Genomic DNA, 72,089 nt, shown 5'->3' on the forward strand with positions numbered 1-72,089 from the left:
TAAAAGAATGTCTAAAGCAACCCGGTTTTGAAGAGTCATAGCCCTCTCCGCAGCAAGTTCAGTATCCATCAGGAGTATAGCCCCTGTGAAGTTTGTCAGCATGTTATCCACAGTAGTAGACAACTTTAGAATCTTTATGGAGTTTAAGATAACCCCTACTGAAGGAATTATGGCTCCAAATATATCACCTACAACAGCAGCCGCTGTCTCTCTCTTTTGTCTAGTATGATGTAATTCAGACATTTTAGGAAGTTGCTTTAAGTCATCAATTTGGTAAATCTTTGGGAAAACTATTCCCAAGTAACATGTCCCATACCATCCCTTTGGAAGATGGTAATAAGCATTGAGTCCACTTATATAATAGATCCCAGGGATCGCTGGATCTTGTCCATTTAACATGAACGTCTACTTACTCTGAAACAAAAACACATGCCTGCACTCACTCGTTCCCACAAATAAAGTGTCATGATCAGATTTTGGCCTTTATATACAAAGCCTTCCTATGTGGAATGCATCTATAGCTAACTTGCCTTGCGTCTTTATTGCACTATAAGCATAATCATTTGCAAACGTTCGTTTTTCTAATCCATTTTCTAGCTTTTCCTTTAACGCTTTTCTTCTATCATCAGTGTGATCTAAGAAGCTCTTCTCTACTGGCGTTAGTAAGCAGGTTAGATTATTGCAGTGCGCATAAGCTCTCCCAAATGTCAGTGTCGGCTCTAAGAAACCCCTAACTATTTTTATGTTATGTTCCTTAGCTGTTTTACTTAAAAACTCGATTATAGGCACAAAAGAAAACACTACATCTAGATTAGAATAGAAGTATTGAATATATTCTTGATCATAGAAACTTGTTAATAGCAAACTACAGCTTATTCCGTAGGTAAGTGGCAAACTATGATAAGTAACCCCTTCTTGTACTGACGAAGGAATCTTTGTGCACACATAGTAATTCTTTGCATCCGTTGTTTCAACATATTCATTCAACAAGCGATAGAAGACATTAGTAGATAGTTCCCCTTTTGTATTAGTTCCCTCATGCAAATACTTCGTATCCATATCTGTCTGCTTCTGGGAGAACCTCTCTTTGGGTCGGTCCTCCTGGCGCCTCAGTTGAGGTAGGCTCACTGTCACCCCTCTGGATTTCATTTGCTGTTTGAGTGACCAAGCCGTCCTCAACGGGCTCTCCTTCAGTCTCAGTTCCCCTTTGATTACTCTCCGCCCCGGAGACTTCCTTCTCTGCAGCTGTTGTTTTTGACAATTCGAGTTCCTCATCAGTTGGACACGTCACCTTCTTTGTGTGACTGGCATGGATCCAGTTTGGAAGTCCTGCACATTTCACAGCAGTAGTAGTTGTCAGTATTACTTGATATGGCCCCTTCCAACGTGGCTCCAAACACGACTTCCTCACGTGTTTCTTGACAACAACCCAGTCACCGGCTTTCAGGGTGTGACCTGGATCAATTATCGGTGGCAATGTGGTAGCTTCCACCTGGTGAGAGAAAGAGCGGACCACGTCAGCCAGACCCTTGCAGTAGTCCAACACCATATCATCTGTGATATTCACAAGAGCATTTGCAGGCACTGAGGGCAATCTCATAGCTCGGCCCATAAGAATTTAATGAGGAGACAGTCCTGTTTTCTTGTCTGGTGTGTTTCTCATTGACATCAGCACTAAGGGCAATGCATCTGGCCATTTCAAATTTGTGGCTGCACACATATTTGCCATTCTCGACTTCAAGGTACCATTCATCTGCTCCACTAGTCCTGATGCTTCAGGGCGGTAGCTACAGTGTAATTTCTGTTCAATGTTCAAGGCAGCATACAAGAGCTTAATCACCTCGTTGTTGAAGTGACTTCCCCTATCTGATTCTAAATAGATCGGAAACCCGAAACGTGGTATCAACTCCCTAAGCAGCAGCTTCGCTACTGTGAGACTGTAATTTCTACGTGTAGGGTAAGCTTCAATCCAGTGACTGAAATTGCACACAATCACCAACACGTATCTCAGACCTCCACATACAGGCATCTCAATAAAATCCATCTGCATTCTGCTAAATGGACCTCCTGCTCTCCCAATGTGGCTCAAATTCACCACGGTCCCTTTCCCCGCATTCATCTGCTGACAGATAATGCACCTGTGACAGATAACCTCTGCAGCTTGTCTGGATTTGGGAATGAACCAATCGACTTTGAACAACCTGATCATTGCGTCTCTCCCAACATGTGCTTGACGATGGTAAAACCTCGCAAACTGTGACAAAAGGCTGTTTGGCAAAACCATTTTCCCCTCTTCTGAAACCCATAAATCATCCGATCTCTTTACGCATTGCATTTTGAGCCATGAGCGTTTCTCCTCTTTGCTGGCACATCCCTGCAACGACCTCAACCCATCCAGTGTGTCAACCACCCTTAATGCATACCCTGAGCATGTTTCATTTTCAGTTTCAGGTAACAATTCCCACTGGTCTTGAAACGATATAAAGTTCAATGCACAAAACCTTGGGACTTGATCTGCATATCCATTTCCCATTGACACAAAGTCTTGTGATTTAACATGAGCACTGCATTTCACCACGGCAATTTCAAGAGGTAACTGAGTCGCGTGCAACAATTTCTTAATTCTTTCACCATTTTTCACTGGAGAACCGGAAGAGGTCAGGAAACTCCTCTGTGACCACAGCTGGCCAAAATCATGGACAATTCCAAATCCGTATCTGCTGTCAGTATAGATAGTGACTTTCAGGTTCTCAGCAACCTGGCATGCCCTAGTAAGAGCAATTAATTCAGCCACTTGAGCAGAGTATACTCTTTCGAGATTGTACACACGGCATATTCAGCTCTCAGTACTCCTACTGAGTCTCTCAGGCATGAACCATCAACAAAGATAATGTAATCATTTTCTTCCAATTGGGCATCTTTTATGTTGGGTCTCGGTTTGGTGCACAGATCCGGTACCTCAAGACAATCATGTTCTACCTCCTCAGCATCATCAATGTCTGCATTTTCAATAGGAAGCAAAGTTGCCGGGTTCAACACAGTACATCTTTTTAAGGATACATTTGGTGACCCCAGTATAATTGTTTCATACTTAGTGAGTCTCGCATTTGTCATATGCTGAGTCTTTGTTTGGGTCAACAGAATTTCAACTGAATGTGGGACCATTACTGTTAAGGGATGTCCCATCACTATACCTTCACACTGAGTGAGGCTTTGATCAACTGCTGCAACTGCACACAAACAACCCGGTAAGGCTGCTGCGACTGGGTCCAATGTAGCTGAAAAATATGCTACTGGGTGGTTTGCACCTCCATGGACCTGTGTCAGGACAAACAAAGAACAAGCATCACGTTCATGACAAAACAGTACAAAAGGCTTTGTGTAATCAGGCATACCTAAAGCTGGTGCCCTGCACATGCTTTCCCTCAGTTCAATGAATGCCCTCATCTCTTTCTCGGACATGGTTTTGGCACCTGGGCCGTCTAGAATTTCTTTGATCATCAACCTCACCTTTGGTTTAGAGATAATTGAGAAGTTGGGAATCCACTGACGACCGTAGCCCACCATTCCCAAAAACATCCTAACGTCCCTCTTGGTTGTCGGGGGATTCATCTGCAAGATGGCTGTCACCCTTTCTTTGGATATCTTCCTCGACCCTTTTTCAATCAGGTGACCCAAGTACTTCACCTCTTTCTGACAGTACTGTAGCTTCTTAGGGGACACTTTATGTCCGTTCTTTCCCAAATGATTCAGTAAGGCAATAGTATCGTACCTGCAGTCATCTCTTGTTTTGGACGCAATTAACAAATCATCAATGTACTGTACTAGAGTCGAACTAAAAGGCAATTCCAATGTTTACAAGTCCTTCAATATCTGATTGAAGATGGAAGGTGATTCAGAAAACCCTTGAGAGATTCGACACCAACTGTAAACCTTGTCCAGAGATTTGAAACTGAAAGAAAATTGGTTGTCCTCATGAAGAGGCACCGAAATGAATGCTTGAGACAGGTCCACAACTGTGAACCATTCTGCATCACACGGAACCTGAAACACAATCACGGCTGGATTTGGCACTATGGGGCAACATTTTACCACAATCTTGTTAACTTTTCTCAGGTCTTGAGCAATTCGAACTTTCCCACAAGGCTTTTTCAGACCCATTATTGGTGAATTACACGGGCTGCTCATCACTTCTTTTAGAACCCCTTGCTTTACAAAGTCTGCAATTATCTGCGTCACCTGTATAAGAACATCTTGTGCCATGTGGTACTGCAGCACCTGGGGAAACACTGCATTTGGCTTCACTTCTACTTTGACTGGTTCTACTCCTCTTATTAGTCCCACTTCCTTTCCTGTCAACTCCCACACTTTCTCTATCACTGTTCCCTGTAATTCGGCTGGTAAATCAGTCACTGTGAACATCGGGAAGAAGGTTATCAAAGGGTACTCCTCATTTGCGGACTCAGTCTCCGTCTCTGAGATCTGACCATCGTCCCCTTCATCATCACTGTTTGTCTGCACCTCAATCCCTCCATTAGAACAGGTGATTGAACATCTCGTCTTACACAACAAGTCTCTTCCCAGTAGGGATAAGGGACTCGAGTCACAGACTACAAATATATGTAATCCCTGGAAGGTACCAATCTCAACTTGGACTGGATCTGTGATCGGATTAGTCAGGAGCTGATTTGCTACTACTACCACCCTTATAGTACGCCCCGAAAGTGGCAATTTCGGAACCTCTGCACTTCTGACTGTAGAGGGTGTAGCTCTTGTATCAACTAGGAACAAAACCTTATGACCCATCACCTTTCCTTCTACATAGGGACCCCTCTGATCTACTTCTAGGGACGCTGCAAGCCTGCACTCCTCACTATCTGAACAATCATCCGACCATTCATCGTTTATTCCATCCTCACCACGCAATGGAAACTGTTGTACTGTATCATTTTGACTCATTGTTTGACCTGAGACCTGTTGAGGAAGCATCACCTGTTTCTGTCCCATTGGAGCTAGTGGTAACTGCATTTGCTGTCTAGTTACCATGCGAATCTGCTGTGGTACCTGCTGCATCTGTGCTGGTTGAACACGTGGCATTTGCATTTGTTGCATAGGCTGGAGACCCTGCATCTGCACCATGTTATTCTGGAAGTTTGGATTTTGACCCCTCATTCTTGGACCCCTCACATTTTGAAATGTACCGACATCATTGCTTTGTTGAACAACACCATCCTGCACCATCATTGGCCACTCCCGCTTCCAGTGCCCCACGCCCCCGCACGTGTGACATGGTAACACCTTTTTCATCCCTTGCACATCATTTTTAACCACAACGGTATTCAAATTTGGACCACGGTTCACAAAACCTCCCCGACCTCTGCCTCTTGTTTGCGGTTGGAACATCCCGTTCCCTTGAGGCTGTTGCTGTACCACTGGCTGTACTCCATTTCCCTGCATCCCTGCCTGAGCTGCTTTAATTTGCATCACCATCACCTTTTCTTTCAGCTTTCTCTGCTTCAATTCAATCTCATCACCACAGTGTTTCGCATACTGCAACACTTCATCAATCGGCTTTGCTTGCCAACAGATCAAATGATTCTTAATCATCTGGCTAATCTCTGGTCTCAACCCTTCAACAAACCTGAACACAAGGTGATTCATGTCTTTCGGTTCTATGACCTCAGTGCCAATGTAGTGTTTGAATGCCTTCAACAACCTCTCATAGTAAGCATGTATCGACTCTTTGCCCTCCTGTGATGTTCGATCAATTTTCTGCCAATCAGTCACCTTCGGCGACACTTTCTGCTTCAAAAACTCAATCACTTTATGGTAATACCTCATTACTTCAGAAGACGGTGCTCCAGTAATCTTGTCCCTTGCTGGCTCCTCTGTCTGCCAATCCACACCCCTTTTGCACTCAAGCCATAAGTCAGCTGGTGCTATGATCTCAAAGAGGGTATTCAAGTCTTCCCAAAGACATTTCGCAAGCTTCACAAACCTGTCCGTCTGCTGGTACCACTCTATTGGCTTCTCCCTCAACCTGGGATAGTCATTTGTGAATTACAGGATGTCACCCCTAGACCACGGTACATGGACCCCTCCAGCTGTTTCTCTCATTGGTAAAAATTGTATTGTTCCTGTGTCTGGTGCAGCTTTTGCCTGCTTCAGTTCTGGGCAATCACCTTTCTCTTTATCTCTCTTCTTTGCCCATCTGCCTTCCCACTTCTCTAATGCTTCCCAAATGTGAGCACTCTGCAATAACTCTTTGAGATGCACCTTCATTCCGGTGGATCTCATGTGATCGAAATCTTTAGGTTCAAAGTCTAACCTATAGCTCCTCTTCAAATGCTTAGTATTGTCAAAGTCTATGCCTTATTTGTCCGCTAGGTTTGCCAACCTCTGATGCACCCTGCTCACCTCTTTGGTTATCTTGGGGCACAGATACCTCAATTCTGCTTCCGTGTATGACTCTAATCTGTTCACCCCCATTGTTCCTTCTACTAATTCTGTGGCTTCCACACCCAACCTCACAAAATGCAGGTATTCCTCTCTTTCTGATCTCTCTGCAGTCACTGAAATAGTCTGCGGAGTGTTGAGTTTATCTAACCACTCGTTCAACTGTTGCACTGTTAAGCCTTGCAACAAGGCAGTTCCAGACTGCATCATTGATGTCTGTGACGTATTTGCACTCATCACCTGTGGGGTCAGGGTACCCAACCATGCTTGCCTCATTGTCTCCAAAGGAACCCCAATCGGACTGAAATCCAACAAGGATCTAGACCTTTCGGCTGTCTCCCCTGTGTCATTCCCTGCAAGTTTCCGGTGAACCCAGATCTTATCGCCTCTTGGGTCATTACTTCCTGGTCACATACGCTAGGCTTTGCTTGCGCATACAGTGGTACTGGCGGACCAACAGTAATTGGCAATGATATAGCAGCTGGTGTCTGTCCAATTCCCAAACCCTGTGGAGCATTAACTCCCATAGCTTGATTCATCATGGGTGCTGTAGCTACTGACTGCGGTCCTGTGACAGAAGTGTAACTCAGAACCACCTGTTGCTGCGGCTGGGGCAGCAATTGTGGAGTTGGCTCAATCTGCACTAACTTTGATCTTGTGTATACCCGATCAGGCGGCACCATCAAACTCGTAGTATTCTCTAATACTGGGACATCAGGATAGAGCCTCTGAATTGGAGGTGGCTGCAACTGTATCTGCATGTCTGGTGCAGTGGATACACTGACACCATTCTGTATCGGAACTGTATCGCCTGTTTGTACTGTATTTGTGATTCCCTTATTTTGTGTTGGATCTTCAGGACCCGTACTAGTACTCGGTCCGTTATCATTCGTGGCATATGGTGGCAGGCGGTCATGTAACAGCTGATTAAGAAACTCCTCATCATCTGAATCATCTGCATCTGCCCAAGACTTCTGAGTCTCCTTTGGCTTACTAGAGCCCTTGTCTGTCTTACAAGTGGCCTTTTTTCCTTGTGTCTCATCTTCTTGTATTATTGCTGGAAACATCCTAACTCCGTCAACTATTCCCCTTCTCCACATCTTAGTCTCGCTATCCCATCTAGGCTCCGCTAGAGTCTTTTCTGCCTTTCTCATTCTCCTCACAAATTTCTGCTGCCTCTGTTGTATGGCCATTAAATCCCAAATCGCTAATACCTCAAACTGAGCTGGTCTTGGAGGCGTTTTTTGTTCACTTAACACCCTCTGCAAATTTTCCAAAATCCTTATATTAAACGTTCCGTACTCTGGAAACGCCAAACATCCCTCTTTTTCTGTCATTTTGCACCACTGCTTTATCCAAAGACATGGTGCGACTCCCTTCTCCTCCATTACGGTATAAGCCGGAGTATCCTCTGGTGGTGTAGTCTCCCCTACACTTGCTGTAATGATGTATCTCCCCTCAAAGCACTCTTTAGAGCCTTGAAAAACTTAATTTTTTGCGTCCTTAATTTTGTTTAGAATCTAATCAGGAAGTGACTTTAATTCCCAGAACACTTTTCGCCTACCTTCTCAACCAATTGCGTCTCATGGACGGCTGCCAATCCGTGCGCGACCCCTCTCGGCAACTGACCTATCCCAGCGCGGCTCCAATGACTTCTCACACACACACACACTGCGGCTGACAAAGTCTTGCGGCTTGTCTTCCTCACACAGAAACTAATGCAATATATTGCGAGCACTTCAACAATAAACTCAAATTTGCCGGTTTACTACAGGAAGGGTAACACAATCGCTTCAGAACTTTACAGATTTCACTTGAAGCCTCAGCCGCTACTCTCTCCTTCTCAGCCCCCGCAAGCAGAATTCGACCAGCAAATCCTACTCTCGACTAGTTTGTTCTAGTGCACTTTAGAACTTGCCAAATCTCCATCGAAGGTTTCACTCAGACATTTTGACTCAAACTTGACTCGTCAACCACGCCCGATTGACCTATTAAACCGCACAAATTACAACATAACCAAGTGTTTCCTACACTTGTCAATATACTCCGGAGTCTCAGACCACGACGGGTCCGTACATCACCAACAACCACGTGGACAATGTTTGAGCACAAAGCGCCACACTCACATGAAGTTCGCCAACTTCCCTACTCTCATACTGCGGAGTACGCCCACTCCTACTAAAACATTACCTGGCCTAAATTCACACAAACTTCACAAATCACCAGCGATATGTATAAGCTGAGCAAGCGTAAATTCTACACCACACATGCTAGAACGCCGAGAACATACCCAACTCACTTAGGCAAGCTCTGAGATTCCGGGAAAGTCATTTGGGACTTAGAGACACATCATGCCTCCAATTTGCATTATTTCGAAAACACTTTTAAACAATGGTCCCTCGTCCTAGGGCCCCCAAAGGGCAAACCGTCCTCTGCTACCAGAACTGCTAACACGTCCCTCTCTAGATAATTTATTCACTCTGGGACTCGTTTTAGGCCAATGAATCTTTAGATCCTGATTGAAGACACCTTAAGATGAGATAACTAATCAACATATCAGTCAATAACGTCATCAGTAGTCACCATAATAAATCAATTAGATTAATCAATAACATTAATAAGACTCGGAAACCACCATGACCTTTCAGTCATGAATAACCACACCAGTTTAGTACAATTTTATGATGTTTTATTCCCTATTGATTACAATTCTACTAGTAAGTTTATTAGTGTCAAAACCATGAAACACATTAGCATTGTCATAATATGGCAACTCGAATAAGATGTCATCAAAGCAAAGATCGTGAACATTAGAACATAACATGATGTCAACATAGGTTAACCTTAGCAGAGTATCATTAGCGCATTATTCAACAAAGCATTGATTCAATCATTTGTCTATTTGCGTCCGTTTAGTGAACCCCTTAACTAACCTCGCATTGGCATGTTGGGCTTCATGCAAAACAATTTAGCAACATGAATTTAGAAAACATCTAACTATGGTCTCTGTCAAAAGAAGCAGTTGGTACCTAGAAAGGAAAGGCAAACAGACAATTACAATTTAATCATCATATAGTTACCCTCCATAATGGGTCAGCATACAGAGTCCGTCTTCGTCCTCGGGACATCAGTTGATTTGCCATCAGCCAGGAAACACAGCAAAGTTCAGCAAGACTGGGTAAGTAGGGACACTTCCCTCATAAGGAAAAGAAGTATAGAACGGGCAAGATAAGGGTGAGGATGGTTTGAAGAGTCAAACAGCAAAGTCTTTAGGCAGAGTGACAAAGTGTCTGGGTAATAGCAACAATTCGCAATGGCATCTCCTAATGCCTCCTCGTCTCAAAGGTTTTTATCCCTTTTCTGTTGTACAGTCCCCTAATTTCTAATTGGGTAGGTTTGGCACCCCACTATCTCCATCCAATGGGTTTCCAGTGGTACCATCAAAATTGTCACCTCACAAAGTTCTCACGTAGTTTATTGGTTCTTGTGATTGACGTCTCCACCGGGTAGAATGTCCGGTATGATTTCATACTCTCGTGGTCCTCTCGCATCTCCCGTCAGTGGTTCCATTGTCTAAACCGGTTTAGGCGGCCTTGTACCTGTAACAAGTCTACACTGTTGCATTCAGCAAGAATGTTTCCTTGAGCAAGTCTAATTTCATGAGAACGGATCTACTACAGTTACACTCATCTTCTAGCTTCTGGAAAAATACGATTACATGTCCTTCAGCAAGTCAGCACACTGCACGCTAGAAAAACACATTTAATATGAAACCGGGCAGCTAGGCCCGACTCATGCTAACTAAGGCCTAGTGAATTAATTAGCATAACCTCAACATATAGCTTTAATACTAATACAAAATCATACATTAGTGCATCAATAACTAATCATTAGTCAATTTTATTAGTCCCCGTATATGTTGGCGGCCACTCCCCGTGGGCACATTTCAGACTCACTTTAGTAAAACACATTAATACATTTTCTATGCGGCGTTATTATACATTAGTTCATAAACATTTCATGTTAATTTTGATTATAAGAGCTACCGTCCAACACGGTAAGGTACCCGTACTCTTCAAAACTGCCCTGTAAACCCACATTGACAAAAGATGTTTGTACTAGCTTAATAACTTCTGTTCATTTTTTATGAGACTACATCAGTATGATATAGAACTCCCGCCTCCTCCTCATGCAACGCATTGTATTCCCCATATCGTTAACATATTGTTTCACTTCTGTGACGCTTGGAAAATGTACAAATAACTGCATAATCTCATTTCAATTTGCAATTGGTCCCTCATGGGCCTCTTATGATTAACATCAACGCATATCAAATACAAAAGGTGTTTTACCTGTTTATATAATTACTCCTGAAGCTGTAAAGACCTAGAATCCCTTGTGAAAAAACGCTCACATCCTCAGTGTTAAAGCGTAAAGTGCAAGTGATAATCTGCCTTTAAATCCTGAGGCAGATATTTCCTACTGTCTCCTACTCTGCTTATCCTGAGAATTGTGTCCCGTACAGTGTTCCATATGCTGCCATATGAAATACAAAGGTTGAAGTATCTTGCACATGCAGCTGACTCAGTCACAGTTCTGAAGCTAGCATCACCACTAATATGTCTCACAAAGTGAGAGCTGTCATAGAAAAATCATAAATCAGCATTTTAAATATATGTTAGTCAAGCACATGAAAGAGCACAATATAGTGCCTTACTCTTACAACCAGCTTAATAAAAATCTCCAGTGTGTCTTGTGCATGCTACCTTGAATATGCCATGAAAGTGCAGAGACATATATTCTGAGATCTGATCTCTCACCAAAGTGTCTTGTGCTTACTGCCATCCTCTGAAGATGCACCACCTAATTCCATAGTACAGGGGCATCTGTCCTAAGATCAAAGCCCTGTTAAAGTGTCATGTGTATGCTGCCTTGAGTGTGCATACACCTTCACGTTATATTATAATTAACTGTTTATGAAATACAGTGTCATGTGCTACCATTCAAGTTGCATTCTCTTACTGCAAAAATAAAACACTAGAAAATATATTTCTGACATGACCCCATGTGCTGATCACTCCATTTAGGTATGTTCTATATATTACTATTTAGTAAGATGCTTAGCTCTATGGTTTCTTGAACCTCAGCAGGCAGTATCCATTCCCACGGGCACAATGTGTTCAAACCAATTCTCAACATGATACAAACTCTTCACTAAACAACCTCTGTTATAGTGCTACATATACAATTCTCAATCATAGATGCATCCACATTTAAGTTATCCTAAAAATTTGACCATCAAAAATAAGGTTTCTGTGCATGCGTGGGCTAAAAATCACTGGTATCAACACATTGCATAGAACGTCTACAAGATAGTCTTTACTGGACAAAACAAAGTTAGATAGTTCCTGCAGATTCACCAATATGTGGGGGCTATGCATTGTATTAAAGATGTACTTGTAACTCAGCGTCTGCATTCAAGCCCCATGGTACCTCTGTGCAGCCCCATGGTACCTCTGTGCCTATCTTGATATTCCACCTTGACTCTGATCTCCTCACCATAAGTTCATAATCACCACTCCCACCCACCTTAGAGCTTTCTTCATATGCTGAATACCATAATAAATCGTTTTACTTGTATCACCATCATGTGCTTCCCAGGTATGTCTCACTGTTAGACCTGGCAGCTCTTGGCCTGGTTTCTCTGCACTTTTTAATTCTGACCCCCTGTTTTTGGATCCTGTGCAGTAATGTGTTTTACTATTGCTAACCAGTGCTAAAGTGCAAGTGCTCTCTGTCTAAATTGTATTGGTGATTGGTTATCCATGATTGGCATATGTGATTTACTAGTGCCCAGGGCCTGTAAATCAAATGTCACTGGTGGGCCTGCATCACTGATTGTGCCACACACACACTGCAGTATCTGTGTGTGCCAATTTAATCTGGCAAGTGCACCCACTTGCCAGGCCCAAACCTTCCCTTTTAATATGTGTAAGTCACCCCTACGGTAGGCCCTAGGTAGACCCATGGGCAGGGTGCCGTGTATAGTGCTTAACTATTCTGTGCCTCTGCCTGCCTGTGGAATCTACATCTGGGTCAGACTGACAGGTGGGCTGTTGGTGAGTTCCCACTAGACAGTGACACAAAGGGAGCTGCGGAGTGTCCTGCATATCCTGATGAGTCTCCTGGGCTAGAGTGGGGAGGGAAGAGCGGACACAACATGAAAGGGCTGGGCCTGTCCTCACACAATGCAGACTCCAACCCCCTGGAGTGTGTCTGGGGCCAGGCCTGGGCAAGGCAGGATCTTGTGAACAACAGAGACTTTCCTTTGATGCTTGCCTACTTCAAAGACAGAAATGAGTATAAGTAGTGGACTCGAAACCCCAGATTTTCAAATTACTTCTGGATCAAGAGGAACCTCTGCCAAGGAGAAGAGCTTGAAGCTTGAGAAGATCTGCCACCCTGCCTGTTGATTTGCTGTGCCTGCCTGCTGCAGCTGCTTCTGCCTGAAGGGGGAAGAACTGGACTTTGCTTTCTGAAATCCTGCTTTGGAAGTTTCTCCAAGGGCTAGGACTGAGCTTGCCTCCTGCTCTGAAGTCTCAGGGACATCAAAGACTTCATCTGCCAGTTCCTGGGCTTTTCTGCTGGGAGTCCTGACTTGCTAAGTGGTGCCAAAGCCAGTCCCTGGACCCTTAGAAGTGGAAGCTGGTAATCTGCGGGGGAAAATCCATGCACAGCTGTATCCACGTCAGAAAAATCCACACACGGCCCGCCTCGCGGCTGGAGAAATGATGCAGGACCTGTTCTCACTGTGAACTGTTCACACAGCGTGTAGGAAGTTTCCACTCACTGATCCTTGGCGTCAAAGTCTTCAATATCCCCACAGGGACCTGAGGCTGTGAACCCGGAATCGACGCATGGACTCCCTTGTGAAAAAAGAATTGACGGACGGCCTCCAGTGCGAGTAAAGAAACGACGCATGGCTTCGCTTGCGAGTAAGGAATAGACTCATCACTTGCTTTTCTGATGCACCGTCGCCCTTGCAGCTTTATTTTTGACGCATACCAGGTACTCTTTGCTAAAACAACGCATCCGTTCATTTCTATCAATTATTACTCTTTTGTTTTAAAAATTCGTATCTTTGGTTGTGTATGTTGGATTTTTGTCATTTTGGTCTTGTTTAATTTAGACAAATATTGGCTATTTTTCTAAACTGGTGTGGAATCCTTTTGTGGTGTTTTCACTGTGTTACTGCCTGTTTTGTACAAATACTTTATACAGTGCCTCTGGAATAAGTCTGAGTGATTGTGCTAAGCTACTAAGGGGGTGAGCAGGGGTTATCTGAGCTGTGTCTCTACCTTAACCTGAGTAGAGTGAGGTTCCCTGCCTGGACAGAGTGTAGACTGCCAACCTGAGACCCCATTTTTAACACTCACTATGACATATGAGAGGTCAACTTTTGGAAATAGCTCTGATATGTTGCAAAATATATACCTTGAGCTTGTTAACAGTGCTTCCCACATATTTTTTGCCACAGGCACACTCAAAAACATATATCATATATGTCATCTCACAGGTAATTGTTTCACTTATAAACTTGGTTGTTCCATTATTCAATTGAAAGGTTGTCCCATTCTGACCATAAGAGCAAGCTTTGCACTTTTGGCAGTGCATTTGTTTTGATGTCAGCCAGTTAGAAGTATCATTGCTTGTACTGCACATAAAGCTGTTAGTCAGATGATGACCCAATGACATTGTCCTTTTGTAGGTCCTCTGTGGGTGATGAGGGAGTATTTGGTTCAAGGTGTCATTCATCCTTAGTAGCTCCCAATTTTGTTTAATAAGCTCACTGACTTCATGACGTGACACATTAAAGTCCATGATATCTTTGATATCATTGCGAGCTTCTTCAGATCAATGGGTGACTATCATGGGGATTAATAGCACCTCTCTTCTTGCTCCATGCTCTACGTAGGGCATCATCTAATACTGATTGTGGGTACCCCCTAAATATAAACCTTCGGCAAATGTCACGGGCTTAGGTGGCAAATTCTGCGTCCTCCAAACAATTGTGTCTAGCTCTAATAATCGCTCGCCAAAAGGTATGCTCTATTTTAGTGCCCAGGGATGCCCACTGTTGGCATGTAATAGACTTTGGTACTGGTTGACTTCCCATGGATTCTGGTATACATCTTGCTATTCTGAATATAAGCTTTTATATTCAAGTACATTATTTCAGTAGCACTTTTAGTATGGGTAAATTACAACTTCTTATTCAGTGATTTGATGAAGTTGACCAGCTCTTGTTCCTTTCCTTCCCAGATTAGCAATACATTTCAATGTAATTTACCCATAATACAGTATGTTCCAGGATATGTGAGTTCTGTTCCGTCCAGATTGTCTCTGCTTCCCATCATCCCATGGTTATGTTGGCACAGGTCAGGGTAAAAGATGTCCCCATGGCCATCCCTTTCTTCTGTAAGTAGTATGTGTTGTCAAACAGAAATACATTGTGTCTTAGATAATACTGCAGCATGTCTAAAAGCATCTCTGTGTGTTCTAAGAGACTAATGGACCGAAATCTAAAGAAATAATGGCATGTCTCTAACCCACCTTTATGTTCTATAGAGGTGTATGGGACACCACATCCACTGTTGCTATCAAATACCCCTGTTTCCAGGGGATAGCATCAATCCTATTAAGGAAAACCATTGAGTCTCTAAGGTAGGAAGGCAAGGCTGGCACTTAAGGAAACAAGAAAATATCTATAAATCTGGAAGCGTTCTTCACTAGGGAGCCTATAGAACTCACGGCTGAACACCTCAGTGGTTTCTAAATGTCCATATACACTTTGAGCACGAAGTAGATTGTTGGTCTAATGGTATTCTTAAAGTAGGCAAGTTTATTATCATCTAGAAGACCTCTCTCTTGCCGACTTAGTCTTCTGGTGGTACTTTCTGGCATGTTCATCTGTTGGATTATGGCTCAAATTCACTTAATTTTCTTTGTTGTTTAATTACCTATAGACTTCCTTAACCTACTTAATGAGGTCCATCACTACAGCGTTGCCACCTTTATCCTATGGTTTTATTGTAAAGTTGTCATCTTGTAGTTCCTTGAGGGCAGCCCAATCATCTCTTGTCATGTTCATGTTATGATTATCAGGTTTCATTCTCTGCTCTTTACAATAAATTCTGTGCAACCTTGCAATAATCACTTCCTGGAAAATGTCAATGTTGTTACCAGCCTAACTGGGGGTGGAATCTTGATTTTGATTTACACTTACTGCCCTTGATGGCGTCAGTTGGAATTCCCATCTGTTCACAAAGCTCAGTTTAAGTTCTTCAGCTCTTGAGGGCCCAAGGTACCCACAATTCAGTTTCTAGGGTTAATAATGCATTAAGATTGCTCTTATCAGCTCTCTTGATGGATGAAATATGTTGTTGTTCTCGCATATGAGTTTTGATGTTCCCAGTTAGAAAATACTTCTTCAGCTTAAGCTTGCATGAAATCCTGTAAAAATATATTCTTGCTTTAGTCATGTCTATAGAGACCAGTGGGCAAAATGTCAGGCCTTTGTTCACCAGCTTCAGATGCTTCTCAAGTTTGTTAGAGGAGAGGTTGATTACCAATGTTCCATCTTCTTCATCTAGTCCATATATATACATATCCACTGAAAAAACAAAGGTTACAGGGACGTTATAGTTGTTTTCTGAATTTACTCACACAAAGCCATAGAAATTCAGCAGTTATAGATGTGGTTAACTCAAGTAACTATAAGTCGTGCCCTAATGTAGTTATAACTTGTGCCCCCACCATGCACAGTTTACTCATCAATAATTTTATTGTAAATGTTACAGTGATAATATCAATGATACCACAGAAGAGGTCATCGATGATGTAATATGTGGGATACTTAGCTGCGCATGGCGAGGGTGCAAATGATAGTTACATTAGGGCATAATTTATAGTTGCATGAGCTAATCATAACTAAAACTGCTAAATTTATATGGTTTTCTGTGAGTAAATTCAGAACCTAACTATAACGTCCCTGTAACCTTTGTATTTTTCAGTGAATTTCAATGGTTTTCTTTTGCAGGCATGTTAATCTAACCAGCAGTGCCAACCCTTACGCATGCACCCAATCCCAAGCTGTACAAGGCCTTTAGTAGTGAGTGTTTTTTCTCTGGATCCATTGATCCACCATGAATTTACACAGGGGGGCTGCACTGAGCCCCACAGAAGGTCCGTGTTTCGGAGGAAAAAACTGGGCCAAATTTTGTCCATGAGGGATCCGTAAAGGACCCCTCTGTGTCCTATGGGGATACGTGTATCCTGACCCCTTAAGTGTTTTTACACTCTTCTTTTCCCATCCCCAGCCGATGCAACAAGCACAATGGTCACCGCAACTCTTCTGTCCGGTTGTGACCAGCTAATCAGAGTCCTGCTTTTCTCTCAGATCCATCGAGGGTGAATCCACTGAGGATGTGCGTCGTTATATATTCCTATGGTTATTTAACCTAAAATAACTCAATCTGCTGGATGGCTTTTTTGAGGACTTTGTTGGGAAAGTGGAGCAGGGAGATGGGATGGTAGTTTTTGAGATTGCTGGGGTCAGCCGATAGTTTCTTTAGAAGGGGTTTGACTTATGCATGTTTCCATTATTGGGAGCCGGTGGCTGTGGTTATGGATTAGTTGCTAATTATTTTGCTCCCAAGGTTGAAAATGTGGTGGGGACAGGGGTCTGTGGGTGCTCCTGAGTGGACAGAGTTCATGATGGCTGTGATGTTTTGTGTGGTGAGCTAGTCCCTGGTGGTGGACAGATTCTGCATCTAGGTTTGCATCAGTGGGAGTGAGAAGGCTTGGGGTGTCTGCGACTGTGGGTTGGAGTTCAAAGTTTCTGTAGATGTTGTGGAAGACGTCCACCTGGGTGTCACAGAGTTCCTGAGAAGGGGTCATGATTTCAGTGACTGAGGGGTTGTAGAACTCTTCTTTGCTGTGTTCAGAACCAGCTTCAATAAGGTCAGCTTGGGCACTCCTTTTCATCTCTTTCAGTAGTTGGTGGTTTTTCCTGAGGGATGATTTGAAGGTGGCTTGGTCTGTGGGCTGCCTGCTGTGCCATTTCCTTTCTAGTCACTTGCAGTAGCGTTTTGTGGTTTTCAGTTCTGTGGAGAATCAGCTGGCCAGCTTGGTGGGTCTCTGAGTTTAGAGGGCTTGACGGGGCGACTGTCGGAGCAATCGCTGATCCAGGAGGGGGAAGTTCTTGACAGCCTGTTCTAAATTGGTTGCAGTGTCAGGGTAGGAGGTGTTGAGGGTGCTTGTCTTCTGGTTTTCTGATACTCTATTTCAGATGTGATGTGTGGTGCTGGATGGCTTGGTGGCAATGCCAACGGATCCTGTGATGATGAAGTGAATGATGGCATGCTCTGTCCAGGTGAGCTCGGTGACATGGCTGTACTTGACTCTGACACTGGCCGTGAAGATGGGGTTGAGCGTGTGTCCTCCATAGTGTGTGGGATCAGTGACTAGTTTTGTGAGGCTGATGTTGGTGGTGTTATGGCCGTTGAGGTGGAAATTGAGGTCTCTGAGGAAGATGTATTGCTTGGAGTCAATGGCAAGCGGGGCAGTGAATTCAGGGATGGTGTCGCAGAAGGTGGGACATGGTCCTGGAGGTCTGTAGGTAAGGGTGCCCCTAAAGGTGATATTGGCATCGATTTGAAGTTGGAAATTGGGTGCTCCATGATCAGAGTAGTGTCTTCTGCGGTGGTGGTGCAGTGGGTAGTTTCTTTGCAGATGATGGTGATTACACCTCCATGTTTGTTAATGTGGTACTGTGTGCTATATTGTATCCGTCAGAAGTAGCTGTGGCAATGTTGGGCATGGATGTAGGGTTGAGTCGGGTCTCTGTAAGGAAGATGACATCAGGGTTGAGGGAGGTGATGGTGTCCCTGATCTTGGTGGTGTCCTTGCAGAGTGGTGCACTGAAGCGGTCATGGTCGGCGTGGTGTTAATCAACTGCATGTGGGTGCTTTGGTGTTGCAGGAGAAAAGACAGTACTGGCAGGTGAAGGGTCCTACTGTAGAATGTGGAAAAACGTGGCAGCAGTTGTAGAATCTGGTGTCCAAGGCTCGGAGTTCAGTGGTTGTGTATCTGCACGCGATTGGAGATCCAGGGTTCCTGGTGCTGGGCGAGGTCCAGGTGCAGACTGGTTTGCCATTGGCTAACCGTCAGTGTGGTTACAGAAAACAAAAGGCAAACAAGCATCAAAGGCAGGATATCTGCTGAGTGGACAGCAAGGGGGGAGATGGCACAGGGACCTGCTCAATAGGTTAATACTGAATGCATACAGTCTTCCATGTTAACTATAAATTATTATGGTGACATGAGTCTCTCTAATAACTCAATGCTGCTTACAAAAGTTAGTATTTACTGCGTAGAATTCTCCTCCTGTTGGAAACTTTTCCTGCAGAACCAAAAGGTTGTGTGGAGCTTAATCAGTACAAGTCAATGGTTACTCGCACACAGAGGTACTCATGAATGCAAATATTTATGTGTTCAATACTTGTAGACAGCTATGGTGCATTAGGAGCACATGTATTTTGTGAACACTTAAACCCATTAGCTACACTCAAGTTATACTGAACTACGTAGTATTATGGTAGTTACTTGCCGCTATGTGAACTGTATAATAAACTAACACACTCATTGGATGATATCATCAGTGATATCATTTGAGATATCATCAGTGATGCCATAAATGATGTCATAAAACATGTCATGAGTGATGTCATATATGAGGTCATAAGGAGTACATGTTATACTTAGCGCTGCTAACTATAAATGGTTAATATTTGGGGGTACTTTTGTTCACAATGTTAACATTGTCGCTGAGTAAATTAGCTAACTGTAACATTATTTTAACCTTTGTTTTTGCAGTGTTTATGTGTGTGTAAATATATGTATGTGTGTGTGTATATATATATATATATATATATATATATATATGTAGATATATATATATCTCTGTGTGGTCACAACTGGGTAGTTACAGATGGGTCAAAGTTTCCATAGGCAGAGCATTTTTGTTATGCTAATTACTTTGGCACAGTTTGAATCAGCACAAAACTTTCCAATACAAAACTTCACCCACCTCAGCTCCTTCCAGGGAAAAGGGGTGGCAAAAAATGTGTTTTTTCGTCTTAATTTTCTTGGTAATTATTGCTATCTGGTACAGAAAAAAATGGCTCAACAGATCTACACCAAATTAGGGAAAAAGATTGAACTTCACTTAGAAAGTGTGCTTTTTGCTTCTTGTGACTTGGTGTAGATGATGCTTGGACAACAGTACCATGGCACCCATAAAAAAAAAAAAAGGGAATGTTGAATGTCTGTGGAAGGGTGGCTGTATGTAGCTAGTTCGGTGCTGCAGCTGACCAGAAGCCAGGCCGGGAGAGCAACCCCTGCTATGCATGGCAGAAGGCCATAAGCAGCCGCAGGGGGTTGACCTCTTGGGGGGGTGTTGGGGCCAAGGCCTTCCCAGAAGCCAGGCTATGTAGCCAACCCCCCCCATGCACAAACCAGAGCCATGCATAGTGGAGGGTTGGATGCCTGCAGGCAGTTGGCCACAGAGAAAGCCCTGTGGCAAACACTCTGCTGCAGAGAAGGCCCGGTGACCAACTGTACGCTGCACACAGATGAAGGCAATGCACAAAAGAGGTCGATGAATATGATGTATTTTTCTATCGATTTCTGGAGTTTTATAAAGGGTTAAAGGTATAGTTGGGCTTTGAAAGAAGATACAGTCTAACAATTAAAAATCAAAAACACTGAAATTCATCAGTTACAGTTTACTGAGCTAACTATAATTTGTCCACTCACTATGTGCTGCTTATGACCTCATATATTACTTCACTCATGACATGTAAAATGGCATCATTGATGACATATCAAATTACATCATGTAATCATTGTGACTCTGTCCTGTAGATTTTGTGGGCTTCAAGTAATTGAACACACTCACCTGTGGACAATGTTCTATTGACCATAATGGAATCCCCCTCTTAAAGACTTCACATGATCTGCAATTTTAGGTCAAGAGGTTGACACAAATACATTTACTACTGAACCAATTAATGATACTACAGTCACAGTTCTCTCTGTCAAACTGGTAAGGGTAATGTGATTTGTAATATCACCTGTAAGTTTATTTACAACATTTGTAATTGCATCAGTTTCATTAACGGTGAGGTCATGAGACTTTCATTTGGTATGCATGGCTGTTGCATGAGTTATATGGTGCTCCTAACCATAACTTGTGACTTTCAGTGGTTTTTCAGTTTTAATTCATAACCATAACTGCACTCAGAAGACATTTCTCGGTTTATTTAGTCTCGAACATGCCTGTGTCCAGTCCCAGTCCATGTGAGATAACTGTGCACGTGTTAGTCCAGTGTATGTAAAAAAAAAAAAAAAGAAATTTGAGGAAAATAAATTATGACAAAGGTTTCACTTGCTCATCCTTATGTTGCAAATAAACCAACAAAAGTATGAAATCCCCAAAAGGGTCTATACATAGAATGTGAAATAATCATATACTCTGGTGCTGGATAAGTCTCAGCTAAGCAAAGTTACATTTGAATGCACAATTTTGTAGTTTTAAGGATTAATTTTGTAACTGTGTGTAGTCACTATTTTCTACCCTAGTCAGGTGTTTTTAAAAGCCAATTTCGAATTTGTGATGTAAATGTTTTAAGGTATGGATCGGCCTGTGAGATAACCACAGTTTTACTGCAAACAAATCAGGGCTATTAATAACCCATAAATGATTTTATATAAGGATCTAAAAATACCGAAACATATTTGAAAAATAAAAGCAGTTGGATTGAGTTCTTTGGGCAATATATTTAAATTGATGAAAACCCCATTGGAAATGCCTGGAATAGAGTCAGACCTTATGGACTTTGTCAGAAATGCCGATCCTGCCAACACCTAGTTCCCCCCTTTGTTTCACTGTTTAAGAGGAATACAAAAAGCCTAGCAGCTAATCTATTTACAGCCAGATGACCCAGAACACTGGCAGCAGGCACCAAATAGGGCAATAAAATGCTAACTTTCTAAAAAGTGGCATTTACCAAATTGTAACTTAAAATCTGACTTTGCATTAAAGAGGATTTGAAATCACAATCCATTTGAGTTCAAACATGATATTTCCACCTGTTCACAATCCAAGGTTAGCACTCAGTAAATGCAATAAGGTAACCCAGTGTTATCTAATGGGAGTGATAGGCTTACAGTGGTAAGAAAACGAATTTAGGAGTTTTTATTACCAGGACATGTAACATTTAAAAAACAATGTCCTACATTATAAATACAATGCACACTGCCCTATGAACCTTTAGGATCTTCCCTAGCAGTTACGTATTGAAAAGTAAGGTTTAGGCTTGGCAAATGTTTTTTTTTGCCAGGTCAATATGGCAGTTTTAAAACTGCACTCTAGGCTGCAATGGTAGGCCTGAGGCATATTTTAAATTGCTACTAAAATGGGTGGCACAATGAGTGCTGCACGTTCCCGTAGTAGCATTTAATTTACAGTCCCTGGATACATGTAGTACCCTATAACAGGGACTTCTAATTAATTTAAATATGGTAATCAGTTGTAAGCCAATTGTAACGTGTTTGGGGACAGCACAAGCAGCCATAGCACTGGTTATCAGAGGTTAAGTGCTAATGGCAACAAAAAGAAAATTTAGAAAACAGGAAGGGTGAAAGCAAAAGGTTTGGGGGAACGCAACACCAAGGTTGCCAGATCTAGCATATATACATATATCTCAATGGCAGTCGCCACTCAGTATTTACTGTCAGGACATTATTTCCACAGAAAATGCCTTTTTAGCATTGCTAATAACTTTGATACAATTTGACAAATCTACACAACTTTCTTTCAAAAAGTGCACTTTTTTGCCTAGTTTGAGCATGAAAAGTTTTTGATTGATCATTCAAGCTGGGGCTAAGAAAAAAGGGGTCCCAAAACGCAAACTCCCCATGCATTTTCCATAGACTTCTTTAGGAAGCGCATCCACAAAAAGTACTAAATCAAATGACACCAAATTTGGCAGGTAGCTAGATCTTGGTCCTCAGATTTTCCTTTTGTGATTTGGTGTAACCCTGTTCAGTAGATTGTGAGAAATGAAGGTTTACAAATATTTATCTGGATGGTTGGGTCAGCAAGAATTTATCAAGTACCGCTTGAGCGTCATTCTAAAAATGTAGCATTCTTATTGGCCCAGGGAGCGTCTTTTCCTATGGGCGATCTCACTCCTGCAGGAACAAGTGCTCTGATTGGCTACCAGCAACAAGAGAAAGTTGTTTGCTGACTTATTCCCCTGTCCTTCCTGAATTAAAAGAAAAAAAAAATCAGCAGTTTTTGCCACGATTTCACAGGACTCAAACTGGATCAGGGCAAAAAAAAAAAAAAAAATGGTGGCCCAGGGTCACATTTTTTATTTAAGGGGGGGTAGCGTGAGACTCCTCTATCCCTGCTGTTTTCAGCCCCGGGAAACACATCCCCAGGCACAATGCATTTGATAAGAGGAGGGGACTGCACAGCCCCCCTCCCTGAGCTGTTTTCAGCCCTGGGGCCCAATTGAATTATTTAGGGAAGAGGGTGCTGCCCCCATCCCTGAACTTTAAAAAGGCCCTGTGGATCCCATTCCGTGAGGCAGATAAGGCTCAAGAAGGTGGGGCTGCATGGCCTCCTCCCATGTTTAATTGTATTGTGCCATGGGGGTTAGGGTCCCCAGGGCCTTTTAATGCTTGGGGAGGGGAGCACATGGACCGCTCCTCTATACATTGGAGCTGGCCCCCAGGGATGGGGTCCCCAGGGCCAATTAATGGTTGGGAAAGGGGTTGCACACTAACCTCCCCTCAATATGTTTTGCCCCTAGGGAAAGGGGTCCCCATAGCTTGAAGACCAACGCTACGCTGTGCATGCCAAAGACTATGTGAAGTGTTGGGTTCACAGCCTCCTGGGGGTTTCGTCACAGGGCCTTGCGACTGGCTAAACCTTGTGGCCACCCCTCTGCTGTGCATAGCCAAAGTCTGTGTACAGACGGGTCCTACAGCTAATCCCATGGCATGCATGACAAAAGGCAGTGTACAGTGTGGAGTTGGCTACCTATAGGTGGCTGCCTATGGGGAGGTGGATGTAGGGCCTAGCTGTATGCCAGGCCTTGCAGTCAACTCCACTCTACGTGCTTTCCGTAGGGGTTGGCCACAAGGCATGGCCTGTGCCCAGGCCCTGCTGTCAACTCCCAGCTGTGCAAGGATAAAGGCCAGACACAGCTTGGCGTTGGCTGCCTTTGGGGGTGTTAGCTGCAGGCCAGGCCCTTGGGCTGTGTGCAGCAGGGGATTGGCTTTACATATGGTAATAAAATATTACTTTACTGTCATTTGAGATGCCATCATAGACAATATCATGAGTGATATAATATGTGAGGTCATAAGCAGTGCATGGTGAGTGTGCAAATTATAGTGTGCTCTGCTAACTATAACTGGTGAGTTTCTGTGTTTTTCTGAGTTCAAAGGGTTAATGTTGACACTGACATATTAACCTGTGGACCTGATTTAGAGTCTGGCAGACTGGTTACTATGTCACAAACATGATGGATATCCCATCCCCGTATTACAATCTCCGTAGGCTATAATGAAATCTTAATACGGCAAATGGGATATCCGTCACGTGTGAGAGTAACTCCCTCCGCCAAACTCTAAATCAGGCCCTATAATTTTACTTTAACCTTTGTATTTTTAGTGATTGTATAAATATCTCTCGCTCTCTCTCTCTCGCTCTCGCTCTCCAGTCCCCAGTAGGTAGTCATAGTTAGGACTTTGCATTAGAAAAGTGTTTTTTGTTTTGCAAATAACTTTGGCACCGTTTGGCGAATCTTCACAACATTTTCCAACAAGTTTCCCAATCACTTCAGCTGCTGTCTGGAAAGTTTTGTGGTGATTTTACAAGCGAGGGGCAAGAAAAAGGCATACCTAAACACACTTTCCCCATGCAATGTCCCATAGAGGTTTTAGACATAACTACAGCAAGAACCGCTGGACAGGATTACACCAAATTTGGCAGAAAGCTAGACCATGGTCCAAAATGATCTCTTTTTGTAATTTGGTGTAAATCTGTTCAGTAGTGTTGAAGGTAATAAAGAAAACAGATTTATGTATATCTAAAGATGTGGAGGGTCTGTGGATCCAACAGATCTCAAAATTAGATCTGATTGGCTGCCACAACTTCAGCCAGAAACTGGTGGCAGTCATCTTGGAACTTGCACTCAGCTGAGTCCCAAGAAAAAAAAAACAACAAAAAAAACATAGGGGGCAGGATAGGAATACCCTGACCCCCTAGGCCTAGTGGTGGGGTCCCACAGGGACAACGCTGGGGGCCAAAAATGTTTTCTTTTTTAATTTTCCCATGAATCCATGGTTTCCTATACTTGTTTTTATTAACCCCCCCCGGGCAGGCCAGGTCCTGGGGGGAGAATTATTTGTGTAATGGGAGTAGGGGCCACACTCTACCTGTGCAATTTAGGCCCTGGTGACCCCCCACCCCTGGGGCCTGGCTAAAATTGATAAGGGGAGGGAGGGCATGGCCCCCCAGGACAATTGTAGCCCCATGGACCCCTTTGAAAAATGTGGAGGGGCCATGGGCCCCCCACCTCCCAGGCTGTGTTCGGCCCTGGGAACCTCATCCCCCAAGGCCAGGTCGTGAACTCAGTAGTAAGGGTGGGGGCACACAGTCCCTCTCCTGGAGCCATTAATGGCCTGGGGACTCCATACTCCACAGCTGGCTCCTGCTATGTCTTGGAGTGTCCACCTCCGGGACACAGCAGTTTCGGGACAAATGTGTTTGCTCTCACTTGGTGGGAACAATTTCAAAGCTCCTGCCAAGTGAGAGCACACACTAAGTTCACTCCCTGTGGGCAGGAGCATAAAAACTGCTCCCGTCCACTGGGATTGGATTTTTCTTCTCTTTCCCTGGCTGCACTGAGGTGGGCAGGAAAATAGACGACAATATTGCTCCTGCCTGCAGGGAGCAGCATTTCTAGCTGCTCCCTGCAGGCGGGGGCATTGCTGGCTCCTGCTGGAGAGGGGGTTCCGACTTTGGCTGCAAGGACCTTGAGGCTCCCTCCGTAGCCCCCAACAACAATGTGGTGAGTGCCATGCGTGGGTTTCGGACACCCACCTCTTATTATCTGGGCCCAGGGGATGGGTTCCCCGGGGCCAAACTCGGCCCATGGAGTTGGGGCCATGCGGACTCCTCCCCCATTATTAATTGTCGAGGCCCTGGGGTTGATATAGGCCCTGGGAAGGGGGGGCTGCAAGCCTCCTCCCTATTTAAAAAAGTGGAGGGCCCCAGGGGATAGGATTCCCAGGGCCAATTGGCTCAGGGAGGGGGGCTGTGTGCCCCCTCCCTATTTACAATATGACCACACCTGGAAGATGGGGTCACCAGGGCCATAATCAGCCAGGAGATCGGGGCTGTGTGCCCCCCTCCCCATAAATGAAACAGTGGACCTCGGAGGATGGGGTCCCTTGGGCCAAAATCAGCCCAGCAAGGAGGGCCTGCATGCAGGGTTTGGCTACAGGTCCTGGCCCTGCAGTCAAGCCCCGCTGTGCACAGCCAAAGGCTGTGTGCAGCAGCGGTTGGATGAATGTATGGTAATTAAATATTTATTTACAGTATAAAACAAAATTACTGAAAAAACAAAACAAAGGTTAAAAGGACTTCTAGTTGGGTCCTGATTTTACACACACAAAAAACCATAGAAATTCTGCAGTTCTAGTTCTATTTATCTCAAGAAACTTTAACTCATGCCCTTAGGTAACTATAACTTGCTCCCTTGCCACCAACTGCTAATTACCGCACATCAGACATGACATCTTTTACATCATTGATAATATCACTGCAACATTACCAATAAAATTGATGAGAAAACCGTGTATGACAGGGGGACAAGGTATAGTTACCTTAGCACACAAGTTATGTTTTTTTTTTTTTTTTTTTTTTTTAAATAAGTGTAACTAACTGCTGAATTTCTGTGGTTTTGGGTGTATAAAATCTAAATTTAACTATAACGTCCCTGTAACCTTGTTTTTTTTTAGTGATTGTGAATATGTATATATATATATTTTCACTGAAAACACCAAAGGTTACAGGGATGATGTGAGGGTTGACATTTTGCCCATACAAAACCATAGAAATTCTACATAAGTATATAACTATTACTTATAGATATACTTATGTTAAGAAACTAGAACTCATGGCCTAAAGTTATTTAACAGCATGAGTTATAGTTTCTTCAGATAAATATACCTTAGTATAACTTCAGAATTTGTTTTTTATAGGTAAAACATCCACCCAACTATAACGTCCCTGTAACCTTTGTTTTTTTCAGTGAATTTTTGTGTATTTTCTTTTTTTTTTAACATAAAGTAATATCTAATTACCGCACATTATTACAACCACCGACTAGCATGGCCAAAGGACATGCATAGTGGGGTTTGGCAATAGGGCCTGAACTGCAGCTAGGCCTAGCTGCCAACACCCCTGCATGCCCACAACCCCACACTTTGGCTGTGCGCAGTGGGTTTTGGTGTGTGTGGATCTGTGGATCCTTTGTTAGTTTACACAGGGGGCACACTAAGCACATCGGTGGATGCGTGGATTGGCAATAAAAAAAAAAAGGCCAATTTTGCCTCTGAGGGGTCCCTCAGAGACCCCCACCATCTCTCCTATTGGGTCAGGATACATGTATGCTGACCCCTTATGTCCGTTTTTTTTTTTTTTTTATTCGCCCTGACGCAAGAAAGAAAATGACAGCCGCAACTTTTCTCTCGGGTTGCTTCCAGCCAATTGGGGCCTTTTTTCCCCACAGATCTGTGGATCCTTCACAAGTGGATCTGTGAAGTGTCTGCATGCCTAGATATCTATATTTCTTTTTTCTTTGATGAGCTTTGGGACCCCCTTTTTTCTCATCCCCCCATTTGCCAGATCACCACAACATTTTCCAGACAGGACACGCGTTTCGAATATTTCATGAAGATTCATCAAATAGCGCCAAAGTTAGTAGCAACATTTTTTTTTTTCCTATGGATACTAGGTTCTAACTATAACTACCTACTGGCCGTGGCCAGTAGGCGATATATATATATATATATATATATATATATATATATATATATATATATCATTGTCACCTCCTGCTCCGTAAGGGGCCACAGACCCTGCAGGGCGGCCTGGGTTACTGGGGCGAAGCATCCCACAGAAAATATCTCCCAAACACGAAAAGCCCAGGCACCAGTCCATGTTGAAATCCAAGCATTTAATAGCAATTATGAGCAGCAAGACAAAAATCCTGACTCGTTTCGGTAACAGCATGCCTTGTTCACAGGTAAGTAAGAGCAGGTGTGAGTGAGCCAGTGCTTTTTAAATACACAGTCATGTGACTTCAATAACCAAACTCCAACTCCCATAATGCACAGTTCCATAAAATAACTTCCTGAACTGGAGCGCTTAATTTTCATATAGCTGCAATAGCTTCACAGGCACTTCAGTTCACCATACAAATGTTCTTATGTGCATTAGGTATCCATTACTTGATAGTCCACTTGCTTTTACAGTTGCTGCCCAGCATGATAACAGCTATACAAGGAATACATGAAAAGTAAGAGGAGAGGCACACTGTCTCCCTCCTATCCCTTGCTCACCTCCATCGCAATATATTTCTCGGATAAATGCCTTGTTTGCATGAAGGTGAGCGGGTCGGGCCCCTTCCATAAAACTATCATTGTCACCTCCTGCTCCGTAAGGGGCCACAGACCCTGCAGGGTGGCCTGGGTTACTGGGGCGAAGCATCCCACAGAAAATATCTCCCAAACACGAAAAGCCCAGGCACCAGTCCATGTTGAAATCCAAGCATTTAATAGCAATTCTGAGCAGCAAGACAAAAATCCTGACGCGTTTCGGCAACAGCATGCCTTGTTCACAGGTAAGTAAGAGCAGGTGTGAGTGAGCCAGTGATTTTTAAATACGCAGTCATGTGACTTCAATAACCAAACTCCAACTCCCATAATGCACAGTTCCATAAAATAACTTCCTGAACTGGAGCGCTTAATTTTCATATAGCTGCAATAGCGTCACAGGCACTTCAGTTCACCATACAAATGTTCTTATGTGCATTAGGTATCCATTACTTGATAGTCCACTTGCTTTTACAGTTGCTGCCCAGCATGATAACAGCTATACAAGGAATACATGAAAAGTAAGAGGAGAGGCACACTGTCTCCCTCCTATCCCTTGCTCACCTCCATCGCAATATATTTCTCGGATAAATGCCTTGTTTGCATGAAGGTGAGCGGGTCGGGCCCCTTCCATAAAACTATCATTGTCACCTCCTGCTCCGTAAGGGGCCACAGACCCTGCAGGGCGGCCTGGGTTACTGGGGCGAAGCATCCCACAGAAAATATCTCCCAAACACGAAAAGCCCAGCCACCAGTCCATGTTGAAATCCAAGCATTTAATAGCAATTCTGAGCAGCAAGACAAAAATCCTGACGCGTTTCGGCAACAGCATGCCTTGTTCACAGGTAAGTAAGAGCAGGTGTGAGTGAGCCAGTGCTTTTTATATATATATATATATATATCACCAACAAATTGACTAATAGTCATACGCGGCACTCACAGGATACTTGGATATTCTTGTTTTAATGATAATGGAAATCGATTAGCCCAACACAGTTTATTTATATATATATATATATATATATATATATATATATATATATATATACACACACACACCTCACCCCCGTCTCCTGGAATCAGCAGTTGCCACAGTGGGGGTTTAGTTAGGACAGTGTTTCAATAAGCAATTAATTTTTTTGTTTGCCGGCAACTTTGGTGCCATTTTTAAAAAAAACAAAAAATCTTCACGAAAGATTCCCCAAAAAAACAAAGGTTCATCCATCTCGGCTCCTTCCTGGAACGTTTTTGAGTGAGCGAGGGCCGAAAAAAAGGGAGGGACCCAAAATGCATTTTTCCCATTTAATTTCTCATTGGAAAATTGAACAAGGCTTCAGACAAAATGGCCAAACAGAGTTACATAAAATTTGCCAAAAAGTTAGATTTTTACCCAGGAAGTGTGATTATTGTGATTTGGTGTAAATTCTTTCAGTAGTGTTTGAGAAATTAAGCTTCAGATTTTATAGATGTATATCGGGATACTGTAGTACCACAGGACTGGCAGATCAAAAGAAAAGTTCAGATTGTCTGCCTCAAATTAACATCGATGTTTGTCAGCCATTTTAGGTAGGTTATGGGACTGACTTTCCCTTGTCCTAATTAAATAAAAATAACACATAAGTGGGCATGGTAGGAATTCCATCGCCCCACAAGGTCTTGTGGAGGGACCACACAGTGCCAAAACCTGCTTTTTATTTTTTTTATTTTTTTATACAGTACCATGATAAAATATCATAAGGATTCCCTTTCTAGTTTGAATCCCCCATTATGGTTTGATGGTGGGGGGGGATGTGCGGCCACCTTCCCCAAGCCATATAATGGCCTGTGGACCCATCTCCTGGGGCATGAATCAAGGCAGTATCTCGGGGACCCCATCCTCTAGGACACTGTGGCCTTCTGTGTTCGGAGTGCGGGTTCAGGGAACAGAAATCTCACTTTGTCTGTGCTGACCTGGGCAGGAACACAGATTGCTCAAACAAATTCTAAAATCCACCCATTATAGCTTTTTGAAGTAACTATAACTCACACCAGGCACTGCTTATTACATTACATAAATGAAGACATGTTCTATGACATCTCTGACAACATCAGTGCGACATGTGAATAAAAAATGACTACGTCATGCCCAGCAAGGGGCGCAGCGAGCCGAGACCACCCCTTACAGAAGGGAGCCTCATCCGCCCTGTGCTTCATCCCAGAGGAAGGACTGGATCCAGGGGCCAAAGAGCCAGACATTTGTCGAGCCACTAGCAGGCAGATTCTCTGAGGCTTCTATATGTATCAATTACGGTAAACATGCCTTTGGACCAGCATCCCCGAGTAGTGCATATTCGCTGCAACAAAGCGCTATAGAAATGTAATTTCAAATGTATATCCCCCAAGAAAATGAACTTTCGTCATCCTACCAATACATGCCCATCTGTAGAGTACCCACAGATGCAGGAAGTGGACATGTAAGGAGAGAACACGCCATCACAGAATCCATAATTATTCTATTGATAGAAAATACAACATGGAATGTTACAACCACATGCCTCAACAAATGTGGGCACAATGCCCATTCAAACAAACCCATTTCATTCGGTTTGGTAGTTTCTAGCTCGCGCTATTTCATAGTCTTGTGCCTTAACGATTTTAATATATTTCAGGCGGAAACTGTCTTCGTCAATTGCTGTAGGCAGTATAGGAGGTATTTGTTCATTTAATAGGCTTAGATTCAGGATTCGCGTTTCCCAGGCGTTTTTTTTTTTTAAATGGGAGACCTTTTATAAAGAAATTACAGCCCTATAAATGACACTCCTTGAAAGCGCGGCACTTGACAAAATGAATTTAAAACATCAGAAAGAATGTAATTAGTATTAAAGGAAGTTTGATACAAATCTGAGTTAATATAACAAGTAACAAATCAAATATGATGTATGGCTGAATGAATATGCGCCTTAGTAAATAATCTGAATAATGCATGTGCTGAATCAAGTAAGACAAAATATATCAGCCAAACCAAATTCAGTACGACTCACGCAGACCCTGAAATTATTATGATACACATTAAAAAGAATATGAAATTTGACTGAATGGCATGTCTGGAGAAAAATCACAAGTATTCAAATGAATGACTTGGTGAAATGAATATAAGCCCCATTGAAACTAATAGGGCACGTAAAGAATGAATATATCGAGTTGAATAAATTACTCGTTGAACATAATGATTTGCCATGAAATGAACATTTTATGCCTTGTTATGAATTTGACTGGTGTTGCAATGAGTGATACATATTTAAGGCAGTATAACATGTTTTAAAATAAATCTGACAAACGTGGCAATGAATATGACGATGCAATGAATGGATGAAACGCTGAAATGGGCATGAGATGCGTTCGGATGAGTTGTGACCTATGCCAAAATGAATGTGGCACGTTGCACTAATTACGGTATACATTTTGCAACGAATATGAAACTGAAATTAATGAGATGCGTTGAAATCGTTTATATGTTGAAAAGAAGGGCTCACTTTGAAATCAATAACCCATGCTGTGATGTGCCTAACATGCTTTTAGCATGCATTGAAAGCAGTGTAATATACATTAAACAAATTATGACAGACTTTGAAATGAATCTCACACCTATTGAAATTAATATGACCCCCATTGGAATAGATTTGACAGGGCGTAAAAAGAAAATGCCCTTCCTATGATTAATGTGATGTTAAATTAAATGAATGACATGCATTGGCGGGAATATAACATATCATTTAATTAATGTGGTATGTACTGAAATTAATATGGCACAATGATTTGCATATGTGGTAATATGACATGGTCAAACACTCAAGGTCTGATGGCCAGTGTACTAATGCACACAGTGCAGAAATCTGTGTTTGACCTCATGATCACACATTTGAATCCTGGTGGGCCTACTCAGCCTTTCGCACTTCTGCGAAATAACTCCCATGAGGCTGGGTAAAAATAGTAATCTCTTATTTAGCACTAAGCTACTCAAAACTACATACATTGAAATTAATGACAACTGTTGAAATTAATTTTACTTAAAAATAAGTGACATGCATTGAAATGAACAGGACACCTTGTGACACAGAAATAGCATGCATGGAAATGAGTAACACATTGAAATAAGTATAATGGTTTAAAGTGAATATGACCTGTTAAAGTGCACATGATGTGCATTGCAGTGACTATGAAGTGTTAAACTTAATATCACAATCACTGAAATTAATATGAAACATATTGAATCTAATAATGATCTTGATCAAGTGAATATGACACCAATTTATGATGCAATGCTAAGGTCATCATTACCAGTTTAGTGTGAGGGTATTTAGTAAATATGGCAAAATAAAATTGTCCCAGGGTGTGGTGTTTACCAAATGTGGTATATACCGCCTATTCCAAGTTTACAACAGGAAAATACAGGATTGATCTTTAATACATCAAATTCCATGTATTTTTACTGGCTGTTTCTCATGATAAATTTCAACAACTTTGACATGCTGTAATCTATCAGGGGCAGACTTGAAGGATGTGAGAATTATCACACCACTCATAATTGTGATCTCCAATTTAGCCCTTATGCGGAAAATGGGGGCCTAACAGTATATCCTTGGTATGTGCAGTAAAACGAAGTATCTCAAGATTGGAGGTCTTCCAGCAAGCAATACATAATCATGTAGGAAGAGCTTGAGGCATGAGGATATGGAACCTGGTTTTCTTTGAGTACAAAGACACCGACGGACTATCAGTCTTTGCTGCATTAATGTATTTTATGGTTCTTGTGCACATGGATACACACAGAGGAGTTAGAGGTTGCAATAGAAGCAGCTGTAGCACATAAACACACAGCATGAGGAATTAATAGCCAGGCAGTGAAGGGAACCTAGGTACTTAGACATGAAGCATGAGAAGTTTGAGACATATAGATACAGGCTGAGTGTGAGGGATGTGCAAAAAAACCAGTATACTCAGGCATGTGGCATTCAGTTTGGAAGGCTTCTGCCATGTACATGTAAAGTAAGGAGCTTTGGCATATTATCTGTGTGGAAGTTTAGCATATAGACATTCAGCTTGAGCAAAGGGGTCGCATGGATAAGCAATATTGAGATACTTTAGAACTAAATACACTGCAAGAAATATTTGGCACATGGACATACAAAGACAGGAGCCTAAAGTACAAGGACATGTGATGCAAAATGAAGGTCTTGGAACGCAATAACACACAGAGTGAAATACTAGAGATCATGTACACAAATTGTGAGGAACATGAGATGGTGAACTTGGTGCACTTTTATATATATATTGAGGACTTTGGGGCTTACTTATGGTCAAAGTGAGGAGTGTTAGGCTTTTAAATATGCAGATTCAGAGCCTGAGCTTATAGTATAGACTGCAAGGGTCTTGAGAGTTCGGGCGACAAGGACAGTGACACACTTCAGTACTTATACAGACGCTGATGGGCTTGGACACATGAACAAACAGCAAGGTGGGTAGACAAAGGAAAAGGTAGCATGTATACTTGGGTAGGCCGGTGATTTTAGGGTTTTGAGGGTGTTTGATGTACATGAACATTCAGTGTAAAAGTCTTGAGAAACATGAATGCGTATTGTGAGGAGTCTTGCAAAGTGAAGAATGTGTGGCTTAAAAATCAACTGTGAAGACTAGGCACATGAGAATGTAGTCTGAGGTGTTCAAACCTGTAACAGAGGGTATGAGGGACATTTTACAGACGGTGAAAAGTTCAGGCTTGTGGGTGTGCAAAGGGGAGAGTGTGCAGCTCATTGACATGCAGAGGGAGGAGAAGGAGGACATGCGCCTACAGTGCGAGGAGCCGGAGACCTTTAGGCACATGGATATGCTGCACGAAGATCTTAAAGAGCATCAATAGAGTGTGAGGAGCATGAGCACATTGAGATGCTGCATGTGACGGTTATGGCTTGAACCACATGAGTTAGGGAACCATGGTTAAGTTATTCTAAATACTAACATAGCAATGCTCTACACACAATCATATTAAAGAAGCTCAGTGAAAGGGACTTTAAGGTTATGATGCAATAATATATCCTAATATGTGACTGAATACATAATGTCCACTCGAAATAGAGTTATATTATGCTGAACTAATAAACTATAATGACAACCCAATTGACGTCAGTGTGACCCCTGGCACTGTCTTTGCAGCCAATGGCCTCAAATGTGGCAAAAGTCAGTGGCAGGCACACATGGGCAGCTCCACTTTCCTTGTTCTTTGTATATTCTTTATTATGCTAATAGTGAATGATATCTTATTATTCACAAATTGTGTAACACCTACCACAAGTACCCCAACACAGCAACTTCATTCACTCGCCTCTCCTCCATTGCACAATTTAGAGCCTTACATCATGATCCACATGCTCCTCCACCACCCCTAATCAATACTCCATCCACACTAAACAGACACAAACAAAATAAACAACATGCCACTCTTAACAACTTTGCATCCCCTTGTCTATTACATAATAAGGCTACCCTACAAAAAACAGTACACTCTTCATGTCTCCCTCAGCCACCAAGTCCACCACCCACACACCCAGACCCAAAAAAATGCCTCCTAAACCTGCTGGATGAGGAACACTATATTGAAAAACAAGACTATTGTGACCCTCACACAGTGATCACAACTAACAACACACCTGCTTCAAGCTCAATTTATACTGCTTACCCTTCTCCTAAACAAAACAACACTGCCACTAACACACTTTTTCTAAATTTCCAGCTCATAAATGATCAGTCACTCTAAAAAAAAAAAACAAGCACCACATCTACGACCTGTCACAGACACACAACCTGTCTTACTATTCATAACAGAATCATGGTTGGAACATGACATGGCCCCAGTGTTGCACGAAGCCCTTCCTCCAGGCTACCAAACCATCACACAAAAACGTATAGGCAAGAGAGGAGGGGGACTAGCTATTATATTCAAACAAACAATAAACCTCAGTAAAGCAGACATTTCCATACCAGGTTGTGAAGCCCTCCTCACCAGATGCTACCCTACTCCAACTTCCTCCTGTAACTTTCTCCTCCTTTACAGACCTCCACCTAATAACTCAACATTCCCAGATGCTTTTCTAGATATAGGCCCTCATTCTGACCCTGGCGGTCGGCGGAGAGACGGCGGTCGGACCGCGAACAGACCGGCGGTATTAAAAATGGCATTCTGACCGCGGCGGTCCCCGCCGCGACCGACCGCCACTTCTCCACTCCGACCGCCACGGCGGTCATGACCGCCGGGCTGGAGTTTGCGCACTCCGGCCCGGCGGTCGTCCCAAGACCGCCAAGGGTATTATGACCCTGCCTACCGCCGCGGTTTCTTGCGGGCGGGAACCGCCGTGCGAACCATGGCGGTAAGCACTATCGGGGCCAGGGAATTCCTTCCCTGGCACTGATAGGGGTCTCCCCCACCCCCCACTACCCACCCGAGTCCTCCCCCCACACCCTCCACCCCCCTGCCACCCCCCAGAGGTGGTACGAACCCCCTCCCCACCCCCAGCCCGACATGCACATACATGCACCCCGACATGCACACACCCCCAACATGCACATATACACACCCCCTACACACACATACACAACGGGGACACATACCCGCACACATACATGCAGACATGCACACCTGCCGAACAGCACACATTACCCATAGACACAGCAGCACCCCCCGCCCGCATACACGCACTCACACACCCCCTCTACACACTCACACGCACACCCCCATGCACGCCCACATCACACAACACCCCCCCACCCCCTCCCCTCACGGACGATCAACTTACCTTGTGCGTTGGTCCTCCGGGAGGCGACGGGAGCCATGGGGAGGTGACCGCCAACAGAAGACCGCCAACAGAAGACCGCCACACAGAAATGTGGGTCGTAATTCTGTGGGCGGTGTTCTGCTGGCGTGGCGGTGGAGGTTGACCAGTCTCCACTTTCCCGCCGACCGCCAGTGTGGCTGCTGGCGGTTTTCCGGCGGAACGCTCCCAGCGGTCAGAATGCGCACAGCGGCATACCGCCGCGGTCGGCGGTCTTCACCGCGGCGGTAACTCGGCGGTCTTGCGAAAAGACCGCCAGTGTCAGAATGAGGGCCATAGTCTCAAACCTTATTACATTTTACTCAAACCTATGCATTCTTGGGGATCTAAACATTTGGTTTGACAAACCCAATATGCCCCATCCAAAAACGGTCACCACTGGCCTAGTGCCATTGAACCTACATCAGATTGTACACAATCCCACACACATCGCTGGACACATCCTAGATGTCATTTTTGCCAAGCCTGAACTAGTTACCGTTCATAGCATTACGCCAATCACATGGTCAGACCACCATTTGATAACTTTCCGACATAAAACTCCACAAATCAACACACCCCACAACTACTTACATACATGCACCTATCGACCTTGGAGCAAACTCAATTTTGATGACTTAGAAACACAACTAACAGCTAACACAGATCGAGATGCAATTCATTCTGTTCCAAAACTTTGAGTGGCTACAGGAAGCTTTTGATATCCTAATACCACTCAGAAAACTAAACAACAAAAGAAAACCAACACCTTGGAGAAACACAGAACTTAAAAAGATAAAGCAACAAATCAGAAAGTTGCAGCGGACCTGGCTCATAACAATCAGTCAAGACAAGCTGCAGCTACACAAACTTAACAGAATATACAAATCATCAACGAAAAAAGCTAAAAAAAATGTACTACTCAGAAAGAATTTTAAAAATGCTAAATCTATAACCAAAGAATTTTATAAAATTCTCAATGAATTTCGAAACCCTACATGCATGGAAGGAAGTCATCCCACTACTCATGAGTTCACAAACAAACTAGTAACTCATTACACAACCAAGGGCAAACACATTGGACTCCTATTTAGAACAGAAGAAAACCATCAGCACCTACCCCTTTCCGAAAATACCATCTAAAAATAAACCAACCCAGCCTCTACAGTCCTTCAAACAAATATCACAAGGTGAATTTATGGATTTGGTCAAAGCAAGCAGACCTTCCCGTTGCCTTTCTGACCCTTGTCCACTACAAATCTTCAAGAGCAATCTTTTATCTACTTCTTCTGCCACACCTCTAAGAAGAATCATCAACAACTCTTTAACAACAGGAACTTTTCCTGTAGACATGAAAAAGGCATACATACGACTGTTTTTAAAGAAAACAAACCTAGACCCGAAGGACCCCAACAAGTACAGACCGATCACAAATGGACCTTTCCTGCGCAAACTGATAGAAAGAGTAGCATTCACCCAGATGTCACAATTCATTAAAGACAATTCTATACTTTCAGACTTCCAAACTGGATTCCGCCCGAAAGAGGCACTGAATCGGCACTCATAGCAATCTGGGATGATCTTAAAAACACAGTTGACCGCAATGGAGTTGCTACTCTACTTCTCTTGGACCTCTCGGCTGTCTTTGATACGGTTGACCATGACACCCTAATTTAAAGACTCCACGAAGCCGGCATAGAAGGGACTGCTCTTGACTGGATTACATCCTATCTTCAAAAAATATCTAATATCATCTATTCTTCCCCCTTCACGTCCAAACCCTACCTCACAAAAGCAGAGGTCCCCCAAGGATCAATCAGCTCACCTTTGCTTTTCAACATCTACATGATATCATTGCCAGAACTGATCAATGATTTTCATCTCACATGCTACAACTATGCAGATGACACACAAATACCACTTAAGTTAGAATGCCCCCAAAACATTGAAAACTCAGAAATCTTCAATTGTCTCAGAGCCATTGATCAGTGGATGACCTGGAGCCATCTCAAACTAAATGCCTCCAAAACAGAAATACTCATATGTGGTGACTGGAAAAGTTATGACCCACTATGCGCCTGGCCTGACGATCTCGGACCACCTCCTCAATTATCCAAGGAAGTTAGAAAGTTTGGAATCGCCATGGACTCAAAGTTAACTATGAATGCCCAAGTGGACAAATGAGCACGAACAAGCTTCATCACCTTGAAGAGTCTCCACACAAGGTGCAAGCTACTATCTTGCTTGTACTATCCAAACTGGATTAGCCACTGGCCTCTACCATGGATCATCTCTATTATGAAAAAACTACAACGTATTCAGAACTCCGCAGCCAGGCTACTATTACATGTAAAGCCACAAGCACACATATCCCCTGCCTTGAGAGCACTACACTGGTTACTGTTGCCAGAAGATGCACTTTCAAGCTGCTTTGTATCACCCACAAAGCTATACATGGAACAGGACTGCTTTTTATCAGAAACAAAATAACCAAATACATTCAACAAAGAAACCTCTGCTCAAGATTGGCACCCCGCCTTAGAACACCACCATACAAGAAAAAGACTATAGGTGGTACATCTTTCTCCGTTCAAGCAGCCAAACTATGGAATTCATTACCCCCAACTATAAGAGCCACAGATAACTATCTTGTCTTCAGAAAACTACTCAAGAGTTGGCTCTTTCCTTCATAACCAGCATATTCAAACAACTATGGACTGCATGTGCCTATGTTGATAAATATTTGTTTCAGATTATGTGTATATTCTAGTTATATATAGTTCTTTAGAAAATATGTATCGCTACTATGTCATAACAATAAACTACACACACACACTCTTTAAACCTGTTTAAGTATATTTACTCATGGTTTAAATATGTATGTACATATAAGTGTGCATATGTGTGTGTATTCATGTGTGTATGTGTGTGTGTATATATATATATATGTGTGTGTGTTATTCTATGCTTAACATGTTCATAGGTCATTGCATAACTCCTAGATAAGTTGTTATACTAAATACTTATGAATCCCTGCTCTCATCTTATATCACACTTATCTACCCATCACCATATGTCATGTCTCTATCAATCTATCCTCCATTCCCACTCTGACTCATCTCAAATCCATTCTACTGCTTTCATCTCCTAAATAACTCTGCCTAAGCTCTTCCCTCAGCTTCCACATCTAACTCACCCAAACCTCACTTTACTACCATGATCTCCCAAACAACCCTACTATATTCTCCTTCATTTATCTCACCCTGCTACTATGATCTCCCTAACCCCTTCCACAGACTCTTGCCTCCTCCATACTCCCTTTACTCACCCCAAGCCTAAATCCTATTACCATAAACTCCCAATTAACACTTTTAGACTCTTTCCTCCTCCACCACTCCATTACTCCAGTCAATCTAACAAACTCTCATATCCACGGCTCAAGTTAACTCGTAATAATACTAAAACTGTACTCATATTTCCCTATACCAATCCACCACTAATTCTTGTTGGGTTCCGGAGTAGCGAGCTACTTGCCGAAAAGTGCTTCAATGCCTCGTCAGGGGTAGTAAGCGCTAAATAAATACTATTACAATACAATAATAAAGAATGAATTACAGTTTGCTGGAATATGACACTCCCTGGCAGCTGAGGCAAATAAAAAAATATTTTAAATGTATGTTGTGTGCGCGCTTGCGGGTGAGAGTATGTTTATGTGAGAACGAGTGTTTGTATGTGTAAATGTGTGTATGTGTAAGATTGTGTGCGTGAGTGAAAAATTCTGCTTGCAAATCGGCTTCTCCTGACCTATCTACCAGCTGAACAGGAAAAACAAAATTACCAAAACCTAACTTTCAAATATAAATAAGGGGCAGTTTGGCTTGGAAATTGAAGAGGCAGGTGGAAAATTAATTATGGGTTCAGTCCTATTAAATAAAATAATACCTGCTCTATACTTTGCGTCTTACAGCAACTTTAGGGCAGGCTTTTACCATCTGAAATATGAATTATATTTACAACATGTCTCTGAAAATGCCTGGTCTATAAAAATATTTGGGTCTCCTCGGACTTCTAGCATTTGGCAGATTGTACTTACAGATTGCAGAAGAATGCATTTCTGGAGTGCCTCTGGGCCAAGTCCAAAAAAACAATATTATTTCAGTGGGGTCTGGACTTCATATCTGAATACTTCTAAGGTAACAGTTAAATGTTGTGTGACATCACCTCTGCTACCCTGGCATTTTGGTGCATTGATGTTCATTGACAACCCCCTCCTCAGGTGATAGCTTTGTTGGCCCCTGGCCCCACAGAGTACTGCAATGTCACAGTCCTGGTCCCCAGAAAGCAAATCAGTGTTTAATGTGCCCTAAATCCAAGAACCCAGCCCTGGGACCAAAAAATACTCATTCTGTCTCTACGAAGTTCTTGAAAGTTGTTCTACAAGTTTCATAAACCTAGTGACCCATAATGTGTGACCTTTTTTGCCAAAAACATTTGTTCTGGCACAGCCGGATAGCCAACCATGAAGAGCCTGGTGGGAGACCAATGTTTTCCAATCCAATTGGTCAGATGTTATGTGGTTTACGAACCCTGTGACAAAGATTTGACAAATCTTTCCTTTTGCAAAACTGCAGAACATGTTCTGTAAAGCTGTTGGGCCTAACGCTATATACTGGACAGGATTTGGGGCCAAATGTATCAAGCCTTTTTGCATTCGCAAACGGTGCGATTGACCATTTGCGAATGCAAAACTGACTTTCAGTATGTATGAAAGGCATTGGCAATGCAATTTTAAGGAATCCCTAAAATAGCGACTCCTTAAAATTGCGAGCCCGTTTAGAGAATCGCAAGTTGCGATTCTCTAAATAAGAAATCGCAAATAAGGATTCCTTATTTGCGATTTCTTAAGCACATTTATGAAGCTTTTCCTTAATGCGAATTGGGCATTAAGGAATCGCAATTACCACCAAGTAAAACTTGGTGGTAACCATGTGCAAATTTTCAAAATGCATTAGAAATGCATTTTTTAAATTGACATGTAACGCACACATGTCCCTTTGGCATGTGTGCGCCTTACATGTCCTAAAATATTTTTTTGGGGTGCAGCAGAGGGGGCCTTGGCCCCCAGCACCCTGGGGTTTTGCATTTCCTACATTGCGAATTCCAGTTAGGAATTCGCAATTTGGGAAATGCAAAAAAATTGTAAATATGGGCCTACAGGCCCATAGGTGCGATTGGGGTCTGTATCGCAATTTGTGATTCGGTAATAGCATTTGCGATTTCAAAGAAATTTCTATTACCGAATCGCAAATATGATACATACCATTTTGTGACTCAGAAAGAGCGATTTCTTAAAAATCGCCATTACTGAATAGCAAAAGGGTTAGATGATACATCTGGCCCTTGGCTTTGATTTGGGTTTGATAAAGTTCCCCTTAAAGAAAAAGATCAGGGCCCCACGTCTAGCGTTCCCTTAGAGTTGCCAAATATACATCCCTTAAACCACAGTATAGGGCTGAAGTCTCACCTTCAAGTCTGAAGAATGTTGTCCTCGACAACAAAATGCTTTAGCCCAGGAGTTGTAGTGTGCATGCGCTATATGCTGAATGTAATAGAAACAGACAAGGAATTGTGAAAATATTCAAGCACAGAGTGATGATCCTTAAATTCTGCTTGCAGACCGGCTTCTCCTGACCCGTCTACCAGCTGAACAGGAAAAACAAAATTACCAAAACCTAACTTTCAAATATAAATAAGGGCAGTTTGGCGTGGAAATTGAAGAGGCAGGTTGAAAATGAATTATGGGTGCAGTCCCATTAAATAAAATAACACCTGCTCTATACTTTGCGTCTTACAGCAACTTTAGAGCAGGCTTTTACCATCTGAAATGTGGATTATATTTACAACATGTCTCTGAAAATGTCTGATCTATAAAAAGATTTGGGTCTCCTCGGACTTCTAGCATCTGGCAGATCGTACTTACAGATTACAGAAGAATGCATTTCTGGAGTGCCTCTGGGACAAGTCCAAAAAAAACAATATTATTTCAGTGGGGTCTGGACTTCAGATCTGAATACTTCATTTCAGGGCTGGGTGTGTCACCCCGATTCAGCTCAGATAAACTGTTAGATCACTGGCACCTGGTGGTTGCTAAATTCGGGCCTCTCGTCATTGGGGACTTTTTATTCAAAGCAGCTGGACGCTAGCAAATTGAGTTTTCTACGTGTGTGGCAGTGACATGAGTGCGCATTAATGTTACATGTGTGCGAAATCGAGAGATACATCGAGCCACTGTGGGATGCATGGCAGCAGAAAGCTATCGCCTCTTTGGGACTTGGGGCAGTGGCGCTGGAACTAGGGATGCGATAGGTGCTGCAGCGCCTCGAGACATCTTTGCAAGACTTCAGAAAGGCAATGGGCAATAATGAGGCTTGTCGAAGTACGCTTCGTTCTCTCAGCAGAGCAAGGGAAGAGGTTAAGCACTCTTTTTAATTTATGACTGTTCCATGTTTACATTTGCTTTTCTCACGTGCCTTTTGTTACTTGCTGGGAACAGCAGCAGTTAAAGGACTAGCAATGCCAAAGGTTTTTCCACCACAGACACTAAAAATATTTACTATCTGCTTTTGTAAAGTACACAGATTTTAAAATATCCTTTTAGCATTGTATACAGAAATTAAGTACATTTTCTTCTAATGCTAACGTGTGATGTGAACAAACATTTCTTGTTGGGTGAAAATAAGCGAACTAAAATAAATGCAGTTTCCTTTGTGTGAAGCTCACAAGGCAAAACTAATTGACATTTATTATTTAGTTATTCCTGTCATATGGTAGACCTATTTTTCTCCATTTATAACAGACTACAAAATTTCCGAACCACTAATGACTCACCAGGGGCGGCGCCTCTGCAATGACGGGGAGCGTCACCACCCTTCCAGCAGCAGCAAAACTTGAAAAATAAAACGATTATAAACTAGGTTTATTATCGTTTTATTTTTAAAGGGCGGGGCCATGGTTGTGACAAGCATGAGGGGGGAGCACACACCACTCTCCTCAGTGTGCATGTGTAATTGGCCGGCCTTCTCTGGCACTCATGCGCACTGTACTCTCTCCAACCCAGGACTGTGTTGCCAGGTTGGAGAGCACAGGCAGAGGCTCCCGGTCTGCCTGGAAGCACTGAGCCAGGGCTCTCTGGCCAATCCAAATGCTCCTTTCATGCTGCCAACAGCATGAGAGCAGCGTTCCGATTGGCCGCAGGGCAGACTGGAAGTCTGTGCCTGCAGTGGAGCCAGAACAGCGGTGCGGCGGTGGGGAGTTGGGTATTTTTTTTATTTTGTTTTAACATATCTTTTCTGTTTGTTGTTGTCCCCCCTCCGTCATGCATCTCCCCACCACTTTTCTGCACTGCGAGCCGCAACTGCCGTTCATAACATCATAAGCAAATAGGCTGTATTATTTCCAAACAAATTAGATTTTACTGCACTCTTGGAAATGCCATGGTATTTCTAGTTTTTTGATCTTTGAACTTCCGCTCATATATAATAGCGTAAATATAGCATAACACAGCCGACCTACAAATGTGGTATGTTTGTGTGCCTCTGTTTCAGGTACATGGAAACTGTAAAACATGCATATTAACCCCCCAATGTACCATACTTGTTAAATTCACTCCTGGGCCTCTTCCGTGACAGGCTGAAGTCACAAAGCCATTTATGAGACTTTTAATTAGCACTTCAGTAGTACTATGTCACATACTCATAAATGCTTTTGTGAATAGGAGTACTGAATTGGTGCCAAAATGTTCAACTCCCTATTTCTAAAAGTGTAAAGAGGGCACAACCTTTTCTATTTGTGTTAACTGTATATAAATATTCCCTGAAGGTTTGGTGGCCTGACAGGCTCGGACTCCTACCATCTCCCAAGGTCAAGAACGCGGGCTTCTGGTTTGATGAGAAATTGTCCTTTGATGCCCAGATTAATGCCCTTCCAGGGAAGTGTTTTAAGATGTTGAGATCCTTGAAGAAAATCATCCATCTCCTCACTCTTTCACCCTGAAAAATTGTAGTACAGGTTCTGGTTATATCCAGATTAGACTACTGCAATGTCTTCTACCTGGGGATTTCTCAGTCCCAGTTGAACAGGCCTCAACGGATCCAGAATGCAGCAGCCCGAGCACACTCAGACATCCTAGCTGTGCCTCTATTAGTACCACATTGAAGAAACTACACTGGTTGCTGATGAAGTTAAGAATTACCTTTAAGGCTCTCTCGTATTGTTATAAGGGTCTCTCCTCTCAAGGCCCTGCCTACTTACAGTCCATGATCACTACTTATGTCCCAGCCAGAAACCTTAGCTAGGCCATAGCAAAACAAGCCTCTGTCCCAAATGTAAAAAATCCAGAATTGGTGGTACCACCTTTAGCCAGCTTGCACCCAAAAATTGGTAATCTTTACCCTCTGAACTCCAGCTAGCCCCCTCTGAAACTGTGTTCAGGAAAAAAATGAAAACCTGGCTCTTTAAATTTGGCTAAGACCTACATAGTAATTTAGGTAACACTTTTTCCCAAGTCTGTATCCTAGGGCTGGAACCGTAAGAAGTGTAAAATACAGGGGTTACTCAACTGTTACCCTCTTGAGTCTTGGGCGAAGAAGTACATATTACAATCAGCATTGACTTTTGAGCGATAGATCCAGTATAGTTCACTAAACAATAATACATCAATTATTATTGAACCTAGGAAAAAACAATTTGCATATATTATATTTTATTTAATTTTCTAGGATAAACACTCCCTTTTTACATATATATATTATTACATATCCATGAAAAAATTGCATAAGCTAATAGTCAAGTCCATCATATATACACGTGGCATATGCAATATACTCCTCTGTACATTGTCCCTGTATACAAATATTTAGTAAGTAGCGGCCATTATGACAACCATCCATGTAAACTGGTCCTTCATTTTCGGTACTCCATAGTCAAGGGACCAATCGTCAATATCCAAATATACACGCTGGTATTAAGGACTCCAGGTTGATGGTCTTCTCTGACAATTTACTATTCTCTGATTTTATTGAGGACAACTCATAAAAAAAAAAAGTGCGTTGACACTTTAGGCCTCATACCTTCTGGCCTCTTCAGAACTATATAAGGATCGAATATCAGAGCTTATGTATGCTACATCTATCAGTCCGAAAGAGAGGGCACTGAATTCCCTATGGAGGACAAACCCAATTGGTTTATATGGATGGAGTATACATGGATGTTTGTCATAATAGTCATTACTTGCTAAATTTGAAATATAGGAACAATATACAGAGGAGTATACCGCATATGCCACATGTATTCAATGGGCATGCCTATTAGCTCATGCTCGTTTGTTTTTGGATATGTACTAATATATATTAAAAAAAGGAAGTGTATATCCTACAAAGTTTGATGATTTAACAAAGAAATGAAATAAAATGTAATATATGCAAATTGTTTTTTCATATGTACAATAATAATTGATGTATTATTCAGTGAACTGTACTGGAACTATCCTTAAAAGTCAATGTTGATTGTAATGTGTACTTCGTATGAAGTAGCCATGCACTCTACAAATTGCATCATCATGATTGGTATTTTATTATTATCATCATCATCATTTTGGATGCTTTGGGTGGAATCCCCATTATGTTTGTAAAGTACAACATCCCAAAAAGGTGTTTTAATGTAGTGCATAGAAAAGGCAAAATTGCAGTATGAAGTGCTGTATAAAAAAAGTTGTTAAAATAGAAAAACAAGTTAGTATTACATTAGTTGAGTTGACATGACTTAGTTTATTTGTTATATAGGTGTATGTATTTTGATAATTGTTTAGACCTTTTCTAAATTGATTTAGATGTTTGCTTTCATTAAAGCATATACATAACCATATCTGATAAATTATTTTCACCCAGATGCCATTTTGATTAACATGGCACTCATTTTAATAGCTATGCTACATTTTACCCAAACGTTGCTCAAAATATACCTCTTACCTCATTTTTACAAATGAAGGTCTTGAAGAGAAGTATTTATCCTCCACTCCATTGTTGAAGAGGGTTTAGATTGTTTATTTCATTAGTTCGTTAAGTAAGATAATGAGTTTCTGAACCCATGCCCCACACATACTTGGCTGACACAGCTGGCTTGCACCTCCACTCTGGAAAATTCTCCATAACCACTATGTGGGAGAGGGGTAGAGTTAGATACTATGCATTGCGGTCCGTTAATGCTATTCTGTGCCGGGGCACCTTTGCAGAAGTGGCTCATCCACATGTTATCTACAAAAATGTGTTATTTAAAGAGACATAGCTATCCGTAGTGCAATAGTGTGCAGTGTTGATAGGGCTCAGGGATGGGAAGGGCCAACTTCACCCCAACTAGTGACTCTTTTCGACTACAAAACCAGAGGCTCATGGCCCAATTTCCTTTCTAGAATGAGTTCCCATGGCACCCATACTGTGCAAAGGGTTAATTAAAAGCTTCAGAAAGCAATGCTCAATAATGCCGAGCAGCAACCACTGCTTCTTGTTTTTAGCCGTCCTGTCTGCAGCTCCTGCACTAAACCAAAGAGTTGCAGTACATGCATACACTCTGTAAAAAGCACACTTTTGCTCAAAACCATTACTTGGCTTATTTCTACACATCTCCATGGTGCAGAATTTAATGAAGACATTAACAAAAATTAGCAAAGCCAAAAAGTCTGGCTTTGGTAGGCATTGTAATTGGTAAATGGTTTAGTTATTGCAAGCATATGCTACTAAAATGAAAGAAAAAAGAAAATGTGGTCAACTAAATCTGGCTGCCATGTGCCCCATTTGAAAATATAAAAAACATTCAAAGATATTACTTATTTTTTTTTGCTAGTGATGTTTTTTTAAGTAATAAATCTTTCAGTTGGTCCATGTATTTATTTTTTGTTGTGAAGGAGATTAGAATACATTGCCACCTAACCATGCACTGAAATCATAGGCAGCTACACTTTATAATTTTAAGAAGGGACTGAAAAAATAGCTAATATTTAATGTTAATATAAAAAGAAAAAAAAGCTTAAAAGCACCCTTTAAGTCTGCATTGTCACTGCATTTTTAGGTAGATGTGCACAGGCTTTTTGCAGTTACTCAAAGTGAACACAACAAGTAGGTAAAATGGGCTGAACCATTTCACCATGCTGTACGCTGCGGTAGGCAGAAGCAAAATATGAATCTCCATTTAACAAAGTAATGGACAAAGTCATTCTCTCTATGCACATTACGAGCCACAAAGCAGCACAGCAGTTTTTCCATAGCAGAAAACCATTGGTGTTGTGAACCGCCGTGTTCAAAACCCACTACTGTTAGAACACACCACCACATTGGACAGTTTGAATACACCACACCTGACACACATCCACACGCCAGACACACCTACTCACTCCACTATATAAAACACCCCCCACACAACCCATAATCCTTTGCAACTTAAACAACATACAAACACAGAGAGAGCAGGCAATCACAGAGAGAAAGCACCCTAACACCATAGACACACACACACACACACCACATGCATCACACACCACACACCAGCACAACTAACACACAACAGACATTACGAGCACACACAAATCACCACAAGCGCCCATCACTCACACTGCACCACCCACACTCCATCAATCACCCAACACCACACCCTTACACACACACAACAGCCCCCTCCCCATCACCACAACCATGTCCCCACAAACGCACCCACGGTTCAGAGATGATGAGTTGAGGGTCATGGTGGAAGAATTTGTCAGGGTAGAGCAACAATTGTTTGGATCACAGGTCCAGCAAACTTTGTTTGCCAGGCAAATGGAGTTGTGGCAAAGAATAGTTAATAGGGTCAATTCAGTAGGCAACCATCCACGCACAAGGGAGGACATCTGGAAGAGGTGCAATGACCTTAGGGGGAAGGTACATTCCATGGCATCATGACACCAGATCGCCGTGCACAAGACTGGTGGTGGGCCCCCAACTCCTCCCCCACAGTTCACATCTTGGGAGGAGAAGGTCTTGGACAATCTGCATCCTGAGGGCATGACTGGAAATTGTGGGGGATTGGACTCTGGTAAGTGTCAACAACTTTCCTGTCACACACTTGTTGTGTCCTGCATGCTTCCTCACCACCCACGTATTCCCCAATTCACTGTATATCTCACTACACCTCCCATCTATTCACCTATTGCCCCTCACCTGCATGCCACACCTTCATCCAGCCCAAATGCCCACACAAAACTTTGCAAAGGCTTGGATTGCATTGGCTAATACTATCACTACAGCTCCCACAATGCACTAGCCCATCTACCTTAAAAACTGGAATGCGCACATCACATAACTTGCATGTATGACTATTGTACGAGCTACACCAACGAGATGGTATGACTGAGGACCACTACATGGCAATGACAACAATGCAATGGCACAACACAATGCCAACCAAGGCTAAACACAGCTACAGTTCTGTGACTAATCCAAATGACCAATCATTCAGATCTCCAACCCTGAAATGGACTCACCATGATATGGAAAGTAAGATGGCAGACTCCATGCATAGACAAGACATTTAACCTTGCAAACTCACATACTGTCCTCCCACTGGGACACCATGGTGCAATGTCCAGCCATTTCATGTCACATTTAACAAGCCTCACGAGCTAACAGTGCTGAACAGTCATGTGAACTATCAGACAGTACCTGAACCCATCCGCTGTGGTATGTGTACCAAACCTGTATGACAGCACCCAACATGGAGTATGAAACACGTCACAGGCTACTATGTACCACCAATGGTGTGCTGTGCAGCATCTGTCATTGTTATAGCTGGGAATCATGTTAAGCCACTGTAAGCATCTGACAAAGAGATAACCAAACCCACTTTATGTCTCACTCCATCCACAGGTATCCTTGCCAGTGCCACCGTGGAGAGGATACCAGAGACTGCCAACCCTCCTCAGGATGAAGACCCCAGTGAGAACAACATGCCTGGACAATGACAAGCAACCTGGCCCATCTGGGACACCTTGTCAGTCTACGACTCCCTGCCCACATCTATCCCTCCAACTCTGTAGCCACACCTTCACAGCCAGCCCATCATCCCCAAACCTGTGTCCCAAGTACTGTACAAAAACTATTTTGTGCCCCACAGTACAGGGACCTGAGTCGACCCCTCACACCCCAGACAATGAAGGTCCTGCTAACACTGGGAGTGGGCACAACATGCCAGAGACATAGGCACCTGGGGGCTGGGAGGGACGCTGTGGGCCAGAGGATGGGGCCGCCAAGGAACTCCACTGACCAGGAAACCATCACCCAAGTCCTGGGAGCATACCAACAATCCCAGGACCTGATGGGCCAGGTTACCACCATGTTGGGGGTAAACCAAAGGGTGCAGAGGGAATACCACCAGGAGGTCATGCAGAAGTGGCAGACACACAATGCCACCTTGGCCTCCATTGCAGGGGTGCTGAGGGACATCAACGCCATCCTGCGTGCTTCCTCGGCTCACCATCAGGTTCCTTTTCCTAGCAACCTAACATCTGAGCCATCTATAACAGCGGCAGCTAGTGGAATGGAGGCCCTGCCAGGGGAACCACAGGCCTCAGACACCCCTCCCTCCGTAGCTCGAGACCACTCCACAAACATGGGTGTCCACCCAGACATCTGGCTGGATCAGATGCCTAGACCAAACCCACTGCCAGGTAGTGAACCTCACCTTATTTGTCTCCACTGTGTGCCACTGAGACAACCTGGTGACTGTTCAGAGACAGTACTCCATTTTCCAATGGCACATGGGCACTGGACCTGTGCAACCAACTGCTGTAGCAACTACTCTGATGAATCCATCTCCACTCATCACCTTTTGGATAATTTGAGCATCTTAATTTTTCCTTTCGCAATCATGATATGCACAAATAACACTATTGAACACAGCTACTGTATATGTGTCTTTAATAAAACATCCAAAATTGTGATCCTTGCCAACTGAGGTCTGGTAATGCCCCCTACATCAAGCAGGCCATGTAATGGACAGTAGAGGGAGGCACTCTCAGCAAGAGACATATTACAACAGATATGTCCCAGGACAGATGTCAGAGAGGTTGAAATCCAGGCCCACACAAGAGAATAGCCAGTATTCCAACTTGCAAACAGAGCATCAGGATGGAAGACATGGTGCCACACAAAGCACATATGCAGGTCATAGATGTCATGCCACTGTAGTATACTTCCTAAGCAGGGGCTCCCAGTTATTACCAATACATAACCAGTTAGAGAAAATTCACTCAAATCACCTTACCAGCCATCTATCATGTGCAACCCTCATTTCTGCAATCATTTACCAATGGCTAATGACTGAGTGCCTCAAACCATAGGTAGCAGAGGCACAGATTTAATTACCACAGTCAGTGGGTGGAATGAAATGAGAACAGGAGAATGCAGGACAAGTTTCTCATTACTGGTCTGTCCGTTTGAGAAGTGAATGTAGGAAACTGCAGTAAGAACACATGTTCGAGCTGAACCACTTTTTCTGTGCACCTTGCATTCTATCAGCCAGTTTCCACAACTCACCACATTACACCCCCACTGATGATTCACTTCAGCATGACTATTGTGCTCAATGAATGTGGACGTACAGGACTTGAAAAATCCTAGTAAACATAACTGTATGTCACTGGAAGTACTGATTGATGAGCTCAGTCCTAGAGGCAGCTGAACCTTCTTCCTCTGGCTCCTCATCACTTGCCATTTCAGCATTTCCAGCCACTGATCCAGCTGCCTCACCCTCATCAGCTGGCAATTGTATCGGATGTCTCAGGGCTAGATTGTAAGGCATGCAGCAGGCAACAATGATTTGGCATACCTTTTGGGGCGAGTAGAGGAGAGCACCTCAAGATAGGTCCAGGCACCTGAATCTGGTCTTCAGGAGGCCAAATGTTTGCTTCATTACATGCCTCATCCTCCCGTTTTCCTGGTTGAAACAGAGTTCCCCTTCCATGGCAGGGTACTTCACTGGTGTCAACAGCGAAGGAATGTTTGGATAACCAGAGTCACCTGTGTGCACAAATGTAGGACCAGTGAAATAACAGGTATAGCGACTGTGCAGAAGGTGATGACAGGTGCCATAACAGTAAAACACATTAATTTGCATACATACCAAGGAGCCAGGCCCTCTCTGCGTGTAGTCATGCAATCATGTGTGGGACATTGCTATTCCTCAAAATGTAGGAGTCATGCACTGGTCCAGGGAACTTGGCAGTGACTTGTGAGATGTACTGGTCTGCCAGACACACTACCTGAACATTTATGGAGTGGTAGTTCTTCCTGTTCCTTTACACCTGTTCAATGGCACTGTGAGGAACCAGGGCTACATGGATGCCATCAATGGCACCTACCACATGAGGAATGTGTCTCATATCATAAAAATCTGCCTTCACATAGGTCAAGTCTGCACGTTTGGGGAACCTGATGTAGCTGTCCAGGTGCCTTAAACACACAGTAGATCCTTCAACACCAGACTGAACATTGAGTGAGACATCCCTGCTGTTAAGGCCACTGTATTCTGAAAGGAGCCTGTGACAATAAAGTGTAAGTGTAAGTGTAGCACTAACAAGACTTATACTATGGGAGGGATACAATAGAGATTGCATATGGCTGGCAACAGATCTGACTCCAACTGCGTACATAGATCCATGTTGGTCTGACGATTCAGATGAACCGTCTGGATTACATACCTGTCCTCCATGGTTGCAAGGTCAACTAGTGGACAGTACACTGGTGGTTGTCTCAATCTCCTCATGGTAGGATATCTAGGTTGAGAGGATAGAATGTACAATGAGTAAAGCAGTATGCACATGTAAGCAGCACATGTTACATTAGCACACACCAAACACTGTAGGGGATGCGTTGCACAGATGACATCTGCAATAACAACCATGCTCATGCACATTGGTCACTCTCAGTGCTGCACACTGGCTTACATGTAAGTCATATAGGGCATATGTCACGTGTCATTGAACATGTGTGGTTGACTGAGCTGTCCTGCACCGATCAAACAATATGTATTGGAATCTACCAATATATAGCCATCGCCTATGTGCGTCCAAGTATTTTAACATGGCTATCAACAATTATACAGCCACATCACGTCACTGTGACAAGAATGTCACACACTGAAGCACTGCCATGATGGCACAACATAGGGTTACACTGCCATTTGGCCGAGTGTGTGTATGGTGCACTTATTTAGACACATCCATTGATTATATGCGCAAAATGGCAGGCGCCTGTCCTGATGTAGTGTACAGTTGGAAGTGACCTAAGTCAGCCGGCGGAAATAGTAATGGTAGTAGGCGGTCACAGACCCCATGCAACTTGTCATTGGTTAACATTGCTGCCTGTGGTGGACTGGGGCCAATGGTGATGACCACCAGCAGTGACAGTGTGTGTATGTGGTGGCCGTGACCGCTATTTTCTGCAGCCTTGCCCACTTGACTCCTGACACTGTTGCTAGCAAGACCTCCATGACATGAGCTGCTGTGTACTGCCTCTCGGAGCCATCATGCCACATCCTGCAGGTGAGAGGGCCCCTGCCTTCATGCCGGAAGAGCTGGAGAAGCTGGTGGAGGAGGTCCTACCCCTGTATGAACAGCTATATGGGCCAGGTGAGTCCTATGTCATAGTCATGTGTGATATAGGTTTTGTGTGACATTGATTCGGGCAAGTGTACTGGTGAGGGAGTATTTGCATACAGGGAGCATAAAGTGAAGGCGTGTGAGCAGAGAGGATGGGCATGTGTTGGCATTTGCTGTGACAGATGTGTAGTGTCCTCCTCTGTTGGTATGGTGCATGTGTACATGACTTTCTCCTTTTCTCTGTGTCATCCATGCAGGTAAACAGCCATCAGAAGAAAGGGATCTGATGTGCCATCGCGAAGCAAGTGCGGACCCTAGGGGTCCACAGCCAGCGGAGCACCCCTTGTTAGGTGGGAGGACCCGAAACGCTGGGCCCGGAAGACCACAGATGATGCCTTCCTAACGAAGGGGGGGTGCCCATCGGACCCTGACCCTCTAATGGCCCACATTTTGACGTTGGCCTACCCAAGGTGGATAGGCATTTGAGGGCATCACAGCAGCCACTAGGGGATAAGTACTGACTGTATCCTGGTAATTGTCTCTGCTTGTATGGTGTTTGCTGCCTCACTGTAGCTTCTGTGACACTGTAGTAAATGCAACATGTATGTAGACTAGTGGACATGTGTAGTTCCCATCTTGCCTGAGTATTAAGTGTAGGTGTGGCTTCATGGGTTGCTATCAGTAGATTTACATCTTCTGTGTCATAACATCTCCATGTCTGCACGTGGAGATGGTCAAATGACTGCCATATGTGTGACTCCATCCTGCCTATTCTATGGATGTGAGTTTGTGTATCACCCTGCCCAGTCAGTATGACCTGGTCCATCCATCTGCATATGAGCATTAGTGGCTTTAAGGTGCCTGTCCACTCCCATCTGTAACAAACACCTGTATTTGCAACTGGCTGACTCTCATAATTGGCACAGGGACTATAGACATCCAGTATTGGTACCGGTATTGACTCCATGTGAGGCAGCAATTTCATTTACACCACAGATATGGCCTGTGTAGGACTGTAATTATGGCTTGGTAGTTGTGTTCCCATTGTTTGTTCATCTTCAATCAATGGAGTATGTGAAGGTAGCAACAGTAGGACAATATGATTTGGGTGCCTGGTTTGGTTAAATTGGAGTCATCATACATATCCACGTGCTTGACTTGTGGGGATATTACCTTTAACCAAATGGGATTGTTCTAGAGGTGGTGAGTGCCTAGGCACATCTCGCCTTTGACAATATGCAATGTAAATGCCATGTGTGGCAATGCCCTACCAATTACAGTGCAAGTTAGCTTAGTTGCTGCCTACATCATGTCTCAATGGTTACTTGGGGGCACTTCTGATGAAGTGGGACAATGACCGCTACCCTTGGCCTAGCTGATGTGTGTAATTTGGACAGGATAAGGTTTTGTATGACTTGTGAGATGATGATGTAAACTTTTAGTTGTATCATCATTCCTGAAGCAGCCCTATGTAGTAGTGGGATATGTTGTCAGTGCAGTGGCAGCCATGGAGGTCCATTTGTGCAGTATGAGTACATGTCATTTCTGTCTGACGTGTGTTGTCAGGACTTAGGAACAGGTATTCAAATGTCAGGAATGGTGTGAGTGATGGTGGTTTGGTCATGTTGTGAAGTCGAAATACTGTAACTGCATGTCCGGTAGATTGGTCTGTTGCCTATGATGGAATATGTGGCTTCCTGAAGTTCATTAGATGTGACACTGCACTCAGTGATTGACAATGGATGTGTCATGTGTGCCATGTAGGCCACTGTAGATGGACTTAGATGTATGACTATTTGAGGTAAATATGTGTTTGGTGTTTGCAGAACTTCATCTGTGATGGGGTCAGACTCATCACATAGCTGTACAGCAGACTTGATTTCTACACATCAGATGTCACCTGTATGGGAGTCCATCCTGTAGGGGATACATCAGTTATTTTATTGATATTGGCATTTCTGTACAGAGTGTTAGGTCAGCCATGTTATGTGACAGGCAGGTGCTGTGAGGTCTGTGAGTGGAGTAGTCTTCACTATCAAGGGACCTTACAAATGGACATGGACTGAGCAGGTGTAGTTACAGTACAGGCCTGGTGTGTTTTTTTCAGTCACCTGCACTTCCAATAGGTGATAGGAGTACGGAGAGGTATGGTCGGGAATCAGGTAGTAATTCAGCCAGGGCATGATGTCCATGCAGATATGGCTTTGCTGGTGATCATATGGATTACTCCAGTAGTGCAGACTTACTTTGATTTTGATGTGGGTGTGTGGGTTGGCATACGGGGTGACTGGTTGTGCCATGTTGTGACATGATGTGGGATATGGGTATTGCCACCAGAGATACCCTAGCCAGGAGATGTTTACCTACAGATGTGCATGTTTACATGTGTGTATGTGAGGAATATGTTAACCCTTTCTCTCCCTCTCACTGTCTCTCCCTTCCCCTCTCTCTATTTGTGTGTATCAGCATTAGTAGTCGAAGGAGACTGGCCACAGGCGAATGGGGATGTTGTATGCCACAGGACCCGGAGTGCTGCTGCCAGTGACAGCAAGGGAAACCAGTAGCGGGGAGGGGAGTGCCTCGGGGGAGACCAGATCTTAAACATCATCTTCGGAATCCTCCTCCAGTGGGCACTCCCTGGTGGTGGTGGACCCTTCTGGGACCACCCCACCACCATCTAAGTCCGCCACCCCCCCACTACCACCGCCCTCCCTGTAGCTCCCCACCCAGTTGTCTGTGCCCGCTCAACCAAGGGGGTGGGTGTCTCCTTCACCACAGGCACCTCTGCCCTTGCCCCAGTCAGCCCTGCTGCCCTCAGTGAGGAGGCTATTGACCTACTCAGGTCGATCTCTGTGGGTCAGTCAACCATCATGAATGCCATCCAGGTACCGGCAACTCAAGTCCAACAGAGTAATGCGTTCCTGGATGGCATTCACGGTGCACTGGCTGGCCTACAGAGATTATTTCAGGCTCTGGCCTCCACACCCATGGCAGCCAGTCACCCTTTGTCTTCTGTCCCTCATCCACCTACCTCTTCCCAATCCCAGACCCCTCTTCCCTGTCCCAGCCAAAGCACACAGACAGAAAAGCATGCACCCACCTCAACATCCAAGGCTACAGCTGACAGACATAAGCACCGTAGGATCCACCACTGGCATGCACACAAACAACACCCACCTGCAGACACACCAACATCCACTACCTGCACAGACTCGACCCACCACCCTCACCCCGAACCCCACCTTCACAGACACCACACCAAACACACCTGCAGTCACCACACCTATATTCACCGATACAGCCACCACTCCAATCCTACCTAGAGACAGCACAATAACAGACGTTCAGACATCCACCCCAGTCACCACATCCGCAGACAACATAACCATAGACACACCCACATGAAGCACATTGTCCATACCTGCAGACGCCACCCCAACAGAAACTCATCCATCCACCATGGCATCTCCCAGCACCTCCTTCCCCCCCTCCCAAGACACATAAATGCCCACACTCGTCCAACAGACACCCAGCACTCACGAGCATACCTCGCACAAACATGCACCCAAGACACCCACCATGACACCTCCTACAACCACACCCTCTACCTCCACTCCCAAACCCTTTTGCCATGACCGTCCCCATGTGTCTTAAGAGGTGTCACTCTCTGAGTTTTCCCTCTTTCCACTCCTCTCCCTCTCCATGATATCCCCAAATGGTCTGTGTCCCTCCCCAAGTCCAGCCCTTCTATCTCCAGGTCCTCCCCTGCCCCCCTGCTAGTACCCATGCCCCCCCCTCTGCCAAGAAGTCAACCCCTCCCAAGTGTTCCCAGCCCTCCCCTAAACCTCACCCTAAGCCCCCCTCCGAAGCCCCACATTTGTCCTGCCTTTCTTTCCACATGGCTGTTTTGATCTTGCCGGCTTCGGTTTGTGTGTGTGTGACTTTTGTGTGTCTGTTGGTTGTGCTGGCAGTTGTGTCTAGGCAGCATGTGTGGGTGTGGCCCTAGCATTTGCCCCGCTGTAATGGCTGTGTATTATGTGTTGGAATTGTTTGTGTATGGTAAGAGCATGGATGTTGCTATTGTGTGTGTTGTTCGTGTTCACATGTGTTATTGGTAGTGTTGGGTGCCCTTGTGTGGTTGTACTGTGTGCATGCATGTGTATGGTGATTGGTATATCAGAACTGTTGTGTGGTGGGTTTTCCGTGGTATGGCATATGCTTCGTTGTATGGCTGTATGATTGTGTGTATTGGTTGTCAGGTGGTGTTACATGTTGTATGTGTGTAGAGTCAGGTGGAGATGTGTTTTGTGGTTGCTTGGTGATGCGTTTGAGATGTTGAGGTTGTGGTATGTTCTGTGATTTTGTGGAGTTGTGTATTGTTGTGTTCGACTGTGCTGGTGCTGTGTGTCTGCGGGTTGGTGTGTGTTTTGTAAGTGTGTGTTGGCTGTGGTGCGTAGTATGTGTGTGGGTGTGTCTATGTGGCTGTGTGTGAATGTGTGCATCAGTGCGAGGTAATGTGTGTGTGTCACCCTCACCACCCTTCCCAGATGTGTATGTTTTGCGTGCGTGGGTACGTGTCCCTACAGTGTCATGTAGGTGTGTGTACTTAGTTGTCATCACTGGTTCCAGAGTCATTGGGCGAGCAGGAGAAGTGGGAGAACGTTCAGTTCAGGTTCCATGGCTGCTCCAGACAGGTATGTGTTCCAGAAGGTGGGTGTCTCCTTTCATGGAGTTGGTTTCCACCAGGGTTTCCGTGGTGGTGCAACCGTGGCAGAAACCTTGGCAGTGTGCAGCCTCGTAAAATGTCATTTATAAAGCTCAGGAGGTGTGCCTTAATCTAGAATTTGCATATACACTATTGCTACTCTGATTTGTTGTAATTTTCTATAGGATAAATACATGTGCCAAGCTAGTCTATGATGATGAGTGAACATCGCAACTTTCAAGAAATGTCTTGATTATAATGGAAATAGTTTATTAATAATAACAACTTTATTGTATATGGTTAATAGAAATATACAAATCAACCTCACCAAATGCTAGGACAATCAATTAAGAACTACCAAAACTAAATAAGTAGAAGTATTTTACAATGTAAATATTTCATATCACCTACTACTTTTTGAATTATCTAAAACCTAACGATTATTGAATGCAGCAGCAACGGTGCAACAAAAGTTAATAAGCCATTTCGTCCTAAGCAGTGACTAAAGGAAATTAAAACCAATCATTTAGAAAGTTGATACTAATTAATGTAGCAGCAGGACAACAGTGACTTATTAAGGGATTTTATCATATACAATGACTAAAATATGTTAAGAAAACATTTAAAAAATGAATTCTTCATGTAGATGACCATATTAACCAAGTTAAGTATGCTAATACCTGGCTTTCACTATTCTGTTTTCCACCAACATCACGCACTTCGTAAAAGCAATGTGTAAGTGCAAATTGTTCAAATCAAGGCACTTGATGATTGTCTCCTTACAGGAACGAATACTCTGCTCGGTTAAGAGTTTCCTCAACAGGGATATCCATTCGGAGTAGGACAGAAGCAGACAATGTGAATAATAGTCCCAGATGCTGAGCTACATAGCTTGCTGTCAACACTTTGCTTGGATTCGATCCATGGTGGATTAAGGTCACTTGTTCGAAGGCCTCAGATTCTAAAAATCATAGACTTGGTTTTTAAAATGATTGAGTAGCGCACTCCTAAATAAGGCAGCCTATGTTGGACAGTGTTTAAAATCATCCACACATGGGGACACTTTGCCCTGCGTAACTTATTTATAATTTTTTTAACTCTTAGAATGAAACAGACATTACCCACTATTTTCTTATTTCGAAAGAATCTCAAGCTACCTCTAAATATTTTCCCAAAAAAGTTGTGTTTTTCACACTGATTATATCCACCCACAGTTCATGATCGAGAGTGTTGGGCTTAGCAGCCTTTATCTGAAAGTATGCTTTGCCCCTAAACTTGCAAACGCCTGGCCATTCAAACCGAATTCCAAGCGGATATAAGCAGGTGAAGCACTTTTCCTGGAAGTCGAATGACTTGCCTATAGATTTTAACAATAATTGTGTACACAAAATTGCCATTTTGCCGGAAAATGCTTCTCAGCAGTAAGTTAGGTTTGGCAACAGCTTGGAATTTATTTTAACCATTGGCTGAAATGGAAATAGTTTAACACCCGTCAATTATCATTAGCAATCAGTGGTAAATACACGTCTTAACATGTGGGAACTATTGTTAGATGGGGGTTTACATGTGCAAGTGAAAAAATATGCTCCCTGCAAGTGAAGGTATCCATTGGCAGAAGTGGGAAGATTGACTGACCTGCACCTTGTGTTGTGGTGTGAAGGAGCATGGTTTAAGTTACATTTGAACACACCAATGGCAAAATAGGGTTGAGTGAAAGCCCTTACATATGTATTTTTTTTGGTTATGCTTTTCTTGAAAAACATGAGGATGGCAACATAGCTAAAGCGGTCTATTGACCAGACCAAAGGAAATAGCAGTAGATAGCTAAGTATACCATCAAATAATTGTAACAGAGATATACATGTGCAGTTTGGACACATACTTGTAGTTGGATAGCCAGACCTAAAACGCTTTTCTAGAGCATTGAAAATCTCTCTGCACTCAACACAGGTAATGTGTTGGACATTTTTTTTAATTTAATAAGGTTTTTATACCTAACAATGAAAACAAATCAGTATTATACACATTTTCAATAGTTTAAGGCAGTGTTAAGTATGTGTTAACTATGAGTTACATATGTTTATGTAACACAATGTAATGAAGGAGATACTTATAGCATCCTCTGTGCACATAACCCATACAAATTAATTTGGGAAAATAGTAGCTCCGCCTCTGAGTGAGCCTGGCTGTACCTGAAACTGGGTCAGAAAACGCAAGATGGACATGACCTGCTTAGAACATGTATCCACATTACTTTACTTGCACACACAATTTTTCATTCTCATTAGTGAGAAAGCTGGAGACCCAGTTGAAATTACTGGCTTGCAGTCCATGTACTCACATAGCAGGTGTACTGTTATTACCAGATTAATTTCAAATTGAAATCACTGTAAATTTATTGAGAATGAACTTCATAATAAAACGTGCTATTGAACTAGGTATGAGAATCGTAACTTAACCACACAATTAAATGGAAAACCTTTTTGGAGATGTGCTGTGCCCTTGTAGGTGTCTGTAAACAATTCTATTATTTGCATTTGTGTTTTATTTTGTCCTGTATGTGTTATCATAGATGTAAAAAGTTTCAAGAATTACTAATTTTGCAAATGTAAACCCCTCAGCAGCATGTGCAGAAAGGGGTATTTAGAGCAGTGCTCTCCTCTGTAGCTAGAGGGCCATCTCCTTTTGCACAAATAGGAAATCTAGTTTTAAAGGTGAACTGTCCACAAAGGGGGCCAGAAATGGGCCCAGAGGCAGAATCTGTGAGGGAATACCAAGAATTATGTAATAGATAAACTATATTTTCCTGTTCAGCCACAGGGACAGTGATGGAAGCTCTGCCTATTTATATCAAACATGCCCTGACAGTAAAAATGCACCAAAAGCTATTTTTATGTAGCAAGGCTGGGTGGCTCTTCCTTAGGAATAGACTGGGGAACAATATTACATTTAATAATGCTAGTTTGTTAGGAAACATCTAGAAATATAATTCAAAGACTCTTTTTAATAGTTATTCAAAGTTCGGATTAATGGTAAAATCACACTTTTAATAGCTATTAAGGAAAACGAAATTTACTTTTAGAAAGTTAAATTATCCTTGCCTAAATCCTCTTGAGGTCCATCTGCATGAGCTCAAAGTGTTCCCTGGCAGCTGAAAATCCCTCTTGATGAGGTGTGAAAATGGCTCCCAGAGCAGGACAAAGGCCCTGCTTGTGGGAAGATATTTTTATTCCTCTGGCGGGATGACCACCTGGGCTGTGCCAAGGAGCCTGATTAACTTCACAGATGCTCACCCTGTAACAGCAAACATTTCCCTAGCCAGGCAGACACCAGTCCCAGCTGGAGAGGAGCAGCTCCCAGAACTGGTTTGAAGTGACCACAGATGAGTGGTAGCTCATTTCCCTGGCCACACCACTGGGATGGGCACATAGGCGCTGCACATGGAAGAAGGGTTTAACCATCTTTGATCCAGGCAGAGAGGGCCACCAAAATCACCCACAAGGTGGTGCCAGGCATAAATGTGGGACCCACAATCCCCTCCACACTAGTGGACCTGTGGAAGATCAGAAGGGGAATTGCAGGGTCATAAGGCTGATCTCCTGTTCAAGCAACTGCCTACAAAAGGCCTTCCCGTCAACTATTCAGATGACCAGTTCCAACTAGTCCTGCCTTGAGCCATGCTGGTAGCTTCTAAGACTTGATCCCCAACTGCTGTCCCTAACATCCTGAGACCTTTGGCTTTGTCAAGTGTAGTTCTCCTGACATTTCCTGATATCTGGGGCTTAGAAATGTTTTGGCTCCAAACCTCTGCAGGATTGGTACCAACCTGTCAAGCCAATCTGATGAAAGTGTATTGTTGTTGGGTGAAGATACAGGTTGCCCCCGCTCTGAAGTTTTCCTAAGCAGCAAATCTGATTCATCAGAACATTGCAGAGAAGGTGTCTGGCCTTGTAGAACTGTTGGGCTACAGCCTTAACTCACTGGAATAATGCAAGCTCCAACAAAAAGAGTAAGTCTGAACAAAGAAATGTTCACCAGGCGAAAGCGTAAAAAATATTTGACGGGCAAGGTATCTTCCTCAGGCAAGAAATTCAAGTTTCTTCGGAGCTTTCCTGCCACAAGTCAACATCTTCATTTAGACCTTGTGCAGTGACTGTCTGATGCTATGGTGTCCTCTATGGCCAGAATCTTGCTACCTTTCCCCACTGAGGGTTTTTGACTTCCTTTTTAGAGACTAAGGACCTCATTACGAGGTTGGCAGCCTTCTTGTGGTGATGTCAGACTGCCACAACACGACCCTGGCAGTTGGACTGTCAGCGGACCACCATCTCCACCTGGGACATGGTTCCCGATGGTCCAAAGGCAGTCTGAGTTGTACCCAGCCAAGGTAACGCTGAGATCAGACCACCTGGCTGAACACAACTCTACGTAACGCCAGTCTTTCCATGGCGGTCATGGAAAGACTGGCAGTAAGCCAGTGTTGGGGGGCCAGAGGGTGGACCCTGCACTGCCCATGCCCATCCGATGGACATGTGCAGGGGCCCTCCTGCTCAGCACCGTCAGACTGCACACTGTCTGTTTGCAGACACTGCCCATTACGAGGGTGCTAGGGGCCCCAGTGTGATGGCATTGGCCTCAGCTACATGTGGAGCTGAGTCCAGTGTCACTGCACAGTTTCCACTGGGCTGCAAGGTTTCCACCAGTCAGCCCAGTCGAAACCTTGTAATGGGGCTGGTAGGGAGACTGCCAGCTCCACGGCTGTCTCCTCACCACGAGTTTGACGGTCGGCCTGTCTGACCGCCAGACTCGTAATGAGGCTCAAAGTCCAAAGGTACAGCTTCTAACTTGGTCAAAACTGGCTCTGACCCATACTCCATCGCGGTCAACCTTAAACAAGCCTAGGTACCAGTCAAGCATTATTAGATGCCCGCAGTTGGTGCTTAATGCTTTTTGATGCTTTTTTGAACCATAAACTTTTATTTCTTAAAATTTACTCAATTTCTCTAAATTAGTTTGGGAGTTTCTTTGTGTCGTGTTCTAACTTTATTACTGTTCTGGTACTGCATAGTTTACCAATTGCCTCTAAGCTAAGCATGTCTGCTCTGTGCCATAGCTACCAGGGGGTTGAGCTCAGGTTAATTTAGTGTCTGTAGCAATTCATCTTAAAAAGGATTGCTGTTGTTACTGGAACTCAACTAATACTCCCAGTTTTTTACAATGCTTATTTTAAAGTACTGTTTCGGTAACATGGAAGGAGGTCATTCATTTCAAATGTGTTTTTTTCTGTTTCCTTATGTAGAGAGAGCTACATAATCTCTTTTCATAAGGCATGGTAGGTATTTATTCATTACGATGAATACATGTTATGGGTCTGTGTAGAATGTTATGTTTATGGTTGTGTAATCCAACTGACACTGCATTTTTGGTTCTAATGGGATGTAGAGTTATCCATTGCTTTTCTGGGGTGTTTGGTTCCCATTTCTCAGCTTAAAAGTACGGCTATTTCCAGGCATCTCTGCCTACTATGTGCTTTTGCCATTCCATGCACATTTTTGTGTTGTTTGTTTTAGTTAACATATTCACAATGGTTGACATTAAGAATTATGAGATGGTATAGATGTGTAATTGATGTGACAAACACATGGCCAGAAATATAGAAGGGAGGTGTGTTGTATGTATGATTGTGCCAATAATTGTTAATAATATGTACAGTTGTTGTAAAGTAGGCTGGAACTATAAATGTATTTTATTTTAGCAAGTTATGTGGCTTGGAGCGATGTTGCGAAGATGGGAGCCATGTTGTGAAGATGATAATTCCGTGGATGGTATTTTTTAATTTTTTAAATTTTTTTTAATGGCAATATAAAGCAATAATCAGAGCATTTTACATTGGAATGAAATATACTTATATACGTACCTAGTTCAATGAACTTCATAGTACTCTTTATTTGCTGTTTAGATGCCAAGGGCGAAGCATGTACGAGGGGTGAAGCTGTGTGGCCTGCATGATCAAATCAGGATTCTGTCTATTGCATACTGTTAGTATGATGCACATGTTCTGCCACTCAATATATGCTGAACATAGAGCAGTTCAGTGGAATTGTAAGGATACGCAATGCAACCCTGAGAGTCATAAAAATGTAGATGCCACAACAGCTATGTATTAAGGTACAATACGCTAATGTAAGGAAATGCCTCCTTGGCATGGTTACCCCCTGACTTTTAGCCTTTGCTGATGCTAAGTTATGATTTGAAAGTGTGCTGGGACCCTGCTAACCAGGCACCAGCACCAGTGTTCTTTCCCGAACTGTACCTTTTCTCCACAATTGGCACAACCCTAGCACACAGGTAAGTCCCTTGTAACTGGTACCCCTGGTACCAAGGGCCCTGATGCCAGTCAAGGTCTCTAAGGGCTGCAGCATGTCTTATGCCACCCTGGGGACCCCTCACTCAGCACATGCACACTGCTTCACAGCTTGTGTGTGCTGGTGGGGAGAAAATTACTAAGTCGACATGGCACTCCCCTCAGAGTGCCATGCCAACCTCACACTGCCTGTGGCATAGGTAAGTCACCCCTCTAGCAGGCCTTACAGCCCTAAGGCAGGGTGCACTATACCACAGGTGAGGGCATAAGTGCATGAGCAATATGCCCCTACAGTGTCTAAGCCAAACCTTAGACATTGTAAGTGCAGGGTAGCCATAAGATTATATGGTCTGGGAGTCTGTCAAACACGAACTCCACAGCACCATAGTGGCTACACTGAAAACTGGGAAGTTTGGTATCAAACTTCCCAGCACAATAAATGCACACTGATGCCAGTGTGCAATTTATTGTAAAATACACCCAGAGAGCATCTTAGAGATGCCCCCGGAAAACATACCCGACTTCCAATGTGGGCTGACTAGTTTTTGCCAGCCTGCCACACACCAGACATGTTGCTGGCCACATGGGGAGAGTGCCTTTGACACTCTGTGGCCAGGAACAAAGCCTGTACTGGGTGGCAGTGCTTCTCACCTCCCCCTGCAGGAACTGTAACACCTGGCGGTGAGCCGCAAAGGCTCACCCCTTTGTCACAGCGCCACAGGGCATCCCAGCCAGTGGAGATGCCCGCCCCTCCAGCCAGTGCCCCCACTTTTGGCGGCAAGGCTGGAGGAGATAATTAGAAAAACAAGGAAGAGTAACCCACCAGTCAGGACAGCCCCTAAGGTGTCCTGAGCTGAGGTGACTCTTACTTTTAGAAATCCTCCATCTTGGGGATGGAGGATTCCCCCAATAGGATTAGGATGTGCCCCCCCTCCCCACAGGGAGGAGGCACAAAGAGGGTGTAGCCACCCTCAAGGACAGTAGCCATTGGCTACTGCCCTCCCAGACCTAAACACACCCCTAAATTCAGTTTTTAGGGGCCCCCAGAACCGGGGAAGATAGATTCCTGCAACCTAAAGAAGAAGAAGGACTGCTGACCTGAAGCTCTGCAGTGAAGAGGGAGACGACAACTGATTTGGCCCCAGTCCCACCGGCCTGTCTTCCTACTTCGACGAAAACTGCAACAGCGACGCATCCAACAGGGACCAGCGACCTCTGAAGCCTCAGAGGACTGTCCTGCATCCAAAGGACCAAGAAGCTCCAGAGAACAGCGGCCCTGTTCAACAAACTGCAACTTTCTGCAACAAAGAAGCAACTTTAAAGACTCCACGTTTCCCGCCGGAAGCATGAGACTTTCCACTCTGCACCCGACGCCCCCGGCTTGACCTGCAGAAAACAAACACCTCAGGGAGGACTCCCCAGCGACTGCGAGCCCGTGAGTAACCAGAGACGGACCCCCTGAGCCTCCACAGCGACGCCTGCAGAGGAAATCCAGAGGCTCCTCCTGACTGCGAATGCCTGTAACAAGGGACCCGACGCCTGGAACCAACACTGCACCCGCAGCCCCCAGGACCTGAAGGAACCAAACTCCAGTGCAGGAGCACCCCCCGAGGAGCCCCCCGTGCCTGCCTGCATCGTTGAAGAGACCCCCAGGTCTCCCCATTGCTTTCAATACAAAACCCGAAGCCTGTTTGCACTCTGCACCCGGCCGCCCCTGTGCCGCTGAGGGTGTACTTTCTGTGCCTGCTTGTGTCCCCCCCCATGCCCTACAAAACCCCCCTGGTCTGCCCTCCAAGGACACAGGTACTTACCTGCTGGCAGACTGGAACCGGGGCACCCCTGTTTCCAATGAAGCCTTTGTGTTTTGGGCACCTCTTTGACCTCAAAAATGAATTCTTCATGTAGATGACCATATTAACCAAGTTAAGTATGCTAATACCTGGCTTTCACTATTCTGTTTTCCACCAACATCACGCACTTCGTAAAAGCAATGTGTAAGTGCAAATTGTTCAAATCAAGGCACTTGATGATTGTCTCCTTACAGGAACGAATACTCTGCTCGGTTAAGAGTTTCCTCAACAGGGATATCCATTCGGAGTAGGACAGAAGCAGACAATGTGAATAATAGTCCCAGATGCTGAGCTACATAGCTTGCTGTCAACACTTTGCTTGGATTCGATCCATGGTGGATTAAGGTCACTTGTTCGAAGGCCTCAGATTCTAAAAATCATAGACTTGGTTTTTAAAATGATTGAGTAGCGCACTCCTAAATAAGGCAGCCTATGTTGGACAGTGTTTAAAATCATCCACACATGGGGACACTTTGCCCTGCGTAACTTATTTATAATTTTTTTAACTCTTAGAATGAAACAGACATTACCCACTATTTTCTTATTTCGAAAGAATCTCAAGCTACCTCTAAATATTTTCCCAAAAAAGTTGTGTTTTTCACACTGATTATATCCACCCACAGTTCATGATCGAGAGTGTTGGGCTTAGCAGCCTTTATCTGAAAGTATGCTTTGCCCCTAAACTTGCAAACGCCTGGCCATTCAAACCGAATTCCAAGCGGATATAAGCAGGTGAAGCACTTTTCCTGGAAGTCGAATGACTTGCCTATAGATTTTAACATTAATTGTGTACACAAAATTGCCATTTTGCCGGAAAATGCTTCTCAGCAGTAAGTTAGGTTTGGCAACAGCTTGGAATTTATTTTAACCATTGGCTGAAATGGAAATAGTTTAACACCCGTCAATTATCATTAGCAATCAGTGGTAAATACACGTCTTAACATGTGGGAACTATTGTTAGATGGGGGTTTACATGTGCAAGTGAAAAAATATGCTCCCTGCAAGTGAAGGTATCCATTGGCAGAAGTGGGAAGATTGACTGACCTGCACCTTGTGTTGTGGTGTGAAGGAGCATGGTTTAAGTTACATTTGAACACACCAATGGCAAAATAGGGTTGAGTGAAAGCCCTTACATATGTATTTTTTTTGGTTATGCTTTTCTTGAAAAACATGAGGATGGCAACATAGCTAAAGCGGTCTATTGACCAGACCAAAGGAAATAGCAGTAGATAGCTAAGTATACCATCAAATAATTGTAACAGAGATATACATGTGCAGTTTGGACACATACTTGTAGTTGGATAGCCAGACCTAAAACGCTTTTCTAGAGCATTGAAAATCTCTCTGCACTCAACACAGGTAATGTGTTGGACATTTTTTTTAATTTAATAAGGTTTTTATACCTAACAATGAAAACAAATCAGTATTATACACATTTTCAATAGTTTAAGGCAGTGTTAAGTATGTGTTAACTATGAGTTACATATGTTTATGTAACACAATGTAATGAAGGAGATACTTATAGCATCCTCTGTGCACATAACCCATACAAATTAATTTGGGAAAATAGTAGCTCCGCCTCTGAGTGAGCCTGGCTGTACCTGAAACTGGGTCAGAAAACGCAAGATGGACATGACCTGCTTAGAACATGTATCCACATTACTTTACTTGCACACACAATTTTTCATTCTCATTAGTGAGAAAGCTGGAGACCCAGTTGAAATTACTGGCTTGCAGTCCATGTACTCACATAGCAGGTGTACTGTTATTACCAGATTAATTTCAAATTGAAATCACTGTAAATTTATTGAGAATGAACTTCATAATAAAACGTGCTATTGAACTAGGTATGAGAATCGTAACTTAACCACACAATTAAATGGAAAACCTTTTTGGAGATGTGCTGTGCCCTTGTAGGTGTCTGTAAACAATTCTATTATTTGCATTTGTGTTTTATTTTGTCCTGTATGTGTTATCATAGATGTAAAAAGTTTCAAGAATTACTAATTTTGCAAATGTAAACCCCTCAGCAGCATGTGCAGAAAGGGGTATTTAGAGCAGTGCTCTCCTCTGTAGCTAGAGGGCCATCTCCTTTTGCACAAATAGGAAATCTAGTTTTAAAGGTGAACTGTCCACAAAGGGGGCCAGAAATGGGCCCAGAGGCAGAATCTGTGAGGGAATACCAAGAATTATGTAATAGATAAACTATATTTTCCTGTTCAGCCACAGGGACAGTGATGGAAGCTCTGCCTATTTATATCAAACATGCCCTGACAGTAAAAATGCACCAAAAGCTATTTTTATGTAGCAAGGCTGGGTGGCTCTTCCTTAGGAATAGACTGGGGAACAATATTACATTTAATAATGCTAGTTTGTTAGGAAACATCTAGAAATATAATTCAAAGACTCTTTTTAATAGTTATTCAAAGTTCGGATTAATGGTAAAATCACACTTTTAATAGCTATTAAGGAAAACGAAATTTACTTTTAGAAAGTTAAATTATCCTTGCCTAAATCCTCTTGAGGTCCATCTGCATGAGCTCAAAGTGTTCCCTGGCAGCTGAAAATCCCTCTTGATGAGGTGTGAAAATGGCTCCCAGAGCAGGACAAAGGCCCTGCTTGTGGGAAGATATTTTTATTCCTCTGGCGGGATGACCACCTGGGCTGTGCCAAGGAGCCTGATTAACTTCACAGATGCTCACCCTGTAACAGCAAACATTTCCCTAGCCAGGCAGACACCAGTCCCAGCTGGAGAGGAGCAGCTCCCAGAACTGGTTTGAAGTGACCACAGATGAGTGGTAGCTCATTTCCCTGGCCACACCACTGGGATGGGCACATAGGCGCTGCACATGGAAGAAGGGTTTAACCATCTTTGATCCAGGCAGAGAGGGCCACCAAAATCACCCACAAGGTGGTGCCAGGCATAAATGTGGGACCCACAATCCCCTCCACACTAGTGGACCTGTGGAAGATCAGAAGGGGAATTGCAGGGTCATAAGGCTGATCTCCTGTTCAAGCAACTGCCTACAAAAGGCCTTCCCGTCAACTATTCAGATGACCAGTTCCAACTGGTCCTGCCTTGAGCCATGCTGGTAGCTTCTAAGACTTGATCCCCAACTGCTGTCCCTAACATCCTGAGACCTTTGGCTTTGTCAAGTGTAGTTCTCCTGACATTTCCTGATATCTGGGGCTTAGAAATGTTTTGGCTCCAAACCTCTGCAGGATTGGTACCAACCTGTCAAGCCAATCTGATGAAAGTGTATTGTTGTTGGGTGAAGATACAGGTTGCCCCCGCTCTGAAGTTTTCCTAAGCAGCAAATCTGATTCATCAGAACATTGCAGAGAAGGTGTCTGGCCTTGTAGAACTGTTGGGCTACAGCCTTAACTCACTGGAATAATGCAAGCTCCAACAAAAAGAGTAAGTCTGAACAAAGAAATGTTCACCAGGCGAAAGCGTAAAAAATATTTGACGGGCAAGGTATCTTCCTCAGGCAAGAAATTCAAGTTTCTTCGGAGCTTTCCTGCCACAAGTCAACATCTTCATTTAGACCTTGTGCAGTGACTGTCTGATGCTATGGTGTCCTCTATGGCCAGAATCTTGCTACCTTTCCCCACTGAGGGTTTTTGACTTCCTTTTTAGAGACTAAGGACCTCATTACGAGGTTGGCAGCCTTCTTGTGGTGATGTCAGACTGCCACAACACGACCCTGGCAGTTGGACTGTCAGCGGACCACCATCTCCACCTGGGACATGGTTCCCGATGGTCCAAAGGCAGTCTGAGTTGTACCCAGCCAAGGTAACGCTGAGATCAGACCACCTGGCTGAACACAACTCTACGTAACGCCAGTCTTTCCATGGCGGTCATGGAAAGACTGGCAGTAAGCCTGTGTTGGGGGGCCAGAGGGTGGACCCTGCACTGCCCATGCCCATCCGATGGACATGTGCAGGGGCCCTCCTGCTCAGCACCGTCAGACTGCACACTGTCTGTTTGCAGACACTGCCCATTACGAGGGTGCTAGGGGCCCCAGTGTGATGGCATTGGCCTCAGCTACATGTGGAGCTGAGTCCAGTGTCACTGCACAGTTTCCACTGGGCTGCAAGGTTTCCACCAGTCAGCCCAGTCGAAACCTTGTAATGGGGCTGGTAGGGAGACTGCCAGCTCCACGGCTGTCTCCTCACCACGAGTTTGACGGTCGGCCTGTCTGACCGCCAGACTCGTAATGAGGCTCAAAGTCCAAAGGTACAGCTTCTAACTTGGTCAAAACTGGCTCTGACCCATACTCCATCGCGGTCAACCTTAAACAAGCCTAGGTACCAGTCAAGCATTATTAGATGCCCGCAGTTGGTGCTTAATGCTTTTTGATGCTTTTTTGAACCATAAACTTTTATTTCTTAAAATTTACTCAATTTCTCTAAATTAGTTTGGGAGTTTCTTTGTGTCGTGTTCTAACTTTATTACTGTTCTGGTACTGCATAGTTTACCAATTGCCTCTAAGCTAAGCATGTCTGCTCTGTGCCATAGCTACCAGGGGGTTGAGCTCAGGTTAATTTAGTGTCTGTAGCAATTCATCTTAAAAAGGATTGCTGTTGTTACTGGAACTCAACTAATACTCCCAGTTTTTTACAATGCTTATTTTAAAGTACTGTTTCGGTAACATGGAAGGAGGTCATTCATTTCAAATGTGTTTTTTTCTGTTTCCTTATGTAGAGAGAGCTACATAATCTCTTTTCATAAGGCATGGTAGGTATTTATTCATTACGATGAATACATGTTATGGGTCTGTGTAGAATGTTATGTTTATGGTTGTGTAATCCAACTGACACTGCATTTTTGGTTCTAATGGGATGTAGAGTTATCCATTGCTTTTCTGGGGTGTTTGGTTCCCATTTCTCAGCTTAAAAGTACGGCTATTTCCAGGCATCTCTGCCTACTATGTGCTTTTGCCATTCCATGCACATTTTTGTGTTGTTTGTTTTAGTTAACATATTCACAATGGTTGACATTAAGAATTATGAGATGGTATAGATGTGTAATTGATGTGACAAACACATGGCCAGAAATATAGAAGGGAGGTGTGTTGTATGTATGATTGTGCCAATAATTGTTAATAATATGTACAGTTGTTGTAAAGTAGGCTGGAACTATAAATGTATTTTATTTTAGCAAGTTATGTGGCTTGGAGCGATGTTGCGAAGATGGGAGCCATGTTGTGAAGATGATAATTCCGTGGATGGTATTTTTTAATTTTTTAAATTTTTTTTAATGGCAATATAAAGCAATAATCAGAGCATTTTACATTGGAATGAAATATACTTATATACGTACCTAGTTCAATGAACTTCATAGTACTCTTTATTTGCTGTTTAGATGCCAAGGGCGAAGCATGTACGAGGGGTGAAGCTGTGTGGCCTGCATGATCAAATCAGGATTCTGTCTATTGCATACTGTTAGTATGATGCACATGTTCTGCCACTCAATATATGCTGAACATAGAGCAGTTCAGTGGAATTGTAAGGATACGCAATGCAACCCTGAGAGTCATAAAAATGTAGATGCCACAACAGCTATGTATTAAGGTACAATACGCTAATGTAAGGAAATGCCTCCTTGGCATGGTTACCCCCTGACTTTTAGCCTTTGCTGATGCTAAGTTATGATTTGAAAGTGTGCTGGGACCCTGCTAACCAGGCACCAGCACCAGTGTTCTTTCCCGAACTGTACCTTTTCTCCACAATTGGCACAACCCTAGCACACAGGTAAGTCCCTTGTAACTGGTACCCCTGGTACCAAGGGCCCTGATGCCAGTCAAGGTCTCTAAGGGCTGCAGCATGTCTTATGCCACCCTGGGGACCCCTCACTCAGCACATGCACACTGCTTCACAGCTTGTGTGTGCTGGTGGGGAGAAAATTACTAAGTCGACATGGCACTCCCCTCAGAGTGCCATGCCAACCTCACACTGCCTGTGGCATAGGTAAGTCACCCCTCTAGCAGGCCTTACAGCCCTAAGGCAGGGTGCACTATACCACAGGTGAGGGCATAAGTGCATGAGCAATATGCCCCTACAGTGTCTAAGCCAAACCTTAGACATTGTAAGTGCAGGGTAGCCATAAGATTATATGGTCTGGGAGTCTGTCAAACACGAACTCCACAGCACCATAGTGGCTACACTGAAAACTGGGAAGTTTGGTATCAAACTTCCCAGCACAATAAATGCACACTGATGCCAGTGTGCAATTTATTGTAAAATACACCCAGAGAGCATCTTAGAGATGCCCCCGGAAAACATACCCGACTTCCAATGTGGGCTGACTAGTTTTTGCCAGCCTGCCACACACCAGACATGTTGCTGGCCACATGGGGAGAGTGCCTTTGACACTCTGTGGCCAGGA

Source organism: Pleurodeles waltl, chromosome 5 (genome assembly GCF_031143425.1).
Source record: "Pleurodeles waltl isolate 20211129_DDA chromosome 5, aPleWal1.hap1.20221129, whole genome shotgun sequence".
Taxonomy (NCBI): Eukaryota; Metazoa; Chordata; class Amphibia; order Caudata; family Salamandridae; genus Pleurodeles; species Pleurodeles waltl.